This window comes from Lontra canadensis, unplaced genomic scaffold (assembly GCF_010015895.1).
Source record: "Lontra canadensis isolate GAN:19392208 unplaced genomic scaffold, GSC_riverotter_1.0 scaffold75, whole genome shotgun sequence".
In the NCBI taxonomy this organism is placed as follows: Eukaryota; Metazoa; Chordata; class Mammalia; order Carnivora; family Mustelidae; genus Lontra; species Lontra canadensis.
This window is the reverse complement of record NW_022631069.1, coordinates 9,010,193-9,081,458: the sequence shown is the minus strand read 5'-3', so window position 1 is coordinate 9,081,458 and position 71,266 is coordinate 9,010,193. Positions and strand designations below refer to the sequence as shown.

Here is a 71,266-nt window from a genome sequence, read left to right as displayed (position 1 = left end):
TCCAACACACACACACACACACACACACACACACACACGCACACGCACCCCTCATTACAGGGTCCTTTATCCCATTCCCCACTGAGTGGTCTCAAGCCTCTGCTTGAATACCTCTATTGACCAGGCACTCACAACTGTGTATTCTTTTCCACATTCTGAGAGCTATATTCAAATAATGATCTTCCTTCCTTTTTGACACCAAAGCTGCCCCTTGTCACTTGTACTCAGAGATCCAGTTCTTGCCTCTTGGATGAGGGACTCAGAAGTCTGACCTGTTCACCCTGGGACAGCCTGCCACCTCCTTCAAGATAGCATTCTCGTCCCTGAGACTTTTCTCTCCCACCAGACACTTTCTGGGGCATCCTTAATAAAAGTCTTGAACACCAAAAAGCCCAGGAGACTCTCCAGTGGGAGAATGACCCTTCAGTGGTAGAATTCTAAAAAATGGAGGTGCTTTTAGTCTGAAGACCTGAAAGTCAACAATCTGCCTACTCCTGGGAGAAGCCATGGTAACAAAATGGGACAATTCTTTAATCGCTATTGGCTCCATGTTTTAGAGTTAGAATTTACAACAGTCTTTTACAAGCACTAGCTCAGTGGACTGAAATTATTTTCATACCCACTTTGGAATGAGAAAACTGAGACCTCAGAGAAGAAAAGTGCTGTACACGTCATCTTAGAGCAGATATGACAGAGCAGGCACCAGACCTGATCACCTGACTCCAAGCCTACCATTCTTTCTACGAAAACCTTCATTGCAGCTACTGTCTCCTGAGAATATAAAAAGAACCCCCAAAAAAGGCAGAAAAAAAAGTACTGAGGCCTTACTATATGCCAGACACTCTTCTAAGTGCTTCATGTGTAAGTTAACACTCAGTACAACCATATAAGATATGTATTATTATTATTATTATTTCTACTATTATTATTCCCATTTCTTCCCAGGGTTGTAAGTCAAAAATCCAGCATGGTAACCCATGCGGTCCAGGTCCAGAGCTGGTACTCCTACCCACTCCACCATACCTCTCCCTGCCTGCCTGAGTTTGGGCGCACATCTTTGTTTTTCTTCCAGGACCACGGACTGGGTGGAGAACGTTCAAGGAGAGCTCCCCCCAGGGACAGGGTGGCGAATAGGAAGAGTCCTGGATCGGGGAAGGGAGACTGGGTGGGGACGGGGAGGATGATGTTTCCACACAAATGACTTTCAGTGGGACCTGCTCTTTGCATGGAGTAACAGGTTCTCTGAATGAAGGCGTCTAATCCAACCAGGCCGGTAAGCATACAGTAATCTCTAAGCTCAACCAGAGGCCTTGGAAAGCCAGGAAAAGCAGGAAAACCTGCTTCCTGCAACCACGGTACAAAGACAATAAAATAAATGGCAGCTGGGGCTGGGAGAGAGGCTCTCTTTGGCCTCGTAATGCAACTTGACAACAGGGACATGGGGTCCAGATACCCTTACACCTGACCTCAATTTGCTTTCATAGCCTGTGAACTTTTAGGAAGGAGACAAACCTGCAGTGTACAAATCTGTGAGTTCTGAGGTAATAGCATCACTGACAATAACAACCGACACTTATGGATTCCACATAGCTGGTGCAGTGGCGAACACTCATTTGTGTGTCAACTCGTTGAACTTCTACATCATTGCTTTGACCTTGGCATTAGCCCCACTGTCCCCAGGAGGAAATGAGCACACTGAGGAGTTAGAAACTTGACTGTCACCATGCTGAGAGTAGTGACCCATGTCAGAGGATGAGAACCAGACTCTCTGCTTCCAGAACCGATATTCTTTAGTGCAGTGACGAGCCGGCCATTACTCTTATTTCAAAAATGATTGTAATAGTGTGTTGAAAAATTCTTTTGTTTTGTTTGAAAATTTAACTGGATCTTCAAAGGTTTCAGAGCAGCGGGTTTGTCTTGGAGCACCTTCGCAGAGACAAACTGTGCCACAGGTCAGCATCCTTTACTCCCCTGGAAGTCTCTGGGTAGCTATTCTGTGCCAGGCTCTGTACTAGGCCCTGGGGGTGCTGTACAGACTTGGTCGCTGCCACGTGGAATTTACAACCTGGTAAGGCAGAGTGATAGCGGACAAAGAGTTATGTCAGTACCTGGTTCTTGAGCATAAGTCCAGTGGGCTTGTGTACTCTCAGAATACATCACGGGGGCAGAGACTGCCCTAGGCTGGTGGCAGAGAGGGCACACAACCTCTAGAACTTTCATGAGAAAGTTCCTCATATGAAAGAACATCTTTAATAAAATCTTAAAGAAAAAGGGGGGGATGTCGCCTGGGTGGCTCAGTGGGTTAAAGCCTCTGCCTTCAGCTCAGGTCATGATCCCAGGGTCCTGGGATCGAGCCCCACATTGGGCTGTCTGCTCAGCGGGGAGCCTGCTTCCCCATCTCTCTCTCTGCCTGCCTCTCTGCCTACTTGTGATCTCTGTCTGTCAAATAAATAAATAAAATCTTAAAAAAAAAAAGAAAGAACATCTTTTTTTAAGATTATTTCTGAGCGAGTATAAACAATGAACATGGACTCACATTTCATGCAGAGAAAAGACGTTCAATATGTACTTCCTACCTCTGAGAAGAAGCTCAAAGTTCTGGACATTACCAAGGAAGCTTCTGAGATGCTGCTTCTTAGGTGTCTGGTGGGGGCTGGCATGAGAGTATCTCCATCCCAGGACCGTACTGTGGCCTGGGTCTCCTTGATAAAAATGACATTTCATACGCATAGATGGTGTTACCCTGAGTGATGTTGTTAGGATCCGGGGCTGTGGTGTCAGACTGACACTTGGGAGTATTTAATTCCTATAGACCTTAGTTTCTATTCTGTAAAATGGGTGAATAATAGTCTACTTCCAGGGTTAATGTGAGAAGTAAATGAGATAATCCCCCATAAAGCACTTTCCAACACACTGGGCACATGGCAGGTGCGCAACCGGTGTTAACTAGCATTAGCCTAGAACTTCAACCATGCAAAGCGATGATATGGGGACAGCTCTGGATTTCTCTCAAGGCCCCAGGTGTAATTGGGTTTCTTTCTAAATACATTGCTTAAGTTGTCACCCTCTTTTGTTCCTCCCTTTTCTTCCTTTCCTATTTATCTTTCTACTTGGGTTATCTAACTTGACAAACCTTCAGGGAGAAAGGTCACAGACATGAAATCACTTGGTGTTTCTTATGTGAAAAGAAAACGGGAATCAATATGGAAATTGAATTCTGTTCAGAATTCCCAATGGTTATTTATAAAATCTACCCAGAGGGAGAAACAGAACTCTAAATAGAAAATCCACGTGGCAACTTCCGTCTAGGGGACCCCAAAGTACTTTACTTTTAATTTATTATTATCATTGTGGAGGCTGTTGTTCAATTTCAGACATGGGGATATGGCCAGGGGAAATCCTAAGTGGGTTTTGCCCCTAACCTCTCTGGGGTCTGCGGGAGGGGTGTGGCTGTGTGTGGTCTTCAGAGCCCAAGCACACATCAAAGCCAGCTCGGTGGTGGTTTCTGGCAGTGTACTTCCCTCTCCCCAAAGCAGTAATGAAGCTACAAAGAGAATGATCCGATGGGGGTCCTGGCTCAGTGTGCCCAGGGTGTAAGAAAGCCATATCCAGCTTCCCATCCATTGCCGGAGGGCAGGAAAACAGCCCTTGTTCTCCCTGGCAGAAAGCACACTATCTTTTTTTATCTCCTTCCCTCCACAATGGCTGGAATGCTGCCTCTCCAGGCAAAAATAATTGGTCACCATAATTACACTTGGCATTTGGGCCACACTTTATAGCCATTAATTAGTTAAATGTAGGCAGCACCCTGTGAGACCAAGAAAGATCCTGGGCTCTGCTTTGTGCACAGGAACAAAGGGATGGGAAGGAGGACCTAGGGCTATTGCTCAAGGCAGAGTGAGGTTGGTATCCAGGCCCTGGTCCCCCTCCAGACCCAGCACAGCAAGTTCTGGGTGGCCAGTGTAGGTTTTACCTATCCTCTCCCCCAGGAAGACAATGAGGCTGTGGTTTCCTTCTGTTATGGTAATGGAAATGAGAATCAGTACGCTCTGAGCAATCTCTACAGTCATGAGCGGCTCTGGTTAACCCATCTCCAAGCACCTCTTGAGCTTTGACTGTAAACGGCTGGCTGCGTACTTCTCTCTGTGCTGAACATCCTGGAAGAGAAGCATTCCTCCACTCCGTCCCTACCTGAGGGCATAACCTAGCTGGACAGGGTACACGAAGGAATCAGAGAGTGAGCCAAAATGGAGAGAGTGGTATGGAATGGAGTTGGCTGAAGGTCTAAAGAAAGAAAGACTTGAGGTTGAGCCTGGGAGCACCAGGAGGGTGTGCACTGGGGCTAGGATGGAAAAGGCAAGGGTCCTGGTGGCGGAAGGGGGAAACGGGGACTGGAAGGACTCGTTCCAGTTCCCAGGAGTGCTGGGGGAGGACACCTACTGCTGTCAGTCACTGCAGAGGGTCCCTCAGTTGCAGAGAGCTGCCTTGCCCAAGGTCATGCTCCTGCCCATGTGGCCTAACGACAGAACAGTGCAGAAATGCCAAGACCCAGCCTCCCAGCCCATCTTGGGACAACTCTGAAGGCCACTAACTATCGTGCCATTTTAACTCCAGAGCTCCCCATGGGGTCAGCCCCGGCTACTGCTGGGTCTGTTGGCGGCTCTGTTATGCCCCAATAATGGGTCTGTGATTAAAGGAGCGAGACTGATACAAAGAAAAGGTCAAGCAAAGCTTTATTTCACGCCAAACATCAAGAATCTAACCGAACGTTCGGGGACGCACCTCTTACAAGAGAGGGCAACCCTTCTCTGTTCCGTAGACTAGCTTTTAAGGGCAAAGGCCATGCGGTCGGGCCTGGCCACGCACAGGTGGCCAATGAGATTGTAACACACACAGGAAACTCCACAGTGATTCTAGGTGACCAATTGAGTTACAATTTACCCTAGTAGACATTTGATTTAGCCTATCACACCTTGGTTAGGATTGGCGCCCAAAAGTATCCCAAAGGGTGGGGCCCATACTCCTTGATAACCAGGGAGACAGTATGCATCCCCCCACTGATGGGATGTCTCCACCTGGCCTGACCCACCCTTGTATCTGGGCTTTGTTACCTGAAGCTGGTTTCCGGGACTTGTCTCCAAGTAAATCCCCTGGGGGAAGGGGGAGCAGGGACAGTTTCTAAATAGGTCCTTACAGGCTCCATCTCTTCTTCTTCCCAATCCTCGTTCCTTCTCCTCCCTTCGGCAGGTGTCCATCTCAGAGTCGCTCCTGGAGAAACCCCCTGCGCACTAAATTATTCTATCTCGGAGTTCAGTTTCCAGGGGAAAGTGGCAGAAAGTGAGATGAGTGGATTTCCATCAGAGGCCACTGCAGAATGTGGAGGAGGAAAGTGGGGTGTGGGATCTGGGCAAGACTAACCAGGTTGGGGGGGCGCCTGGGTGGCTCAGTGGGTTAAAGCCTCTGCCTTTGGCTCAGGTCATGATCCCAGGGTCCTGGGATCGAGCTCTGCATCGGGCTCTCTGCTCGGCAGGGAGCCTGCTTCCTCCTCTCTGCCTCCCTCTCTGCCTACTTGTGATCCCTGCCTGTCAAATGAATAAATAAAATCTTAAAAAAAAAAAATACTAACCAGGTTGGGATAGGTAAATGGGTAGAGGAGCAAGAGCAGTGATGGGGATGAGGAGAGCAGCAGGGGTCAAGACGAGAGGAGGAGCTGGACGGGTTGATGGCAGGCGACGGAGAGAATCAGAGAGCCAACGTGAAGAAGGAAGGAAAGACAGGAGTGGATAGCCAGTTATTTTCAGAGAAAGAAAAGGCAAAGATAAAAGATTGAGTCTCTGTGTTTTTTTAGGTTATCACATGACAAAATAATAAGATTATTGAGATGGAGGGTTTTGTGATAAATTGTTTTAAGACTTGAGTTTGAGTTGACACAAGACTTTTGAGTGGAGATATCTTGTGGGCCATTCAGTATCTAAAACAGGAGTCAGGGGCGCCTGGGTGGCTCAGTCAGCTAAAGCGTCTGCCTTCGGCTCAGGTCATGATCTCGGGTTCCTGGGATGGAGCCACACATCGGGTTCCCTGCTCAGTGGACAGTCTGCTTCTCCCTCTGCCTGCTGCTCCCCCTGCTTGTGCTTGCTCTCTCTCTCTCTCTGTCTCTCAAATAAATAAACAAAATCTTAAAAAATTAAATTAACATAAAACAAAACAGGAATAAGCAGGTCAGGACAGAAAAGGTGAGCTTGGGAGCTATGTCAGACTGTAGCTTCCAGACACGGCCACAGTATCTCCCATCCCACATGCTCTTTTACGCTGGGACCTGACCACTGCCCCCATCAAGAGGTGAAGACTAATTCCCCTTCCCTTGAATCTGGGCAGGCTTGCTCTTAGGTTCTGCTCTAAGAGAAAGAAGGTAGAAGTGAGGCTGTGTATCTTCTGGGTGTGAGTCAGAAAAGGCCATGCGGCTTCTGCCTGTTTCTCTTGCAGTGAAGCCTCATGCCATAAAGGATGTCAGGCTGCCCTCAGACTGCTCTGCTGGGGAGGCGGTGTGTAGCGATGTTGGCCCATGTCAAATGCCAGCCATGTCAATGACCCACTGTGGGTACGCGGTCCCATGGAGGTGACTAAAGCCTCAGCCAACAACCGATGGAAACAACATAGGAAATTTCAAGCTTCAGTTGCCCAGGGTTGCCCTTCTCAAATTCCTGATCTGCTATTGTTCCAAGCTGTTAAGCACCGGGGTCATTTGTAATGTAGCAACAGGGAGGGGAACAGGAGTCATCAGTGCTGGGGAGAAGAGGCTCTCATCACAGTGTCCTGCAGCGTAAATTCCCGTCCTCCGATCCAGGTCTACCCCCTGCATCCCATCTCACCTTCCCCTACCCTACCACCAGTCAGTCACCTTCCACCAGATGGCCAGGGAGCCTTTGCAAATGGTTCCCAGGAAAGCTGATCAAATTGCTTCCCATCTTGAAAACCTTCCAGGGTTCCAAACAGCCTACAAAGGTCTCAAATTTCAGGATGTACTATTTGGCGGTGTGGTGGTTAATTGTAACGACCATATAGCACTCCCGGGATTTGTGGTCAAACATTATTCTGGGTGTGTACAAGGGTGTTTCTGGAGGAGATTAACATTTAAATCAGTAGACTGCGGAAAGCAGATTGCCTCCCCACCACCTTCTGAGTGGCCCTTATTCTATCAGTTCAAGATCTGGATAGAATGAAAAGGTTGAGTAAAAAGCAGGTCTCCTGCCTGGCTCATAGAATTGGGAGGGTGGTTCTTTCCTGCCTTCTGACTTGAACTGAAAAGTTGGCTCTTTGGCTCATTCAGATCTCCCAAAATCTGAATGCGGATCTTGGGAGTTGTCTGTATTTATGTCTCTATCTATATATATCCTAGTGGTTCTGTTTCTTTGGAGAACACTGACTAATATGGGTAGGGCATAGGAATGTGCCCTTTAGAATGAGACCCACCCACTAAGGGTGCTGGGTGGCCAGTGGACTGGGCTACCGACTCCTGATTTTGGCTCAAGTCCTGATCTCCTGGTCAGGTCCTGATCTCAGGGTTCTGGGATCAAGCCCCAAGGTGGGCTCTCTGCCCAGCAGGGAATCTGCTTGTCCCTCTTCTTCTGCTCCTCCCCCCTGCTCTCACTCTCTCTAAAGAAATAAACAAACAAACAAATAATAAATATCTTAAAAAAAAAAAAAAGAGAGAGACCCCCCCCCCCGCCTCCAGGCAATTTTGATTCTGACCCTGGTTGACAACCCTTGCCTACAGGACACAGTCCTTGGCAACCCAATATTCTGCTTCCCCTTTTGTTAAAGGGGAAAATTTTTTCAGAAAAATCTCACCAGTACCCTCAAGAAGACAGTGGCTTTGTTGAGAACCTCTGTATCTTCTATATTTCTCTACCAGCTTTGCTAGTTCGAGCTTCAATTTTTGTAATTTGTATTATGAAAACAATAATTTTATTCTTGTTGAGCTATAAATGTATAAAATTGAACATATAAATTAATAATTTACATAATGTGGTTTTAAATATGCATGTGCCTAAAATTTATCAGATAAATAATAACAGTAGGAAAAAAGATCTCTTTCAGGTAAGCATTATCCCCATCCCCACCCCTTCCGTACCCCCAGAGAATCTGATATTCTGCCCCACTGAGTTGAAAATTACTGCTGTAGCCAGTAGGGCTCCCTGAAGACCCCCCTATTCATACTAAGCGCTCCATCTGGAAGGTTTTGTGTTTCTGTGACAATATCTATTAAAGATTTAGCATGTGCCAGACACTGTGTAATGTACCATATTCCCCTTCCACAGTTGATTGTTTCTCTGGGGCCACAGACCCTGAGTTTGTACGTCTGTTGTAGCCTTGTCATTCCCTCATCCTCTAGGCTCTCCATCAGTGCTCTCTGCCTCTCCTCAGATCAAGACTGTATTTTGTTCATCTTTGTATCTCAGTCACTGGCATGGTGCCCAGTATCCAGTAGGAACTCAATTAATGTTGATGAATGAGTTAATAAATGAATGATGATAGCCCGGTGTCTGGCACATCGCAGATGATCAATAAATATTGGTTAAAATGCAATTGAATTGAAAGTGCAGGCCACAGAAACAAGCGCAGAGAGGCTCTCTAGAAGGAGGCCTGGGGAGCACTGTCAGAGAGATGCTGAAAGATGAGGAGGGTGAACACTGGTAAGAAAAATGAAAACACTGGATTTGACAAAAAGGAGGTTAATGTTAAATCCTAGAATAAATAGCGGTTGACAAAATGTTCATAACAAAACCAACAAGGGAAGATCAGTATTTATTTAGCCTTGGTGTGTTAGTGGTATCTCTTTGATGAAGTTCTTGAACCTAGGTGAGGTTCGGTGAGGTGAGGTTCGGAAACGACGGCTGAGAAAGAATTCTTAAGACGTCTTTGGTGCAAAAATGTGGTTTATTAGAGCACGGGGGCAGGACCCATGGGCAGACGGAGATGCTGCACCGGGCATGTGAGGAGTGGCTGGTTATACACACAGGAGTTGGGTAGGTGAGGACAAAGGGGTGTTCAGAAGGGCTATTGGGGTAAAGAAGACTGTCAGGATATTGAAGGCCTGGTTACTATCAAGCCAAGGCCGCTTTCCCTCTAATGAGGCACTAACATAAAGACAATTGGAAGTCTCCTGGTGGAATGTTATATTCCTGCTATCAAGCGTCCTTGTTAGTGAGATTTAGGTTTAAAAGAAATTTAACTTTATTTACTTTTCCTTCTACCTCAGCCTCCTTCAGTTTTTATGGAGGGGAGGGTGACGTTAGGGCTTGAGGAACTGAGTTACGTGCCTCTGGAAATTGGGCTATTGATAAGGTAACTTCTTTGTTGTAAATCTCAAGGACATTTGTAAACCAAGGGAGACTCTGTCTTGCAGGACTGTGATCTCTGCAAGTTAACTATTTGTTTCTCGTTTATGGCAGTCAGGGGTGCCTGAGGAATGTGACACATATTACTGAGGGGAGCGGGTGGAGAGGGGGTGCAAGGTGCCAGTTTTTGCTTTGTTTTCAGCCAGCCTCCTGCTCCCTCATCATCTTTAAATCTCATTACTGGGTAATATCCTTTGACCCCTGTGGTTTATGATGCCATCGTCCTTGCTAATTAGCTAGTTAAAATACCCATACATTTTGAATCACTATGCCCCTACACCCAAACTAATATAACATTGTGTATCAAATAAGACTTCAATAAGCAAATGTAGCCTTCCAGTAGCTATCAAAGCTCACAAAGCTTCCGTTCACACCCCAGTTTTAAGTTTCATCTTATGATTATCCTTTCTATTAAAAGATGGGACCACTAGCTGACCTGTGATCACTCCAGAGGCTTCCTCTCTCCATTCTTTCTTGGAACAAGTACTTATTGTGGTACAAGTTCTGCTGAGTAGAGTCCATTCTTCCACTAATGATACAGCTTCTATTCATAGAGATTGTTTGTGATTGTGGCTTTATTTTTAAAATCTTAAATCCTAGACTTGCCGGAGCAGCTTCACTCCTGGGAAATTCCTCTTAGGAACCATTTAGAACTCTTCCTGCCATTTGCTGACTGCAGAAACAGCAGTCACATGGCTATCCAGGAGCTCTCCCTCTAGTAGAAATGCTGCCCAGAGTGTGTCCTAGAGGACCCTGGTTTACATTCTGTGGTCCGAGTTGAACGTTCAAGTTGAGGGCTTGTCTATAGGACCTGCCAGAGTCCTTTTTATGCAAAGACACACAGGGGAGAGGTAGAGCCTTGGGTAATATGGTTTAAAGTGTTTACGAAACTCATTTCACTTTTTTTCCTTAGGACCACTTCATGGGATATTGGGCAATACTTCGAAGATTATGTTCACTCATTCACTCCACAAAAAACTGTGCGTGTGTGTACCAGTTATGTGCCTTGCGATGTGCTGAGAACTGGACATAAAATGGTAAGTAACCGGACACACAGGCCTGTCCTTATGAAGACTTGGGGGAGACAGACATGAATCAAAGACACTAAATTGCATATCAAATAATCACAACAGATGTAAAATTGTAACTGTGACAGGTGCGATGAAGGAAATGCACATCACATGGCCAGATTGGGAGAGGAAACCGAAGGGACCCTACGAAAGAAAAAGCTGGGTTTTTTTGTTTTCCTTTGCTTCTTTCCCTGCTTCTGTTGTTGCTAGTAACTGCACCCCTATCTTACACACACTTTAATGAATGTCCACCTTGTAAAGGTCAAGGAGCTTATGATGTTTTTGGAAACCTCCAGCAGGATAGATAGATAGCATCTAAGGAGTGACCAGGTGAGGTCTTCACGAACGTTCTCCAAGACCACTGACTCCAAACACCTTGATGCTAAGACCCTTGACTCCAAGGCATAAATGACTTATGGAGGACACCTGAGCACTTGTTCTTGTTTGATCGGTTCTTGGATGCCTAAGAGACACATCCTATCATCCTCAATAAAAACGTCAGACCCCTGAACAAAGACAAGACTCAGGTTTTTCCTTTCCAACTCTCCCAAACACTGTCTGTATCTGCTTTCTCTATGTCTTCAATCAACTCTTCTCTCATTTCCTCTTGGCTCTTGTTTGATTTCCACCCCGTATTAAGCCAAAGACCCTCTTGGTCCTCAGACCCATCCTACCTGCATCACCATGAGATCCTAGAATAGGGAACCTCAGCCTGGTCAAGGAAAGCTTCCCCGAGGAGGTGACCTGGAGCTGGTACTGAAGTATGAGTAGGAGTTCACATAGTGATGAGAATGGAGAGGAGCACATATCCTGGGATGGTAAGCATTCAGTAAGTGTGTGGGACAGAAGAAGGCCAGTAGGGGATGAGTCTAAACTGGTAGAAAAGGCCAAACCAAACAGGGTCTTCTAGGCCATATTAGGGATTTTGTCTTTATCTGAGGAGCAATGGAAGCTATCAGATTTGTGTTTCAAGGGATGCCTGGGTGGCTCAGCAGGTTAAGCTTCGGCTCAGGTCATGATCCCAGGGTCCTGGGATGAATCCCACTTCGGGCTCCTTACTCAGCAGAGAGCCTGCTTCTCCCTCTGCCTGCTGCTCCCCCTGCTTGTGTGCACACGCGCGCTCTCTCTCTCTGACAAATAAATAAATAAAATCTTCAGGAAAAAAAAAAAAGATTTGTATTTCAAGCTGCTGAGTGGAGAGATGATTGGCCATGGGCCAGAGTGGATCTAGGTGGACAGTTTAGAAGGCCACCGAAGTGTCTCAGGTGATGGTGGTGGAAGAGATGCTGAAAAGAATTCACTCTCAGGCCTGGATCAAGTCCCCCTTCTCCTACAAAAGCAGCTGAACCCACAGAGCTGGCTTTCCAAAAACACACAGAGAGCCATCACTTCACCAGAAATCTCCTCTCTGAACCTGAGGGACTAGGCTGGCAAAGGGGTATTCTGCCCTCACCTCTATTCATTCCCTCAAAGCACTGTATGGAAACATTTGTCTTAGGAATAGAGATGCACTCTGCAGCCTCTTCCCTGGGATCCAGAGAGAATCCCAGGGCCCTTTTTCCAGTCTAGAACCCATGTTCTTTGGGGACTGTCCTTTACCCTATGTGACTACAGGTTTGAGTCTAGATATCTGGGAATTTCAATGCTGGGAGGGATCATTTCACCCTGACCTGTTGCAGGGATTCCTCCTACATATCTGAAGATGATTCAAACAAAAGTCAATTCATTCTACCCCCAATTACACTAATGATTAAGATCCCAGATACAGCTTTCTCAACCTGGGGCACCCCCCCAACCTCTGGGGTCTTTAGAAGTTTAAATACCATCTCATGAACACCCAGAATAATTCCTCACATACTCATAATACACATACCACCTCATTTGCTCACAATAGTTTCAACTGACAGAGAGGTTAAGTAAGTGTCCAAAGTTACACAGTAGGGAAATTGAGGGTTGGCACCCTTTACAGAACAGCATTTGGAACCTAATCAGAATTTTACACTGTGCATTCTGTACTGCCTGGAATTTTACAATGAACACATATAACTCTCCCGAGTCTGCACTGAGCACTCCCATCATGAAACTTTTATACTTAACTCTTTAAATTTTATATTTTAACAATTCACAGATTAAGTGTTCCTGATTTTTGTCCCCATCCAAGCAAATTCCATTGTGTCATCCAATTCTCCCCATATTTTCACTGTGCTAAGCACAAGGAACATGCTTTTATTTTTTTTTAAAGATTTTATTTATTTATTTGACAGAGAAAGATCACAAGTAGGCAGAGTGGCAGGCAGAGAGAGAGGAGGAAGCAGGCTCCGCGCTGAGCAGAGAGCCTGATGCGGGGCTTGATCCCAGGACCCTGAGATCATGACCTGAGCCAAAGGCAGAGGCTTAACCCACTGAGCCACCCAGGCTCCCCAAGGAACATGCTTTTAAAACAAAATGGACTGAGTGATAGTTAAAAGACCTCATAATTTTCAAAAAGTCATGTAAAGACTGTTTATGCTCATGCTATGTACACACAAACATTCGCAGAAGCCCATTATTTCCACTAGATGATTTACGGCTGTGTTGAGGGACTGGGTTTCTCCCCCAAAGTCGATCTCTTCTTGTTAACAGTAGGCTCACAGAGATTGCCTGTGAGGTCTTAGGAGTTAACTGCATTTATGTGAGAAACATTATGTACTAAATACACCAGGACACATACGAATCTTTTTGTCCAACTGAAACACCATTGGTGACAGAACCATTCATGTTCCCTTGGCTTTGTAACCACACTTGTCTTTATAGGTGGGTTGCATAGGACATGCAAGAGATAGAAGACCGTAGGGAACAGACTATCAAGAGTGGAATCTTCACCCAACACCGGCAGGACCATGAGGATTTTGCCCAACATCCAATAAGGTACAGCAAATCAGGCTTTAACTGCCTCTAACTTTGGAAGCTTTGTACAGTCATTGACACCTAATTTTGTCTCTACACTGCCTACAATCAAATGAAATGCTCTCTTCCGGTTGCTGTGAACTAGAGTTTAAAGCACCATTCTTAACGCTGGCAGATAATAACTGTTACCATATATTTTCCCATTACAGTACTGACCTATGGAATTGTTTATGCCACTTGTTACAAAATTTTCCCTGTCAAAAATTGTTTATGCCACTTGTTACAAAATTTCCCCCTCAAAGTGTTTTTCCTGTTCCTAGCAAAGGAGGGGAGAATGGCTATCAGTCAGGCAACCAGGTGTGTTACTCATAATATGAAGCATGACTTCAGATCAAATGTTTTTCAGAGACTGGGAAAAACACAAACTCTTCCAGTGTACACATATTATTCTTCTTAAATATTTAAAATATATATTGGGCCTTTAAAACTCAGTTTCCTTACCTGCGAAAGGAGAGCATGAGCCTGTCCATCTCCTGGGGTTAACGTGAGGGAGGTTTTAGCAGAGTGCCTGCTAATGTAGTATGCGCTCAACAAACACTGGCTTTGGTTTTTATTATCTATTTGTGAATGGGTTATGTAATAGGACTTACTTGTTTGGATTTCTACTTTTGGGAAGGAGAGGCAGCTGCCGGAGGTCTGTGTCATTTCCAGCAACCTAGTGCCTAAGGGATACAGTGGAAAGCGCCCCACAGTGGCCATCAGTGGACCTGCTTCTGTCCCAATCCCTGCCGTTTATGGGCCAGACTACTGAGAAGGTCACAGAGCAAAGAACTGTAGGATTTTGTGGGAGGTAGGTTCTGTCTAGAGGAGCTAGAACTCCAGAATGGTGCCCCTGCTCCTTTTGCTTTGATTCTACTGCCTCCTTCTTTAAAACAAATCAGACCCAAACTACCACCAGCAGCAACAACTATAATTAGCCTGAGTCTTAAGTTTCCTAATCTGCAATTACAATCATATTTGTCCTAACTCATATGATTACTATGAGGACCAAATTGGATAATGCAAATGAAATCGTGAAATGACAGGTTTTAACTGAATCCTACTCCGCACCACAAGCTGGGCATGCATCACGTCATGTAACTCACCCACGAGGTAGTAGAAGAGACTGCTGGTTGACCCTAATGTCTACTCTCCCCCTTTTCCTTAGCAATAAGAGCTCCGATTTTTAGCCTGGCTAAACTAAATAGAGAATACACTTCCCAGCCTTCTGTGCTGCTAAGTGTGGCTATATGTCTACATACTGGCCACTGACAGAGAAGTGGAATTTTAGTGAATTATTTTCAAGTAGCGTCTTACAAGGAGAAGGACATGCTGGTGTTCCTCCCTCCTTCTTCCATGCTGCTTGACTGGAATGCTTATGTGGTGGCTGGAACTTGAAAAGCCATATCAGATCATGAGGCAGCATAAGGGCAATAAAATGGAAGGAAATGATACATTTCTTGAAAGTTTTCTGAAGTACTTATTATGAGCTAGAGTTATTAGCATGCCCTTTCCAACCTTAACTATTTCAGCGTGTGCTGCTGAGATCAAAGGGATTATCTTGATAACCATAGCGTAATGATCAAACTCAGGAAATATAACATCGAAACATTATTAGTAGCTAATTCACAATACATATTCAGATTTCAATACTTGTCCTTGTATTCTCCATTATGGCTTCTGCCATTTAAGATATAATGTGGCGTCATGCATTGACTTTATTGTCACCGTTCCTGAACTTCCTTTACTTTGGAAGAAATTTAACATCTACTCATGATTAAAAACTTTTAGCAAACTAGGATAACAAAAAGCAAACAGACAAAACATGTAATAAACATCATCCTAAATGGACAAACATTGGAAGCATTGCCTTTAAAATCAGGAATAAAATAGGAGTGCTCACTATCATTCTACTTAACATTGTGTCCAAGATTCTAGTTAGCAAAATAAGACCAGAAAAATTTTAAATTATAAGGATTAGAAAGGAAGAAATACTCTTATTATCTGCAGACAACATGACTGTGTACCGAGAAAACTCAAAGTGTTCTATATGCTAAATTAATAAAAAATTCTATATTCTATGTTCTATATGCTAAATTAATAAAAACAGGACAGCTTAGCAAGTGGCTGCAATTCAAGTCACTGATGACAAACTGAAAGTGTAACTTTAAAAAAGACACTATCAACAACAACAACCCATAATAAAAAACATGCAAAGGTACTGATAAAACTACAAAAACTTTGTCAATGGAAATTAAATAAGATCTAATTAAATGAGAAGATACCCCTGTTCACTGAAAGACTTAATTATGTAACAATGTTACCTTTCCCTAAATTAATCCATAGATTTAATGAAACCCCAATCATAGACAGATGTTCATGGAGCTTGATGAATTGGCTCTAAAATGTATAAGACAAACGAAATTTTAATATAGGTGAAAATATTGGCAGCAGGATTAGAGGAAGTGAAGAGGATTTCTTAGGCAAGATACAAAAAGTGCTAACAACAAATTAATGAAAAGATAAGCTGTGAACTAGAAAAAGATGTTTGCCATATATCTATTCTACAGAATATTAGAATCAAGAATATATGAAAAACCCCTACACATGATAAGAAAGATCTAATTCAGCAGAGGAGCAGAAGACATGAACAGATATTTCATAGATGAAGAAACATATGGCCAGGAAACTTAAAAAGTCATTCACAACATCACTGTAATTGGGAGAACTAAAACATCAAAACCACAGAGGGATACTAATTGACACCCATTTGTTTGGAAAAAAAAAAAAAGTTATAAAATGCCAGTGACATGGATTAACAAGACCTCTTATACATTGCTGGCAAGGATATAAATTGATAAAAAAGAAAACTTTAGAAAACAATTTGGCATTTTCTTATAAAATTGACCATTAAATATTCCCTTTATTCTGGTAGTTCTCTTCCTACGTATCCTCTATCCACCACCTCCCTATCTTATCCCAAAGAAATTTTTGCATGTGTGCCTCAAGACACATGAATAAGAACCTTCATAGTAGCACTGTTCAAAATAACACAAAAACAGAAAATGGCCCACAGGTTCATCAGAGGAGGAATGGACATATAAGTGGTGGTATATTCAATACAATGGAATATTTTACAGTAATGGAAATAAACATAGCTACATATGATAACATGAAAGAATCATAGTAACATTAGGAATGAAAAATGCAAGTCTCAGAAGATTACAAATATATTGTTCAAATATAAATTTGTATAAAGTTAAAAAACAAGCAAAAATACTAAAAACACGCATGCCCATGCACGCATGCACACACATGCTTTAAAAAAAATTCCTTCAAAAAATTCTTTAAAGTTCTTGGGGCACCTAGGTGGCGCAGTTTGTTAAGCTTCCGACTCTTGGTTTTGGATCAGGTCTGATCTCAGGGTCGTGAGATTGAGCCCCACACTGGGCTCCATGCTCAGCGGGAAGTCTGCTTGAGATTCTTTCTCTCTGCTCCTCCTGCCTGTGTTCTTTTTCTCTCTTTCTAGAATAAATAAATAAATCTTAAAATAAAAGAATAAAACATCTTTTAAAGTTCTTAAAACCAATCAAAACAAGAAATTATTAAACACCAGATTCAGGATAGTAGTTACCTATGAGAGTAGGCAGTGGATAAGGAATAAGGATAAGGTATTTAGGTAGATGTAAATTACCAGCAACATTCTATTTCTTGGACTGAGTGGTAGTTTCATGGGTATTCACAGGTTGTTGATAAAGAGATGAAAAGCTCTTTCATCTCTTTGGATGGGCCACTGATGATTATGTATCATGAACTGAGGATTATGATTACTCCAATTTTATGTACCCAAATTCAAAAAGAAAATATATTAGTAACAGCAAACATATTTGTAGTGCTTACCATGTACCTGGCACTGTTCTAAGATCTTTATGTGTTTTAACCCATTTAGTCCTACCAGTGAAGATCCTAGGATTATTCCCATTTTATGGATGAGAAAATGAAGGCCTAGAGAGATTAACAGTAACTCTTCTGCCCACGGCAGAGCTGGGATTTAGTCCACACTGGCTGGTTCCAGCGTCCATGCTCTTCGCCACTGCCCTATAAGACGTCTAAATATATGAAAGAGATAATCATATAAGGGCATAGTCATGCAGGAGAAGTTATAGTAGAGTGCTTTCTGTAACAATGTTAAAAGGGTGAACCACATACAGAGCTCTGTGAGTATACTAAAAACCATGGAGTTCTATACTTTAAATGGGTGAAATTTATGGTATGTAAATTATATCTTAATAAAGCTGTTAAAAATAAAGGCTACAGACCAAAATAAGCAAGTGATTTAATAATGCAAGCTAGAGGGGCACCTGGGTGGCTCAGTGGGTTAAAGCCTCTGCTTTTGGCACAGGTCATGGTCTCAGGGTCCTGGGATAGAGCCCTGCATCGGGCACTCTGCTCAGCGGGGAACCTGCTTCCTCCTCTCTCTCTGCCTGCCTCCCTGACTACTTGTGATCTCTATCAAATAAATAAATAAAATCTTTTTAAAAAATAATGCAAGCTAGGTCCTAAATGTTTATTTGCTATTTTAGGATTTAATATATGCCTATGGGTAAAATGCATGCTTTTTCTGCAGACGAACAAAATGAACCTGTCAAGAGACCACTCACTTTTATGAAAGAAGATGAAATTGAAAATTTTAATCCACTATTGTGGGTGGGAAAATAATTCCAATTCCCAGCTTCAGGCCTTTTTGCATCTGCCAGGAAATCAACCAGCTTTCAGCTCCCAAGATAAATTTCATATTGCAATCATAATTGTCTGTGTACTGAGGATACAGAAACAATAAAATGTAGGAGGGTTGAAAGAAGACATTTGATTGAAAGCATACTGATAACTTTTAATTACACAGTTTCTTCCATAACTTTCATTTTGCTTTTTCCTTTTAAAACTGATTTTAAAGGATATGGAAAAAAGCACTTCATATAGAAAGCTAGTTGTGGCTGCTTTCCTGCTGGGCTGTGACCTCCGGGGCCTTTGAATTATAGTTTCACAGAACCAAGTTTGACGCCAGAATGGGCTATGTCAGCTTTTCCTCAGCTCTATGTCTTGGTTTTTGACAAGGCATTTCCAAGCCCAGATGAAACCTTGAACTGGACCTCAACAATTCCATCACCAACGCCAGAAAAAAGGTTTAAAGTCCTGGTCTTCTAAATCCTGGATCACTTTTATCCTCTTACAGCTCTCTCTAAAGCATGTATGTGAACATAAGCTGATACGACCTCACTAAGCACCTTCATGCTTTAAAGAACACTAAGGAAATAAAGACACTCACTGTGACTACAGCATGGGCATATTTGAATCATTATCAATTCTGTTGTGGACATACACACATACACATACATCAAGGTTCTATTTTGGCTGTTACTAAAAACAGAAGCCAGTGCTCTTCTGTCTACCCATTCTACTTACCAATCCTTTCAACAGCAGACAGGCCACCAGTCCCCTTAGGCAAGCTCTCCTGCCACCTACAGCTCTCGGCAGTACCTTCCATCAGGCTCCCTGGTATTTCAAATGCTAAGCCACACTGCTAAGCTTTGCAGAGCCTTAGGCACTGCCCAGTACCTGCTCCTTGAATTCTTTCCTACCATTCTCAATCCCTGTCATGTTTGAGAAACTATGCTGATTTGGCCATTACTTTTTCTCTGGTCATTTGCTTACCTACGCAGGTCAGTTTAGGCCAAAAATAGTCACTCTGGTTTGTTTGGATTGGCTGTTACATTAAGTAACCAGATAATGGCTTAACTTCAATTTTGTGTTGTGTTTAATATAACCTTGACAGATTAAAATTCCCTAACAACTAAAACATTTTGTTTTGTGCTTTTACAAATACTGTATTGGTTGTTGTCTTATCTCCTAACATCCGTATTTTTATCTTTAAATATCATTTCTCCCTAAAAGGAACCAGATTTCCTTGGAGAAATGGCTGCTTTCATGTCTGGGGCAGGAAATGTACCAGATAAGACTGGAACAAAATAACAAAGAGGGGGAAGAGTGGGAAGAGAGTGTATAGGAAACAAGACTGACAGGAATTGGTAATTGTTGACACTGGGTGTTGGGTACAGGGGAGTTCTTTATAGTATTCTAGTTCTGTAATTTTTTTCCTATAAATTTAAGGGAAGCTAAAAATAATTGCTATTTTAAAAAAATGGAACAGTAATAGTATGCACATGGTAAAACAAGTTTCCTTTTAATAACGCAGAAAGATATACAGTGGAAGTTGAGTCTCTCTCCCCCCCAGATCCTCTACCCGCCTCTCAGGGTGATCTTAGTAACCATTACTGAAGCACTCTCAATGAAGTTTCTATGAATATATTAACAGAAACACTTGCACCTACGCATATATATTGTTTTTTAAAACCACAAACGGTAGCAAGTTTTAAAATAGTCTTAATACAGCAAGTAAGTCAGTCTCCATACTACAATCACGCAGATTTTTATGCTTTTACCTAGTAGGCTTCTTTCAAGCTTCTTTGTCAAATCAAGAGATAAAATTCATATTCATCTTCCTCAAGATTTCTAGAAAAAGGATGGCTACAGTAGGACTAAACATGTTGCTGTCCCAATCGTAACACAGCTTTGAAGTTTAGATTTGTTTTGGCGACATTCATATTACCTTGAAAAACGTTAGTGTTTAAAAATCTCATTTTCTCCTACGTATTGGACTTGAAAGAAGTGGCAGAAGAGAGGATCAACACAAGAACCCTCATAACCTCATAACCTTCAACACAAGAATCCTCATAACCTCTGGGAGGACGGCAACAAGCCTAAGTAACCGCTGTGATGAACTCAGCACTTTCTCCCTTCACCTGACGAAGGGCACCTGGCACACGTGCTTTCCATACCTCAACGCAAGTTGGGTTTTGGAGCGGTTGATGCCTGAAGGAGGCAAAGAGGTTCCTCCGGAGAGTCGGCAAGGTGGCTGCGCTACTGGCTTCTTACACTAACCGGACGCCGGGAGGTACGAGAAGCTGCAGAAAAAACGCGCGACACGTCTGCCCCCGGAGCGTCCATGTGACTATCATTTAACCGGGAGGGGCATTACAGGTACGAAGCGAAGAGACCTAGATCACCGGATCTTGTACAAAATCCAAAACGCACGCGACTTCGCAAGAAAAAACTGCGAACGCAGAGACACGCGCGCCGGCGGCGGGGCCCGGGCACCGGGCATTCCTCCGCCGCCCCCTCCGGTTACGCGGGGGTGCTTGGGCTGGAGCGGGGAACGCCAGAGAGCCGGGCCCCGGGCGAAGGCGGCAGCTCGGCCCCGCTGCCTCCCGGCTGCTGGTCCCCGAGAGCCCCAGGCGTTAGTGGGACCGGCACTTGGCGAACTGGGAACACGCGGCCAGCCCGCCCCCCGGGGACCCCAGCTTTTTCAGCCTGTTCTGAGGCTGGAGCGACTAAGATGGTGTCCGCTGAGGTTCCTTCCTGAGGCATTCGCCCCGACAGCCCCTTGTCCCAGACAAGAACTAAGCAGGCGTGACCAGAAGTTTCGAGTTCCAGGAGCCAAGGTACACCCAACACCGCGCGGGATCAGATTAATGCTTGAGAAGAGAACGCAGAAAGCGCGAGGAGGCGGAGCTGACGCTGGGTCACCATCTCGCGACGTCTTAGTGACGTCGCACAGCAAGCGCGTGTTCTACTCTTTCACCTTCAGTCAGCCTCCCCAGTATGCGAGCCTACCCCTTTAAGCGAATGACGGACAGTTATTTCAGCCTATCAACTTCCTGGCCAACATCCAATCAGATTTAAACTTCTTTCAGCCGCCCGAGGAGTTGGAGAAGGGGTCGAGAAAGGGAGAGCTTTCTCTCTCGCGAGAACGCTGTAAGCGGGGCTCTCAGAAAAAACGCCAGAACAGATGGCCCGACTTCCCAAATAGTGAGTTAAAGGACGGAGTACCAAACCAATGAAAAGAATGAGGAGGTGGGATCACTGCTTTTACCGCGCTAGAAGTACCGTTATAGGGCAGACTTTTTGTCCAATCAACGCCTCCAGAGTTTGGGTCAGGTGACCCTAGAGTGCGGGGGGCGGAGCCACGGCCTGGCGCGAGGAACCGTTAAGATGGACAACAAATATAACCAATAAGGTACTCAGACTAAGGCGTTGGGAACCCAATAACAGTGGTTGGGCGGGCGCCTTTCCGGAGCGCGGGGAGATGTAAAGACAGACAAATCGTTTTCCCAATGAGACTGTAGAAGAGAGGAGCTAATTGACCAATGAGGACTGCGGGGCGGGATCCTTTGCCGCGGCGGAGTCCAAGATGGCGGCGTGCGGTTCCGCTGTGTGAAACGAGCGCGGGCCGGCGGGTTAATCATCTCCGCGGATACGACCTCCGACGACCCGCAACAATGAAGGGAAAAGAGCGCTCTCCAGTCAAGGCCAAACGGTCCCGTGGAGGTGAGGACTCGACTTCCCGCGGGGAGCGGAGCAAGAAGTTAGGGGGCTCTGGTGGCAGCAATGGGAGTAGCAGCGGAAAGACCGACAGCGGCGGCGGGTCGCGGCGCAGCCTTCATCTGGACAAGTCCAGCAGCCGAGGTGGCAGCCGCGAGTATGACACTGGCGGGGGCAGCTCCAGTAGCCGCTTGCATAGTTACAGCTCCCCAAGCACCAAAAATTCCTCGGGCGGGGGCGAGTCGCGCAGCAGCTCCCGGGGTGGAGGCGGGGAGTCACGTTCCTCTGGGGCCGCCTCCTCAGCTCCTGGCGGCGGGGACGGCGGGGAATACAAGACACTGAAGATCAGCGAGTTGGGGTCCCAGCTGAGTGACGAAGCGGTGGAGGACGGACTGTTTCACGAGTTCAAACGCTTCGGTGATGTAAGTGTCAAAATCAGTCATCTCTCGGGTTCTGGCAGCGGGGATGAGCGAGTAGCCTTTGTGAACTTCCGGCGGCCAGAGGACGCGCGGGCGGCCAAGCATGCCCGAGGCCGCCTAGTGCTCTATGACCGGCCCCTGAAGATAGAAGCTGTGTATGTGAGCCGGCGCCGCAGCCGCTCGCCTTTAGACAAAGATACTTATCCTCCATCAGCCAGCGTGGTCGGGGCCTCGGTAGGTGGACACCGGCACCCCCCTGGAGGAGGTGGAGGTCAGAGATCACTTTCTCCTGGTGGCGCAGCCTTGGGATACAGAGACTACCGGTTGCAGCAGTTGGCTCTTGGCCGCCTGCCTCCACCACCTCCGCCACCATTGCCCCGTGAGCTGGAGAGAGAGCGGGATTACCCGTTCTATGAGAGAGTGCGCCCAGCATACAGTCTTGAGCCAAGGGTGGGAGCTGGAGCAGGTGCTGCTCCCTTCCGAGAAGTAGATGAGATCTCTCCCGAGGATGATCAGCGAGCTAACCGGACGCTTTTCTTGGGCAACCTAGACATCACTGTGACAGAGAGTGATCTAAGAAGGGCTTTTGACCGCTTTGGAGTCATCACTGAGGTTGACATCAAGAGGCCTTCTCGGGGCCAGACCAGTACCTATGGCTTTCTCAAATTTGAGAACCTAGACATGTCTCACCGGGCCAAACTGGCAATGTCTGGCAAAATTATTATTCGGAATCCTATCAAAATTGGTTATGGTAAAGCTACACCCACCACCCGCCTCTGGGTAGGTGGTCTGGGACCTTGGGTGCCTCTTGCTGCCCTGGCGCGAGAGTTTGACCGATTTGGCACCATTCGCACTATAGACTACCGCAAAGGCGATAGTTGGGCATATATCCAATATGAAAGCCTCGATGCAGCTCATGCTGCTTGGACCCATATGCGTGGCTTCCCACTTGGTGGCCCAGATCGTCGCCTTAGAGTAGACTTTGCAGATACAGAACATCGTTACCAGCAGCAATATCTGCAGCCTCTGCCCTTAACTCATTATGAATTGGTGACAGATGCTTTTGGACATCGAGCACCTGACCCTTTGAGGGGTGCTCGGGATAGGACACCACCCTTACTATACAGAGATCGTGACAGAGACCTTTATCCTGACTCTGACTGGGTGCCACCCCCACCCCCAGTCCGTGAACGCAGCACTCGGACTGCAGCTACTGCTGTGCCTGCTTATGAGCCACTGGATAGCCTGGATCGCAGGCGAGATGGCTGGTCTTTGGACCGGGACAGAGGTGAGCGAGATCTTCCCAGCAGCAGAGACCAGCCTAGGAAGCGAAGGCCGCCTGAGGAGAGTGGGGGCCGGCACCTGGATAGGTCTCCTGAGAGTGACCGTCCCCGAAAACGTCACTGTGCTCTTTCTCCCGACCGCAGCCCAGAATTGAGCAGTAGCCGGGATCGCTACAACAGTGACAATGATCGATCTTCCCGTCTTCTTATCTTGGAAAGGCCCTCTCCAGTCAGAGACAGACGAGGTAGTTTGGAGAAGAGCCAGGGTGACAAGCGAGACCGTAAAAACTCTGCATCAGCTGAACGGGATAGGAAGCACCGGACAGCGGCTCCCACTGAGGGTAAAAGCCCTCTGAAAAAAGAAGACCGGTCTGATGGGAGTGCACCCAGCACCAGCACTGTTTCCTCAAAGCTAAAGTCCCCCTCCCAGAAACAGGATGGTGGGACAGCTCCGACAGCTGCAGCCTCTCCCAAACTCTGTTTGGCCTGGCAGGGCATGCTTCTGTTGAAGAACAGCAACTTTCCTTCCAACATGCATCTGTTGCAGGGTGACCTCCAAGTGGCTAGTAGTCTTCTTGTGGAGGGCGCAACGGGAGGCAAAGTAGCCCAGCTCAAGATCACTCAGCGTCTTCGTTTGGACCAGCCCAAGTTGGATGAAGTAACTCGACGCATCAAAGTGGCAGGGCCCAATGGTTATGCCATTCTTCTGGCTGTGCCTGGAAGTTCTGACAGCAGGTCCTCCTCTTCCTCAGCCACATCAGACACTGCCACCTCTACTCAGAGGCCACTTAGGAACCTTGTGTCCTATTTAAAGCAAAAGCAGGCTGCTGGGGTGATAAGCCTCCCTGTGGGGGGCAACAAAGACAAGGAAAACACCGGGGTCCTACATGCTTTCCCACCCTGTGAGTTCTCCCAGCAGTTCCTGGATTCCCCTGCCAAGGCACTGGCCAAATCTGAAGAAGATTACCTGGTCATGATCATTGTCCGTGGTGCGTCCTAAAGTCCATGTGTAACTTGTATTTACTACTTTGACATGGTTCCTGTTTTGTGATGTGTAATGGGATACAGCATCAGATGAAATTTCCTTTTGAATTAGTTTTAGTTGTAGCTTTTTTCTTTTTTATATTTTTATAAACCTTTAAAATAGAAGTCAGGACAGTTTAGCTATTATTTTAAGTGAAAGGGATGCCCTGAAGGTAGCAGGCAGATGAATTTATTTTAATTAGGAGTTCCTACTCTTTTATGAGTGATTTTTTTCCTCTTTTTTTCTTCAGTTTTTTTTTTTTTCCCTTTTGTAACCTTGAGCTTAAAAAAAAAAAATCCTCAGAGTTACAAACCCAAAATTTTCTTGAAAAGTTGGGATTTGGAGAAGAGCCCACTGACTTTTAAAGATGATATTACACCTAAAAGTGGGTTGATTAGTATGTAGGTAAATAATTCCTGTACCAGAAATGTTATTTGTGTGGCTGAAATTTGATCAGGAATCTTAAAAGTACAAGCTGGTAAACTGTATAGCAATGTAATTATTTTAATCAGGTATTTGAGTATTTCTCTTAAAGTACATGGTTTATTCCCGGAGTTTGCTTTAACGTACACATTTTTATCATTAGTTCTTAAGTTCTGTATCCCGTATATGCACTTTTGGTTTGTAGCTGTAACTGTTCAGAAAAAATTGAGGAGTAGGTTACAAACCATCTATGTCTTACGCTAGTATGCAAGAAGTGAGTAGGTGTTTTTAAAATCAGAATTCTTTGGTTAGTTATTGGTGTGTGGTGGTGTTTTTACTGACTTTCAGAGAGGTATAGCAGGTACAGGTCTAATTTAATTGTGCATATTTCAAAACTTTTAAGTGTTTTTCATCAAAGATGAGTTTTTTTGTATCCATGCAAATTTCTGATTTCAATAATAGAAAGAAGAGTTGTCTGCAGGCTCATAAGTCAGCTTTTGTTTTAGTGGGCATTAATCAGCCATATCTGGATTGCAGAAATTTTTAAAGTCATCGTGAAATGCCTTTGACATGCTCTTTTAAAATTTTGCCTGTATTTTTATTTTCATATATAAACAGTAGCGATGACATTACATTATTGAAAATGTTGAATATCTTTGAAATTTTGTGTTTAATATTTTCACGGGTGTCCAGCCACAGAGAACTGAAATGTCAGTGTAGGAAAACCACTTTTTATTGTTTTATTTCCCAAACACCTGAAATTAATACAGAATAATTTAACCCACCCTCACAGTTTTTTTCAAAACTGAAGGTTATATCAATTTCTGGTTCTTAACAAGGGCTTTTGCTGCATAACAGTAATGGATGATTTTCTTTTTTGTCTTGTTTCTTTGATCTGTCCCCTTGTCCTCACCCCTAGTTTCTCAGGTCATTAGTAAGTATATTTCCCCCGCCTTGATATATATATGCTGAGGACTTTAGCTAAGGCCCTTGATATTAAATTATGATTAGAAACTCTAGGACCTTTTGGATCATGGTCATGTTTCTATTCTGTGAAAATGACTTATAGAAAGCCTGGCAGAACTCAACTGTTTTCTTTCTGTTATCAAAGCTGGTAGTTTTGAAATAGCACCAATAATAACCCAGGGAAATGTCATGTAATTTTTTTATTTTCCGTTATGACAGGTGTCTAATGCATGTCAGCATGAAATCCTCATCACTGCTGTGTCATCCTTTTGGTTTTCACTATGCATTTATAAATTTCTTTTTAAGTTGGGAGGTCTTTGTGGGGTTTGTTTGTTTGTTTTGTTTTTAAACTGGAAAAATTAGCTATTTTGACAGAAGGAAGGTACTAGGCAATGAACACAAAGGTCCTTGGTGTCCCTGTAGGAAAAATATCTGAAATCCTACAAGTAAGACTTGCTGCTTTTTGTTTTTAAAAAGCTGTGCTTAGCACACTAATATGGAGGAGACACTTCAGAAACTAATGCAAGTTTGCAGTCTGTGCATACATGGGGTCAAAGTACAGTTTGGCTAGATACATTTTTCCAGTTTAAATAATCTCACTAACCATTAACTTTTGAATATCTTTTGATAAGAAGGCTGGACAGATGATTTTGCTCTTTTAGAGAGTGAAGTTCATAACATTTAATTTTACTCTAACCAAAATGTGGTTTTTCCCATTTTCCTTTTTATCTCTCTTTTTTTTTTTTCTTTTCTAAGTTGATGTGACAACTTACCGAAGAGTACTGTGGTTTTTGCTCCATGTTTGTTTATTTGAATCTTTATCTGACATGGCGGCTTTTGTTAGATCTGGGCAATTTGTGCTTCTGTGTTTTTGAAACAATGGCTTGATACCATTTCTAAATGTATGTATTAGAAATAACTAATTATGTTTAGTTTGGTGCTTACCTACAGAGTGCCATCATTCAGGTGAATTTCTTATTTGTGTTGCCCATTCTGTTGTGCCGGTTCATAATACTGTTAAACTATTTAAGCCTTCAGGATGGAATGAAAGCGAGAGTCTAAAGCTATCTGGTTCTAATTCTCATTAGCCAGAATTTCATAATCTCAATATTGGATGTTCTTTGCAACAACCACTTGTTTCTTTTACTTAAAAAAAAACAAAAAACAAAACTCGTTTAGCTAAATTGATTTTTCTGGAACTCTGTTGAAATGAATGCAAAGAAAATTGCAGTATATCATTTAATGACTTATTAAGTATTATTGGTGAAGAACATCAAACTAATTAAGACTTAGATCACAACTTCAAAGTTTATGGAAAATTAAACAATCATTCAGCTCCTAGCCAGTTTTTAAAAGATTATTTTGTTGGTTTTAACTGGGATTCCTTTAAAGCGTTTTCTACACAAAAATTTAAATTCCTGGTTTAACATGTATACTTGGACTCTGTAGATTGAGTTTTCCCTTTAAGGATTACATCTTAAAATGTCCATCCTCTGGCATAAGCTTTTGTCACATTTTGAAGGTAACATACTCTGGCCCTTAATTCAGTTAGATCATTTGAGATACAGTAGGAAAAGTGAGGTGTGTAAGTGTTGCTTTCAGAGTCAAACACTGTTTTGGTTTATTTAAAAATTTTATGAGCAGGTTTTCACTGACAGTATTTGTTTTTTTTTTTTTACAATTTGAAATCCACGTTCTTTAGACCATGAAATTGCTCGTTATGCAGGTATAGCTTGAACTGCAGTTTGGGTTCATATAGGAACCATTCACCAAAAACTCTGGTAACAGAATCAGGAAATCTTTTTGAGAAGAGGGCCTTAATGACCTTTTATGTGAAAAGTTTTGGAGAGAATTTTGGGACTTCTTTTTTTCTGTCTCTGCTATGGCGTTTGGTTTTGAGATGGCAGTTAGGTATGAGAACAAGAGAAGTGGAGCTGACCCTGTTAACGTGCTGGTTAAAGGGAGAAAATGATTTCAGGTAACCACAGTGAACTGTCTGACTAAATAAAAAAGGTTTCTATGTTTGATTTAAATAGTTGAAAAGTAAAAGTCCTAAAATGTTCTTTGGCTGTTTAGCAATTATTCGTATGAGTTTTCTTAAAAGAACAGCTGCTGTCTTTGGTAACACAGATGAAGGTGGATTTTTAAGTGGCTTTGTATCTTGACCCCTTTTTACAACGGAGTAGTTCTGGATTGTTCCATGTAAATTATGGAATGAAAACAGAGGGGTAAAAGTTTGACTAAACTCCACCTTTTTTTAGTTTAATTTTTTAAGTTATATTTAGGATATATTGATCATAAATTGATTATAAACGTCCTTTTGAATTTTTTTGACATGTTTTACTCAGTTACATGAGTATAAAGGGTATTTTCAATCCTATGATCTTTGCTTAATTTCAGTCCTTAAAAAAATCCACCCTGTTGTTCTACTTGTTATTTGTCTATTCATACAGTAAATTCATTCAAGGTATGTGCCAGTGGGTATTATTGGTGCTTTTTGAAGTCAAGCTGGACTATCCAGGAAGGTCTTGTTAATGTTATGTTCATCTATAATGGCATAGGGGAAATATATATATTTTTAATATTGTAAACATTTGTACTGAATAACCTTTTTTTCCCCCCCGCAAGCAAAACTGGTGAACTGCGGATTGAAGATATGGAATTCAAAGCTCTAATGGACCTTTTTGAAGAGAAGTTGTGGCTTATGTGGAGTTTACATGGGCCTCTTGATGGAAGAAAGCTAATCTGTTTAGTATTTGTGCATTTTACTAAAATGGCAGCTTAAAGTTGTGTATCTGCTATTGTGATGCCAATGCCGGTGTTTTAAGTGGAAAAAAAAATGACCTCTTGCTTTGTGCTGTGTACACAAGATTTCTGGAAAAGTAAAGAAAAACCCTTTTTATGGCTCACACAGCTTAAAAGTAGCTGTCACTCAAACGTGCGCTCACAGTTGAGCTGCTTTTGTTTTATTCTAAATAAATTGTTTCTTTTGAGGAAAATGTTTTTCTGCCTGGAAGTGAATTGACGGCAAACCTTTGACCCCTTTGTTTGCAGCCGAGGGGGTACTTGCTGCTGCTCAGATCTTGTATGTCTTGAGCAAGAAGCAGGGAGACCATCATGTTGACTATCACGGTGTGTCAATTCTGAAGGATCACTAGTGTTACTGTGACCCCCTTTGTTTGCAGCGAAGGGGATCTTTGGCCTCTCAGTCCTCAACTTGATGAGGAAATGGTGCTGTTTGCTGGCACACAAGAAGCCGGGGCAAGCACCGTAAGCCTCACCACAGTGCACGAGTCGGGGGCTTTGCTGGTTTGAAGAGCCGGAGTTGCTGAAATTTAAGTTTTGATTTATTTTGTTCACCCGTCACGTTTGGCCTTAGTTTCATTTTTAATTTGAAGAGAAGTTTGAAATTGCTTTATCTTGCACTTAACATTTGCACCAAATTGCCAAAAGAAGGAGAAATGCTCCGTTTGCTTTTTAAATGTTAATGATGATGTTAATAAAGCCTTTCCTGACACATTTGAGGAGCTCCTCCGTCTCCAGGGGCTTCTTACCAGAGTTATGCAGTGATGGGTTTAGTTCTGAATGGATGAAGAGTTCCTGAGAGCTAGCGTGTGTAATTAGAACCGTTACTGTGGTATCTGTGCCTTATTTGACCTGTGGTTCCACATGCCTCGGATGTGCATGCACCGTGACGGTTTCGTAGGTACGAACGCACACTCAGGCCCGGTCACTTCGGTTGGTAGTACAGAGTGTGAGGAAAAAATGGAGGCGTCCCTAAGGAGGAGAAAGTGTTTGCCTTTAGTTCCTGCGTTATCCTGTACAGGGGCTCCTGAGCTTTGGAAGCTGTTCCCAGTACAGGAGAACAACTCCCCTGTTTGCAGCAGGAGACTTCGGTGCACAGTGACAACGCTGGAGTTCAAGAGGAAGCCAGCAGTGCTGCACCATTGGCTTCAGACACCACTGTTGTTTGCCAGTTTTAAACTTACCTAGTTGCAGACGAAGACCACCTTGAAATGCAGGCTTGTTGGGCTTGTTTTGAATTTTAACCTCGGATGGAAGAGCCCTAGTGCTGTCTGTCTCCATGCGGGATGATGCTTAGGCAACAGGTGATTATCAACAAAGGATGGCACGGTTATACTCTGCAAGGTGGTGTTCCAGTGGCAAACAGCTGTATAAACTCTTGTAAACAGGTAAGAGGGTTTTTAGAGGTCAAAAATGCATTTGGTTAACAGGGTGAGGGCTTTTACTGGTGGGGATATTGTTTCTCTGATTGGAAGTCTTGAGGCACTCTGCTGCTATCTCTGGCTTCCTCTCCTTACCAAAGTGTTGTGTTTGTAAAATTCTGGGCCAGAGCTTCTGTTGTACTTGGTGTTTATATGTATATATATATTTTTTAATTTAACGTGTGAAAAAGATTTTGTATCGTGGGAACCAAAAGTGTTAAAATCCTGGTCGTGGGTTTGGGACTTAACAGCCTGGTGTCCTGTAAAGTTTGGACATTTTCCATTAACCCTAGCCTTCACCCTCTGTGGTGATTTAATGTACTAGAAGAACTTACTACTGTAAAATGTTGCCATTACAAACACTGATTCTAAACCTCTGGGTTAGTATATAGCACCAGAAAAAAAAAAGTACCATCATGCTGGGAATGATAGATTAGCCAAAATGGTTAGTTTTCTTTTTGGCTTGCAAAGAGATTGAATTATGGAAATAGGCAACTACAGTTTTGGGAAGTGAATCGGCAATGTTAATGAGAAATCTAGCTTTTGTTCTGCTCTTACCATTTTTGTTGTGCCTCTATTCCTACCAGCCTTCTGAGCCCTTCCAATCCACCGCGCCCCCCCTCCACCCCGCCAATTAATCTGGTATGAGGCTTTGGCAACTTGATATAAGCACGGCTTTTTTAATGTATGATAAAACTAGGTTTCCTTTATTTTAAATAGGGTTGAAATGTTGAATGTTTCTTTTTCACAAAATTCTGGTTTTTCATCTCTTTCGAAAGGGGAAAGGTGAAGTGCAGTTGTGTGTTTTTGCCTTTCAGTTTGTCATTGTGTGATTTACAAGTTTTTAAAACCTCTGCTTATGAGTTGGCTGTCATCTAAAACTGCTAGATGATCTCACCTGCATTTCTTCAGACGTTTTATACCTGTTGGAAATGTCAATTTCCAATGTATTTTCTTTCTCTGGCAAGTCCACACTGAAAGCCCATTAACTAATTTTTCCAACTAGTAAGCAAGTATTTTAAATCACTATAATGATTTAAGGAAGATTATGTGACACTCTGCGTGTTTCTACATGTTAGGTATCTTTCTAAGATCTCGGGTTTCATCTCAAGAACAAGAAGAAAAGTTTGTGAATAGAACATTTATTTGTATATGAAAGCATATCATGCAAAATGGTAGGGTACACAGCATTTGAAACTATTCATGAAATCATTTTATTTCTAGCTATACCATGAGAGAAAAATTATTAATTGGGCTGAGTGTTAGATCTAGAGTTCTGGTTTTGTAAGTTGGGACCTGCCTTTTTGAATTCTTTGTGTGGTTTCTCAGTATCTTTCATATGGTCTAAATTCTACTATAAAGGAAATTATTCCAAGAAAACCTCTGAATTGACGTGGGCTTATTTTGAAAAGCCTGGCTGTGGTATTAAAATGAGAATAGGGAGTACCTGGATTTTAGTAATACAACTTAGAGTCTATAAATTGCCACTTCTGTAGCTTAAGTTACATTCTGGTTTACAAGCTGTTTATCTGAGGCAGTAAATTTAGTGCTTATGGCTGGTTGCAGCATCTGTTTTTCTTTTTACAATGGGTTATCTGATTATGGCTTATCTGACCACCACTTAACATCTCCCTCTGGTTTCCTAAGCAATTTATTGAATGACAGAATTCCTTCAAACCTCAGACAAGATTGTCCTTAGCAGCCAAGAAGAGATTTTGACCTTCAGGTCAAATTACTTAACATGCTTTTACTCAAATGCTGTAACATTAAGCTCTCAGGTAGAATTGCTGTATAATCATTTGTATGCTGACTGTATCTTAAGAAGTAAGGTGCTGAGCATATAGATGGAAAGTATCAAATAGGCTCTACCCGTGTCAGCAACTTATACTGTCATTGGGGACACTAGATATAAACAAGTAAACGGTTAAATATCAGGGGGAAAATTCACAGTTTAAGACGGTTGTAAGAGATGTCACAGGCCGGTTTTTGATTAATTGCTAACGAATTTTTACAGGTGATATGGGTCTATGAGTATATGAACTTAAAGGTTCCTTTAAGCTGGGATAGTCAAGAAAGACTTTACAAATAATTCGTTAGTTGGAGGAGGGTGTGGAATGATGAGGGAGATTGGGATTGAGATGTTGGGCAGGTAAGCATGAATAACAAAACAGCTTGTTGATCAATGGAAAAGTTGAGCAGGCTGAAGCCTGGAAAACGTGTGAAATGGTCAGTTCAACAGAACTAGGAAGGGAATCCTGAAAGGCAAGGCAGTTTGAGGAAGGTGGGAAGTGAGGATGCATAATGAGTTTAAGGCAGGTTGATGGAAAGGGATAATACTAATAATAGCCATTGTTTATTAAATACCCACTTAGGCCAAGCATTCTGCCAAGGCTTGTGCACACATTGTTTCAGTTAAGTTTCACTACAGACCATAATCTGACAGCTAGAACTGATAGAGCCAGAGTTGTAACCAGGCCTTTGTTTCACCTAGTGTTCTTGGTTGCTGTGCTGTCAGACCTCAGTTTTTTCTGGAGGCTGGGATGGGATAAAGCTGCAAACTTAAGAAAATGTCTGGGAAGTGGGTTTCCAGCTACAGAGTGTATCAGCACTAGTGGTTTTTGGGAAACATTCAGGCCTTTGACTGCTACCCCATGCATTCTGGGATTTTTTAGGGCTGGCATCGCCCAGGAGTCTTTGTTGGTCTATGAGCGTCCCCGGTAATTCTGATGTAGTTTGTGGTGGTTGGCCACATGTTGAGCATCACTGGCCCAGAGAGAGTAGAGTGCTGAAATATAAACTTTGGGGTAATGTCATGTATAAGGCATGGGAAGGGGAGATGGTGTGGAAAAGATTCCCGAGAAGAGCCAGAGTAGTGTTCTGTCTCTGAGGCGGAGAGGAGGTATTTCCAGAAGATAAATTCAGAGCTGTTACAGAAACAAACAGAATGAAACTGCAAATGCCAGGGAATTTATCACTTAAAGTTGTCACTTAAGTAACCTTTATAGTTGTGTGATTATTTTTCCAAGGAATTCAATCTAGCTTAGTATGTGATTTTTGCCTTATAACAGTCTGTAAGAAGGGCCACTCTTTAAAAAGTTTATAAAATGCTAAAGGAGTACCAGGAAAGTTTTGTGAGTTTGGGTAGGGGATACACAACCAGAAACTGATTGGGGTATCCTTGAGCTTTCAGATGCTAATCTAAAAATACTGTGAATTCAGTCTCTTTTAAATTAAAATGAAAGTGATTCTAGGATTATGAGTATGTGTATGTACACGAGCAAGTTGTTTTCCATGAATGAACCGGCACCTATATATACTACCTCTGAAGCAGGTTACTGATAGGAATGCGACAGAGTGGAATTAGGAAGTTGAGTGTATCTTTGACTTCTAGATGGTTGAAGGATTTCCTATTTTGGGTTATATAACCTGGGTTTGTCTTCAATTAGTATAGAATTAATTCATTTTTAAAATATTTAGATATCTGTTATGTACCAGGAATTATTCTAGATTTTGGGAGTATATTAGTGAAGAAAGCAGACAAGTTTCTCTTTTCTCATGGAGCTGTCATTTTGGTAGAAGAAGGGAGATAGTGAAGTGTAAGGGCCAAGTTGCCAAGGACAAATGCTGAATGCAATAGAAAGCCATTGAAAGTTTCTAGGAGGCAGAGTGATGTGATTTGATCAAGATTTGACTACCTGTCTCAGGAAAGTAACACAAATTTCTTCAAGTTTTCCCAAGATCTAGAATAATGCCTGGCAGATAATAGCTACCCAAATATTTGAAGAATTAAGTAGCTACATTAATTGAAGACAGATGCAATATAAGTAATTCAAAATAGGAAATCTTTCAGCTGCTGACAAGTCATACTATTTCCTCCAAAGATATATTAGCATTTCCTATTCACTGTAAGACTGAAAATGTTCTTGTTCAGAGATCAGTGGTGTTCTTTTATTTAAATAAGCATAGTAGAGATTGTATTTCTCCTTCAGGCTCAGAGTTGCCGGTAAATAAGCATAGTAGAGATTGTATTTCTCCTTCAGGCTCAGAGTTGCCGGCCGCCCTGAGATTTCACATCAAAGCAGTCTTCCTCCGAGTACATCTTATTTCCTCAACATGTCGTTTCTTATTCTTTCTGCTTTCAGGCCATTGTCAGAAGAGCTTCCGCTCTTTCTCATAAAGTCATACACGGTTCCTGCTATGTTAGCTTCTACGTTAGCATCACCTGAGGAACTTTTTAGTTCCAGTGCCTGCAAATCACTCAGATTCATTGAAATTGATCTAGGTGGAACGGGACTTTGCCAAGGCCCTGGTATTATTTTTTTGTTTGAGGTGCCCCAGATGATTCTAATGTGTAGCTGGGGTTGACAACCATTGCTCTAGAAACAGGTCTTAAACAGCCTCACGAACACACACAATGAGCCTCTTAAGCACTGTTTGAACATCAAAACCAAAAACTTTCAGAGTACAGTATGTATATATGTTGCTTGGTCTTTCAGTGGCCTTAACCCTTTAACGTGTGGGCCTCAGACCGGTAGGATAACCATCACTTGGGAACTTGTTAGAAGTATAGAATTACAGGGTCTCCCCCGGACCCATTGTGTGAAATGAGATCCCCAGGTAATTTGTATGTACTTGAAAGTTTAAGAAGCAGTGCTTAAGCGATAGATACATAAATATTTTCTATGCTAAAAATGGATGATTAGAATCTTACTCCTCATGGGTAAGATTTTCTGATTTGTTCATTAGGATGTGACATTTACTTCAAAGCATTCAGAAAATAATCTTCATCAAGAAAAGTAGGAACAGAGTTCTTAGGTAGTGAGCTTCTGGTGACCAGGAAATTACTAGAGGTCTCTGTCCCCAAGACAGGGTGAGGGGTTGTTGTTGCCTGTCTTGGTTAGTTCTTGCTTATTGGTTCTTGCTTATTTTGTTATGCTTCTTTTTTCTCTCCTTCCTATTCTGTCCTAGTCTACTCTTTTCATTGTGAGATAGAACATGTTATTTTTGAGGTTAGTTGAGAGGCTGTTTGCTGATAGCTGCCTCGTACTTTAGAAAATTTGGTAGAGGTAGGTTCAGATCTCTCTATGGGGATGGATATAGACAGGATGGAGGAGTGGGTTTGAATTGCTTTGGTTTTTAGTTGTAATATGATAGTAACTTCATAAATGAACTGATTTTCCTCACATAGTAATAAGAATCAAGAATCTAATTCATATTAATCAGTGATAAAAAACACAATAAATATTAAGATCCATATATTAAGGAGAGTGGTCTGGTATGAATGATCAGGGACTACTCTAAATTGCAGTGTATCAATTTAGATGCAGGAATGATTTTTACTTTGTAAATTTTCATGATAAATGACTCTAAAACACCAAGCAATCCTGTTGACATCAAATGAAGAAATGCAGCAAGATTATTCACATTCCACAATGTTTTCGTTTTTAAATTGGCACATTTGCTTTAGAGGCAGTCAGCTTTTCCAGAAAACTTTTCTAGGTTCATTTCTGATTTATAGATTTCTCCTGAGACCTGAGATGTTTGTTTTTAGTGGAGACTTAACCTATATCATCATTTATTGCTCCTGACAAACTTCATTTGTCTGCAGTGTTATAATCTTACTGAAAATACATTTCACAGAAAAGAATGAATTCATCCAACTTTTAAGGTTTGGTGGTTGACAGTACTTTATTTCTGTGGTACATGAGTGGTTTTTTCCTTCAGTGTGTGGGTATAAAGGTATTTTGAACCTTCAAAGACACCTTTTCTTAAATTTGCTGCTTCTTAAGTTTAGAGATAATCTGAAGCTCTAATAAAATGTTTTTAACATGTATGGTATTGTATCAACCTCCTCCACCTTTTTTAATAGCCAATTTTAAAGGAGGGAGAATGTTTAAGTACAATAATTGGTTAAACATCTTTTTTTTCCTCCTGGGTTTCTTTTTAGGAACTACTGACAATCAAAAACCTATAGCCGACTTTGGGATATGACTTTATTATTCAGCAACTAAAAGATGAGTTCTAATTGGCAGACTTCTGGCACTGGCACTTGTCCTCCTGTTTCTATAGAAACTGGGTTGGAAGTCAGAGCTGCACAAAGGGAAAGGGTAAGTTTCTTTTAAACTCCATATTTATAAACCCATATCTTATTAACTGGCATGGTGTCAGTTTTCAATAAGGAAATATGTCGGTGAACTAGAACTCAAACATCAACTACTAATTTTCACTTGAGTGGAAACTGACATCAAGTCATTAACTATAATAGGAGGGTTTAAATATGGATTTATTTTTCTTGTGACTCTGACTTCACATTTCTTGAAACAATTGAACTCAGTATGACAATTCTCACTTTCAGTTATTTCTAATTTGGGGGTTATAAAATTGATTTTTATCCTCTTAGATCTTATTCTATTGAACCTTTCTGGTAAGTGAAAATTGGAATATAAAATATGTACAGAGGATATTTTAAAAGTCTGCATGAATTACAAGTCTCTTCTTTTGAGCTAAGTCCTATTCTTTCCATTATAGAACAAGTACTGTACTACTGACCAGTTTTTTAGTTTCTCTCCTCTCTTTGCCAAGCCGGATGAGGTCGTCTGTTGGGCACATACGTTTGTTTTTATCCAGGTAGACATCCATTATTTGTAGACCTTAAGACACCTGCCAGTTGGTGAGTCATCTTACTGCTATGGCTTCAGAGAGCTATGCTACACAGCTGGGGCATTTAGTCTTGAAATTGTTTAACCAAGTGTGATAAACTCCAGTCTATAGGTTGATATATGCAAATTATGCTAAACTCTGACTAGCTTTGAGATATTGGAAGGAAAACAATTTGGCCCTTGCTCTTTTTTTTTTTTTTTTTTTAAGATTTTATTTATTTATTTGACAGAGATCACAAGTAGGCAGAGAGGCAGGCAGAGAGAGAGGAAGGGAAGCAGGCTCCCCTCTGAGCAGAGAGCCCGACATGGCACTCGATCTCAGGACCCCGAGATCATGACCCGGGCCGAAGGCAGCGGCCTAACCCACTGAGCCACCCAGGTGCCCCTGGCCCTTGCTCTTTAACACTTAATTTTCTCATTTCCTTGGTCCTGACAAACTTCTCTTTCCTGCTCAAACATTCCTGTTGGTTGACTTCAACCAAAGAGTTGGGACATCTTGGCTTTACTTCAGCTCAAATTGTCACTTTACTTCAGCTCAAATTGTCACTTCTATAGAAATAGTAGAAGTGAAAACTGGAAGTCTTCCATTACTTCCAAGTCCCTGGGCAGATAATGCCTGAAAGTGGATTCTCATTAAAAATGTATGCCTCCCGGGGCACCTGGGTGGCTCAGTGGGTTAAACCTCTGCCTTCGGTTCAGGTCATGATTCCAGGGTCCTGGGATCGAGCCCCGCATTGGGCTCTCTGCTTGGCAGGGAGCCTGCTTCCTCCTCTCTCTCTGCCTGCCTCTCTGCCTACTTGTGATCTCTCTCTGTCAAATAAATAAATAAAATCTTTAAAAAAAAAAAAATGTATGCCTCCCTTCCTTAACTACTAATGTGTAGCCTGTTTCTGTTTGCTCACTGGGGCTTGAATGAGGTAAAAATAGAATTGAATTTGTGATTTTCTTCTTTTTTTTGCGGGGGGGTGGGCAGTTGCTAGAAGAAAACTTCAGGTTTTAGATTTGTGCTGTCAAATATCTAGACATTCAGAGTATAAGGGTGGCCAACTCATTTTGGTTTTGAAACTGGAAGTCCTGTGTCCCAGGAACTCTTGTTTCCAGCCAAACCAGATAGTTGGTTACCCTATCTAAGTTTATTCTCTGTATCCCTAAAGAAAAGCTTCACTAGCTTACCATTGATCATTATTTTGTGTAGAAGGAGATTTCACAATATCCCAGCTTCTGTTGGAATGTTACCAGGGATTAGGTTCTTTTGCTTTTCCTTTTTCTCTCTTTTTTTTTTTTTTAATTAAAAAAAAAATTTTTAAGATTTTATTTATTTGAGAGAGAGAGGGAGAGGGAGCATGAGCAGAGGCAGGGCAGAGAGAGAAGCAGACTCCCCAATGAGCAAGGAGCCCATTGCTTCTAGGCTCTGCTGTGAAGCTCCAATCCCAGACCCCTGGGATCCTAACCTGAGCCAAAGGCAGACACTTAACTGAGACACCCAGGGGCTCCTCTTTCCTTTTTTTTTAAAGAAATGATTGTCATTTGTCTCAGTGACTATAGGTAATACCAGCTTACCTCTCAGAAATAAAACATGAATTTTAACTGATTTATTTACAAAGTTGATTCCAATCACTTCTGTTATTTTTTGTTTGTGTATATGTTAAGACCTTAGGTATAAATCTGAGACAGCTGGGTGATATTTGTGGGAAATGAGTAGGCAAATGAGGTAAATATGTGTACATAAAGCCTGCTACAAGTTGGGTTTTGGGTTAAGAGAAACACTTAAGGTTTTTAAAAAGTATTGGGCTTTTTTTGTATTCAAGTCTTCAGAGAAACCACTGTCCATGTTTTGTATTGTCTTGCATAAAAATAACTAAAATTGAATACTAATACATGGTGTGTTTTTTTCTCATGGAAAAAGCTGATTTTACACTAGGACAAGTTTATTAACTAAGCTAACTTTTTGCAAATAAGCATAGCATCACATATATTAATATGCCTAGATTATTTGGAAAATATCACAAAATTACCACCTCAGTCCATTTAAGTGTAGTTGTTGCTTTTATTAAATTTTAATCTTCTAGACAATCATTAAAGAAGGGAAAGCTAGGGGCCGTGATCTAATCAACACTGGTAATTGGGTTTCAGAATTGGCTCTGTTAAAGACTAGCTTTGTACCTTTCTGCAAATAACTTGGTTTTCATTTGCTTTTGTTCCTTAAGTATAAAATAGGAATAATAATACCTATTCAGCTTCCTTACAGCCTTGACATGATGATGAGATAATGGGTAGGAAGGAACTTTCAAAAGTTAAAGGTACCATAAAGGTAGAGTTTTAGTATCAGAAATAGTACTTCATGATCAACATATGTAGAAAATTCCTTCTGTTTTGGTGATAGTATGGCATGTCTTAGAGTAATAGCTGCAAGAAATGGTATCTTTGACAGTTTTATTTTTTAAATTTTTTTAAAAGATTTTGTTTATTTGACAGAGCACAAGCAGGGGGAGTGGCAAGCAGAGGGAGGGGAGAAGCTGGGGAGCCTGATGTGGGACTTGATCCCTGGACCCTGGGATCATGACCTTAGCCGAACGTAGTTGCTCAACCAACTGAGCCACCCAGGCACCCAGGAGTTTCAAATATAAGCCAGCAAGTAGCTGAGAAGAAAGTATGCTGAACTTTTATGTTCAAATTATCATAGCTCTACCAAATACAAAAATACATTTATGTATATTTTAAGGCTTAAAATTTACAAACATTACAACTAATATTTTAGTACTAAGGAGCTAATTACAAGTGGCCTATACTCAAGCATTACCGTCTTTGGTAAGATGAGGTGAATATTGGAAGACCTAAAAAAGTTAATTATCGTTACAGTTACATTGTTACTGTGCTGTAGCAGATGTGTTTTGTTGCTTTAATTTGTTCTGGTTCTTTGGTACTTTGCAGTGTCCTTTTCATTTCAATCTAGATATTATAAAATTTTATGCCAGTTTGAGTTAGAACAAATTTATAACTGCTTCCAGTTAAATCAGCTTCATAATCTTGTGGTGCTGCTGAGAAGTCGGGGTGACAGTGTAGGGTTTCTTGTCAGTCTGTATGAATTGTGACTTCATTAGTTACTGGATGTTTAATTGCTTTGACTTTATTCATTGTAAGATGGGCATCATGCTATCTGTTTCTAAAGTTGTGAAGATTAAATAATATGTAAAATGTGTCTCCCTCAGTGATGGGTATATATTGGATGTTGAAATAAAGTTGTTGGGGTGCCTGGGTGGCTCAGTGGGTTAAGCCTCTGCCTTCAGCTCAGGTCATGATCTCGGGGTCCAATTTTTTAACTTAATTTTAAATGATTCATTTTAATTATTTAATTTTAACAACAGTAGTTTGAAAGAGTCTTGTGAAAGAGATTATAAGGAACTTGGTGTTACAGAGAACTCTAGGTATTTTCTTCCTCTTAAAATCACCCAAATAATGAAATGAAGGGCTCTCTAATCACATGTAATTGCGTAGTCTGAGTGACATTATTAACTAGTTAACATAATTATTCTATATTTAAAAAACATAACTTAGGGGTACCTGGCTGGCTTATTCTGTGAGTATCTACCTTCTGCTCAGGTCATGAGCCCCATGTTGGGCTCCCTGCTTAGTGGGGAGCCTTCTTCTCCCTCTCCCTCTGCCTGCCTTTCTGCCTGCTTGTGCTCTCTCTGTGCCAAATAAATAAGTAAAATCTTTTAAAAACAAAACAAAACGTAGTTTATCTTTCATTAAAAGCTACTTATTCAACCTTCATGTAAAACTTGTAGTTCCTTTTTTCTTTTTTTTAAGTTTTATTATCCATTTGAGAGGGAGAGCAAGAGCATGAGTGCATAGCTGAGGGGCAGAGGGAGAGGAAGAGAACCCCAAGCAGATTCCCTGCCAAGCGTGGAGCCTAACATGGGGCTTGATCCCACAAGATCCCTTGTGGGGCTTGATCCCACAAGATCATGACCTGAGCCAAAACCATGAGTCAGACACCCAACCACCTGAGCCACCTAGGTCCCCCTGAAACTTGTAGGTCTAAGGACATATCTAGATCATTAAGCTTGAATATTTTAGATTATTAGATATAATTTAGATATATTTAGATTATTAGATACAATGAAAAGTAATATTGTTTGGATGGGCAGGAATACTATTCAAATGATCTTGAAATAAAGGATTATTTTTTAAAGATCTCATTTATTTGTCAGAGAGAGAGAATGAGAGTGCACAGGTAGGGGGAGCCACAGGCAGAGAGAGAAGCAGGCTCCCCACTGAGCAGGGAGCTGGTGCAGTCTCACAACCCTGAGATTATGACTTGAGCTGAAACCAAGAGTCAGGCACTTAACCTACCGCACCACCCATTTGCGCCCCCCCTCCTTTTTTGGCAGTTCTTACTTTTTATTACATAGCAATATACATTTTTCATAGAAAATTTAGTAAACAAAATAATGAAAACAGAGGTCACTTCTAATACTTCTAATAAGGAAAGATAACTTTCTGGAGGATGTATACCATACTAGTCACTCAAAAAGGCTTTGATACTCATTCAGATTTCAGAGTTCTAGTCAGCCAGTGGCTATGTTTAATACTTCTTTAAGCTAATGAGAATGATTTTTCATCTCCACATATTTTAGTGGCTGAATTATCAAGGCACCATTGAGAGTTTGGTCAATTTTTTATTAAGTACATTCAGATTTTTACTTAATATCTAAGGTAGTTGTTTTGACTGATAAATATTTTAGTCTTTTTGATTAAATACTAACAAAGGCTTAGTTTAAGTGGTTATTATTCTTTTCTCACTATTAATTAGACATTCCTCAGAATGCGAAAGCAAAAAAGAACCTTAAAAATGATCTTGTTTGCCTTCTCATTTTACAAATGAGGAAACTGGCTTCTTCCAAGCTTTTGTTTCCAGTGACTTCTTAGTTTAGATTGTGTTTTGTTAAGCACTTGCTTGATTGCAGTCCTTTTCCTTTCTGGTCAGGCTCTGTTTTTCCATCTCTCAGCCAGCGGTACAAAGAACAGGGAAACTGAAGAGAGGAGAAAGCATATGCCAGAGAAGTAGAAGGAACCGGTGTATGTCTGGGTGTGATCATATAACCAGCCTGGAAGGAAGGAGTGGTCTCTGTTAGTGAAGCAGACATTTCAGGTAGTAATTCTCAGCCATCTACTGTGTTGAGGGAAGGAGCCTTTTGTCTTTGCTAGTATGTATTGTGACCCATTAGGAAGTTAGTCTAACCACTTGCCTTATTTTCTATTGATGAAGGTAAATCCGTTCCACCTTGTTAAGGACTTAACCCTGTGGGGGAGAAAGTCATCGTGGACTCAGAACTCCTCTACCGTCTTACAGTGGAAACTGGGGAAAATTAGGGATGTATACCATCTGATTTTATGATATGATATATATATATTTTTTTTTTAAATCTTATTTATTTATTTGACAGAGAGAGACACAACGAGAGAGGGAACACAGGCAGGGGGAGTAGGAGAGGGAGAAGCAAGCTTCCCACCAAGCAGGGAACCTGATGCAGGGCTCGATCCCAGGACCCCAAGATTATGACCTGGGCCAAAGTTAGACGCTTACCAAACTGAGCCACCCAGGCACCCCTGATTTTACAATGAATCTTATTAGAAGGCCACTGTTCTTACAAAGAAAATAATAGCGAATTAATACTACTTTCCAAAGAAAAAAGTGATAGTAGTATCTTTTTTCCCCTCACTGAAACTACATTCCCAACAGTGTGCTAGTTGTTGGAGGAGAGAGTGGTAATGAGTCAAAACAGACGTTCTCCCTGCCCAGACTGTACAGTTTCATGTGAGTTGGGTATTAACTACAAGACTTACGTATGTCATAAGGGCTATGAAGGGAAGGTTCAGGAGGCTTTGAGAGCATGTGAAAAGGAAGTGACTACTTGAGATGCCTGGGTGGCTCAGTTGGTTAAGTGTCTGCCTTCGGCTCAGGTCATGATCCTGGGGTCCCAGGATCGATCCCCGTGTTGGGCTCTCTGCTCAGCAGGAAACCTGCTTCTCCCTCTCCCTGCCACTCCCTCTGCTTGCATTCTCTCCCTCTCTCTCTCTGACAAATGAATAAATGAAATCTTTAAAAAAAAAAAAAGGAAGGGACTACTTAGGTGGGTTAAATGATGACTATAAGTCCCCCTGAAATCAAATGTTCTTTTAAAGGAAGAATGAATGGGTACCATTGGCTAATGGCACATACCAGAACTTTTTAAATGAAACACTTTTCTTAAAAAACTGAGTGTATGGTGGCAAAGAATATTTGTGCAAGGAACTGGCTTTTAAACATTGTTGTACAAGTCAGCCCTGTGAAATGGCAAATAACGTCCTAGTATCATTATTATGATAGTTTTGACCTCCAAGGCTTTGTAAAAAGGTCTTAGAACTTCCGGGTGTTCACTGACCACACTCAGAACCTCTTTTCTAAAGTAGTATATGCATATCATGCTTGTAGATACAAATTGGCTTTTAATCCCAAAATACCCTAAAAAGTTAAAGCTGTTATTTGATTATTTATTCAAAGAAGTTTTGGTGCTGTGTGCCAAACAGTTCTAGGTACTGGGGTGTATCTGTGAATGAAACAGATGGAAATATCTGGCCTCATGAGTTTATGTTGTATCTTTTCATTTATATTTTGGAACATGATTTCTCACTGAATGTGTAGCAAGTGAGTGTGTATACCCTCTTCTCTTTTTGGTCTGATTCTCTTTTTGGTCTTTATCTCCTATACTTTTTTTTTTTTTTCTTTTTTAATTTGGTTCTGATATAAACATTTAATTTTTTGTTTTCTTCATTAACTTTTTGTTTTCTGTTTTTTTTTTTTTTTTTTTTTTTTTTTTTAAGATTTTATCTATTTGTCAGAGAGAGAGAGAGAAAGAGAGAGGGAGGGAGGGGGCGCAAGCCAGGGGAGTGGGAGAGGGAGAAGCAGGCTTCCTGCAGAGCAGGGAGCCCAACATGGGGTTTGATCCCAGGACCTTGGAATCATGACCTGAACCAAAGGCAGGCGCTTAACGACTGAACCACCCAGGTGCCCCTAATTTTCCTGTTCTTGACGTAAAGCATAAATGGAATGCTTTATAGCCTCTTAAATTCAGCTACCTTTAACTTGCTTTTTACCTGTTAACTCCTTGTTGGATCAGTGACCTCTAACTAGTTAAATGTTTCTCAGTGTTAAGCAAAAAAGTGGAGAGAAACTGACTAGGACAAGTTTTTGTATTAATGTTGATTGTGATTAGCCTTGAGATATCAAAGAGATGGGTAAGTTACAGTCTCAAATTTCCTGAAAGTAGAAGTATAGAAAGCACCAGCATCCCTTCCTATATCCCTTGTCATTCTTGCTTTACTCCCACCAGTATAGCAGATGTATTGAATTGTAAGGTAAGCATTAGAAGTAATGCTCTGGAAAAGACTAGTAATTCTTAGTTAAGGAAGTAGATTGTGCTGCTAAAAAGTCAGGAGGGTGTAGGTAAAAATAGTGGAAAATGGGGGGTGGTGATGGTGGTTGTCTTTATAAATCCTAGAAAACTGGTGATACGCTTTTCATAAACACATTTAAAGTCAAAATGTTTCTGAAAGATTAAAATATATTTAATATATTTTCTTACCAGGGCAGGGAATTATTTAGCGTAATTTAGAACTTTCCCTGTATTTCCATGTGAAATTTAATGAAATAATTAGTTTTAAATCTGTTTCTCTTGGGGCACCTAGGTGGCTCAGTTGCTTGGGCATCTGCCTTTGGCTCATGATCTCCACGTCCTGGGATTGAGCCCTGTGTTAGGCTCCCTGCTCATGATCTCTCTCTCTTAAGTAAATAAAAATTAAAATAATAATAATAATAATTAAATCTGTTCCCTCTTACTCTTATTTGATAACTGAGATAGTAGTAAACTTTAAAAATTCTAAGATCCAGTTGCCATTCAGTAGGTTAATCCTATGCTGCTGAGTCTTTAGTTTTATATTTATATTTATAAAATTTGCAAAATACGAATGAAATGTAGAATGTAGGGTTATTTCATATTATTGACTGTTTTGTGAATGTATTAGCTGTTATAAGCTTAGATTTACATGGCTACTAAGTAAATTAAATTCAGAGCTTCGTTGGTATTGAAATACCTATTTGGTTAGAAAAATCAACCTTTTCCCACCACCAAAAGTAAAAGAAGACTGTATATTTGGTCTTATTTTATTAGATCTCTGCTTTTTTGGTAATAGTATGGAAAAGCTGTGTACAAATGCACTTTCAACCCTAAACAGTTCAAGGCTCCTGTGGGTATATATTTTTTTAATTAACATATAATGTATTATTAGCCCCAGGGGTACAGGTCTGTGAATTGTCAGGCTTACACACTTCACAGCACTCACCATAGCACATAACCCTCCCCAATGTCCATAACCCCTCCACCTTCTCCCTACCCCCCTCCCCCCAACAACCCTCAGTTTATTTTGTGAGATTAAGAGTCTTCTATGGTTTGTCTCCCTCCCGATCCCATCTTGTTTCATTTTTCCTTCCCTACCCCCCAAGTCCCCCACTCTGCCTCTCAAATTCCTCATATGATAATTGTCTTTCTCTGATTGACTTATTTTGCTCAGCATAATACCCTCTAGTTCTATCCATGTCGTTGCAAATGGCAAGCTTTCATTTCTTTTGATGGCTGCATAGTATTCCATTGTATATATATATATATATATGTATATATATATACACATATATATATACACACACACACGCACCACGTCATCTTTATCCATTCATCTGTTGATGGACATTTAGGTTCTTTCCATAGTTTGGCTCTTGTGGGCAGTGCTACTATAAACATGCGGGTATGTTTTTAAAAGAAAGGATTGTTGGTAGTTAAGAACCTATCATAGTCTAACTACTTTAAATGTAAACACCTAAGTTGACATTTAAAAGACAGGGTTCCTTTGTGGTCATAGCAAAAGCATTGTGAATGACAGAGAAAGACAAGATAATATACCAGCCATGATCCAAAGGAGTGTTGCATCCATCTAAGTGTCTACTGCATGGAGCCAGCAGTCTGAGGAGTAGTGCACTAGCAGCTGGTACAGACTGCCTAAGCTACAGTGCCGTGTAAGCACTTCCTCAGTGTTTACAGACTACCTGCCTCAGACTCATCTGAGATGCGAGTTCATCGTGCAGAGTCCTTGGCTTCCCTTAAGCATAATTCATCATGAGGTGATCCAGTCGATTCTTACGCACAAGAAAATTGTAGTCCAAATTATTTTCCTATGCCTCTGGCTCTAACCCTTATTTTAAGCAGGGATGTCTAATAATGTTTCCTTTTGATAATTGAAAACAATTAAGGACGTAGGGCTCAGCTTCCATAAACAGTTTTGCAAATGAGTTTTTTTAATAGTCTATCAAACTTGATATTAAAATAGGGTTCTAAATTTTTTTAGACATCAACACTTTTAAACTATTCTGCATCATTTTATGGGCAAAGCTATACATATTTAAAAATAAGGGTAACATCCTGTCTAAAAAGTACCTCTGGGGCACCTGGGTGGTGTGGTTGGTTAAGTATTTGTCATCGGCTCAGGTCATGACCCCAGGGTCCTGGGATCGAGCCCCACATCAAGCTCTTTTCTTAGCGGGGAGCCTGCTCCTCTCTCTCCATGCACCTGCCGCTCCCCCTGCTTGTGCTCTCTGTCTCTCTCTCTCTGTGTCAAAATAAAGAAAAATCCTTAATAAAAAAAATAGTACCCCTGATATCTCAGAACTAGATTGTTGAGCTGAGTTATGCATCCTTTTTTTTTAAAAAATTAATTAATTTTAAGAGAGAGAGGGCACTGGAGCAGGGGGAAGGCCAGAGTGAGAAACTCAAGCAGACACAGTGCTGAGCATGAAGGCTGACACAGGGTTTGATCCCATGACCCTGAGATAATGACCTGATCCAAAATTAAGAGTCGGATGCTTAACAGACTGAGCCACCCAGGTGCCCCATGAATCCTTTTTATTAGGATTGCTACTGTAGGTATATTATTGGTTATCTTGTTAAAACTTGAAATATACCCATAGGGCCCTTAATTCCCAAGTTCCTGGATGCTAGTTCAAATTAGTGGTTGAGAATTCCGTAAGTGACTAGCGGGTGTTGAACCAGAACTTCCAGCTGTTGGGCAGACTTTCAAGGTGTAGAGAGGCAGTGATCTTGTCGTCACTGGAGCCACCGGCTGGCTATTACTACGACCTGAGCCAAAACCAGGAATCTAAGCTGCTCAACCAACTGAGCCACCCAGACCCCCCAAACCTCACTGCCTTTTAAGACAGGAGCTCTCTAAAATCCCGATGTAAGGAAGATTTATTGGGAGTGCTTTATGTATTTGCTTTATGCAAGGAATTTCATTAAAAGGATTGTGCCTCTGTGTTAGGATTTTGAAGCTTGATTTTTTTGGCTTTGTGAAGAAAAGACTACTCCACCCTGGCCCTCTTTTTAACCATAGTAGAGAACTATTTGTAATTTATTTTTGAGATTTTTGTAGGGATTCATGAATCTTAGGAATACTGAATCAAATTACAATCTTTGGGGCCTTATTGTTTATGGGAAAAATAATCACAGAGAATTAATGATCTACATTATTTTCTTTTGGTTCTTCAGGGTATAATATATTCCTCAGGATTTAGAGTATAGAGAACTCTGCTCTGCCTTCTTAATTATCTCTACCTACCCCAGCCTCCAAAGTGGATTTATAGCAAATCAGAAGGTTGAGTTGTTTTATTTGTTTTCCAAATAAAATTTCAGATCATAGAGAAGTTTTCAACAGATTGGCCAAGGTGATAAAACTGTAGAGGGCAGGGTTAATAAAAGGTGGAGTGAGGAGCCAGAGGGAGTTATTTGTTTCACATTACATCTTAAATGAGGCTCCAATAGAGAGAGGGAGTGACCATTTCACGAGGAGATGACCTTATCTGGATTAATGGGACAGAGACAAGCTTAGATGGATGAATTTCCATTTTAGCCATTGTCTGCTCTTATAAAACACAGATGAAAAATTAGTGTAAAATTACCAGTTTCCCTCCATGGTAGTTCTGATGAAGTGTGAGGTTGACAAATAATAGCAAGATTCTCTTTTTCTTTTTAGGAACTATGTAACTTACTCTGGATTAGAACTAGCTTATACTTGTTCAGCTTTAGAAATAGCTCTCCTTGAATTTGTCAAAAAAATAATTTTTGTAAAATACCTACTTGATAGAAGCTTCAATATTTTTTAAGGTCATTTTTATTATACCACAGCTCGGGATGCCTTTATTTAAAGGTAAAACTGTGTGTGTGTGTGTGTGTGTGTGTGTGTGTGTGTGTGTGTAAAACACGGAATGTTACTCAGCCTTCAAAAAAATGACCCGTTTGCCACGATGTAGATGGAACTAGTGGGTATTAATGCTAAGCGAAATAAGTCAGTCAGAGAAAGACAATCATCGTAGGATTTCACTCATATGTGGGATTTAAGAAACAAAACAGAGGAGCCTAGGGGAAGGGAGGGAAAAATAAAATAAGATGAAATCAGAAAAAGAGACAAACCATAAGAGACTCTTAACCATAGGGGAAAAAGTGAAGGTTGCTAGAGGGGAAGTGGGGTTTGGGAAGGGGTAAATGGGTAATGGGCATTAAGGAGGCCGCTTGATGTAATGAGCATTGGGTGTTACATACAACTGATGAATCACTGAACTCTACCTCTGAAACTAATAATATACTATGTGTTAATTAATTGAATTCAAATTAAATTAAAAAAAATAAAGGTAAAACAGAGTCAACCAGTTTTCACAATAACCAGGTTATAGTGACTTAACCAAATTTTCAATTAATGAAGTAGAGAAAAAATGTACATTCTAATAATTCTAAATTTAAAGGTTCTAGACTATTGTCCTCTGTATTAATTTCTGGTAGTGTATGTGACAGTGCTATGCCATGACCCAAGGTGCTGTGGAAGAATTACAAGTATAACTTTTGTCTTTATGTTCCCCATAGCAGCTAGGAGAGTGCTGTGCTAGTAAGTTGTTTGATAACTATTGAATGAATTCCAAGTTATAATCAAATAATTATTGATGATGGTTTAAGGGAGTTTTCAGATTATATTTGTGATTGGTTTAAATATATTAAAATATATATTAGCATAATAAAAGGATTCATCAGTTGGCAGTGGGTGGGGTGTGTGGAAGAGAGGGGAACTGCATTTAGTTTTATTTTATAGGCAGCTAATATGGGCCCTTGGTAGTTTTATTTTTAAGTGAAACTGAGCCTTTAGCATTTTTGAGTTTACATATCAAATGCCTTGGATACACGATTAGAAATTTCACATTCCTGTTTATATGTTGGGGAATATGATTATATGCTTTGTTTACTTAAGGCATGACTTTTGTATTTATATTGTTTTTTGCAAGTTCATTTTTGTTAACAGGGATTAACTAGAAATATAATAAGGTTTTAAAATATCATTAAATTTCTACAACCTTCCAAGGCCTCCACCTGGGCCAATTTGTAGCTCTGGATTCCATCCACCTGCAAAAAATAGTACGTGGGTTTGAATGAGCAGTGACATTTGGTTTACACTTAGGTCTGTTGACCACCTTTGGTCAGGAAACCTAGAACAATCCTAAAAAACTCTCCTAATCTAAATCAGATCCTGGTATTAACTAACACTGAATTTGTCATTGGAGTGTTAGGAATGGCAGGGACTGTGGGATGGAAGAAGCAGTGTGTGTATGAGGAGTCATTTTTCACTTTTTTCCATTTCAGTCCCTGTCTGTTATTTTCATTCAAGATCTGATACATGTGTTGCTACTGTGTTTTTTATCATATTCAGAGTTAATGAAGGTCTATAAATAATTTTCTTGCCCATATACTCTATTTACATTTTTAAAAGATAAGTGTTTTTTATTTTATTTATTTATTTATTTATATTTTATTTATTTATTTGACAGAGAAAGAGAGATCACAAGTAGGCAGAGAGGCAGGCAGAGAAAGAGGGGGAAGCAGGCTCCCCGCTGAGAAGAGAGCCTGATGCGGGGCTCGATCCCAGGACCCTGAGATCATGACCTGAGCCGAAGGCAGAGGCTTAACCCACTGAGCCACGCAGGTGTCCCGATAAGTGTTTTTTAAAAACTCAGTCATATGATTCCAATGGGTTTCTTATACTTTTTTCTTCTTTCCTCAAATGATTAAAATACGCTGTGTAGGACTAACTTGGCTTTTCTTTTTCATGTTCATACAAGAAGGAGAAAAATACTGTTAATGTAATTGCTAATACAGTTTTAAACTAGTGTTTTAACTGAGGGTTATTGTGAAAAATTTTACTGTTTGCTAGATTCCTAATTTAAAAATGCCTGTAATCTTTTATAGGAATTTCAGCTTTTGCAATTTGATAATAACAGAACTAGGTAAGTACAAAATGAGCATCTCCTACATTGGGAAAATCTCAGTTTGGTGAGAATGTAATATTTTATAGCCAGTAAGCCTTTTGATTTAGTTAAAGCTGAAGATGATAAAGTGACTGCCCATAACTGTCCAGAGCCAAGTGAATCTGGAAATCAACATCTTTGATGTTTCTTTGGTCCTTGCTGCTGGAGTCAAAAGTTAGGAGTAAGTCTAATGGCCTTTGTAAAATTCTCTTTGTTGTTTTTGTTTCACAGAGGAATGGTTTCCTTGAGTAAGGACTTTACTGAAGTTTCTCCCTTTAACAAGATGCTTAGCATAATGTTGCAGTCCGTGAGAGATCCTGGTATAGAGAAGGAAATGTAACTGAATTTTATATTATTATACTCCTGTTTAAGATACTGTGAGGAACTCCCAGACTAAAAATCTATATATAAGCTATCAGCAATAGCCTATCACTTCCTTTGATTATTTTGTAGAACTTACAAAGTTTATGATCGCCTAGATAATATCCTCAGAATTAGTGAGTAAAAATTCTTCCATTAGCTCTCCTTATCCTCATATATAGGGCTAGGGTATTGTGGACATTGGGTAATAAAAGGCTTACAGATTTTTTTTGACTCACCGACCATAAGAAATGTTTTACGTCACATATATTTTATATGACATAGGTCTGGGTATGATTTTTTTATATGAAATAAGTGTTTAAAGTGGTGCACAGTGTTTTTTAATCTGTTCTGTTGTAGTCCGTTTTTCTTTTCCTAATAAGATTTATTTATTTATTTTTGAGAGAGAGAGAGAGAGAGAAAGTGAGAGTGCGTGCACGTGCGCGCCGTGGGAGGGACAGACGTAAAGAGAAACTCAAGCAGACTCCATGCTGGGCACTGAGCCTGACACGTGGCTCGATCCCAGGCTTGAGATCATGACCTAAGCTGAAACCAAGAGCGACTGAGCCATCTAGGTACCCCTCGTCTATTCTTTTTCATTAAAAAAATTAAAAGGATCATGACCCAACAAATTGATTCAAGACCCACACACACATCTGTAGTTCTTTCCTTTAGAGTAATAGTCCTCACAAAACTTGCCTTGTCTTCTCATGTATTGAACTCTTTCAACATTTTAAGATGTAGGTGGTGCCTGGGTGGCTGCATCGGTTTAAACGTCTGCCTTCTGCTCAGGTTGTGATCCCAGGGTCCTGGTCAAGCCCTGCTTAGTGTCCCACACTCGGGGGAGCCTGTTTCTCCCTCTCGCTCTGCCCTTCCTGCCCGTACTTGTGCATGCTTTCTCGCTCTCTCTCTCTCTGAAATGAATAAAAATTTAAAAAAATAAATAAGCATTTTAAGATGTATATAAAACATACAAAACTTGAAATCTCTAAACATGTTACATGTTTTTATCATTTGGATAAGATACTCTGTGCCCTGGTATTTGTTACCTCCTTATATTGGGGGCCTAATAGGCTTGGAACATTTCAAGGCATCCCTGGGATGGCTGTAGAAGAAGGATCAAGATTGAGAAGATGCATCGACAAGCTGTATTTGAGTTCTGTTTTTTCTAGCTCGCTGACCTGGGCCCCAGCTGTAGAGTGCTCTGCTAAGCGTGTCTAGTGTTTAGTCTCCTATCACCAGCCCCTACATCACGGTTGTGGGCCTGACTTTAAAATTCGAGGCTGCTTTCCAGATGTGAGGTGTAGGCTGAACTAGACCAAATGGGCAGAGGTAGGCTCATAAACACAAGTAGGAGTTGGCTGTATATTTGTATAAACTTTTCCTTTAGAAGAGGTACACCTAAGTTGAACCTCAGGTAATGGTATGTTTTTTACCATCCAATAATAATTTTTGTTACTAATTTTATACTTTCCCTTTTGCTGGTTGCCTTTTCTAGGTCTTAAATTTAGGTGCAAACCTAAATAGTACTTAGTTTTTAAACAATGATAGTGAGGCAAGATTGTATCTTTTTTCTGTCTCACTTCAGGAAGTAAAAGAAGGTTTTATGCTGAATGCCTTTTTGTGGATGATTGGAAATGCCATAGTAATTTGGACATTTAAACACTGAGAACCTGTAGTGTGTGAAATACTGAAGTTTAAGTCTGTTCCCTAGAAATATTTCTGTGTGAGTAGTATTTTCAGAGTCTTAGATTAAATGTTTAGCAAGCACAAAATGTCCTTTAAGTTAAAAGTGCATACAAAACAATGCTTTAGTCTAAAGCTAGCTTAAATATCAAAACTCCCTCAATTTTTCCTGTACTCGTTGGCCTCTCCGCAGAGATCCTGGCCTGTAGGTCAGGTATCCTCCACTTTCGGTCCAGATAGGGGATGGATAGGGGATGGAGGGCCTCCATCATCCCTGTTGGGAAATCAGAGATGCTGGGAAGCCCTGGACAAGCTGTGCGAGTAGCACATCTGAACAGCAGAGGGGTTAGAGAGCCTTCATGGTCTGTAATGACTCCTGCTCAGATGACAGGTGCTAGTGGTTGGTTGGTTGGTTTAAGGCATCATCAGTTTTCGAGAATCTTCTAAAACTCTCAATTGTCTCCCCAGGCAAGGAGATACACATACAATCCCTGCTCTAAGACTCTCAAGATATTGTAAGAAGCTGCTTAATTAACCACCTATTATGTGTTGAGTGAATCCTTAGATTCTCCTGGATTGGTGATTGAATGTGAGAGTGAGTGTAGGAACAGTAGAGATGTCTTCAGGTTTCTAACCTGATACTGTTATTGCGTGTTACCATACATAATGGATCAGCATTCTCTTTCATAGCTGTTGGAAGTTTGCTCAGAATGTGGCTAAGTTGTTACCTGCTATAGGTGGTCCAGAAAGGACAGCCATCCCAGCAAAGAAACCGGCAAGTCCCAAGAACATGTGTACTCTAGAATTCCCAGACAGATCAACCTGTAGGGATTAGAATCCAGTGTTAGCCATATTGAAGGCAAAACTCTTGTTGAGACCTATGCCTGCAAAGGGATAAATACTATGAACAGTTGACTTCTGAGGTGATTTTGGATGGCCTTTTGCCTTGGTATCTTATAAGAGCTGAGACAAACAGGGAAGAGTTACTGTGCCAGGCAGGCAGTGTTTTCATTGTATTAGTAAGGAGCATAGGGTTTCTTATTTTAAATCTTTAAGGCAACAAGGGGTACCTTTCTTCCTTGATCCTCACGGCTCTTCTCTATTGGGAAATGGTATTTACGTTCTGATCTGACAGTGGTATTCTCAAATCCACCTATGGCTAAATACCAGCCATTGGTTTGTAAGAAGTCAGTTTTCCCAGGTTGATTTCAGCTTTAGAAAGTTTGATTTTTATGTAGGCTTCGTATAATATCCTACAGCCCTTATATGAATATTGATGTCAAACCTGAAGAATCCATGAAATATTTGTATAAGTATTTCTGTTCCTTTTGTGCCGAGGACTTGAAGTCAGTTTGGGGTAAAAGTAGAGGAATTGATCAACATCCCTATTGAAGTACATAGGACTGGTCTCAACAAGAGAGAAGCCACACTGGTCAGGAAGTCCCTTTTTTTCTCATGGAATTCCTCAAGATGGTATCTTAGAAGGAGCCAAAAAAACTTCTGGAGCTGAAGGAAACAAGTAAACACAACCCTAACCTTTTGGGAGACAGAAGCAGAGTGGAAACCTGCTGATCCCTTTTTTGCTTTCATTTCTTTTTTGTCTCATGTAGATAGGTGTCACACCGTTACTCCCCTGAAGGTAAGATGAAAAGTGGGCAGGATACAGCACCAGGGTTTCTGAGGCCTTGCATGTGATTTTTTTTTTTTAATTATAAAATTAATACCGAATATGTAATCTCTTTGGGGAGGTTATTATTAATACTTGCTTTTTCTAAATGGTTTAACAGTATTAATGAGTATGTCTACTCACCAGTACAGGAAGTAGCACTGCCAGGTAACCACCAGTGAAAATGGCAAAGAAGACGGTATAGGTCATCAGTAATGGAAATGTGGTGGCCAGAGGAGCGAGCAGGTTAGTGATGCCGCAGAGGATGAGGTAAGACTTGTGGTAATGATACCTCTTGATCCAGTTTTGATCAGCAACCCATCCAGAGATTATCTGACTGACTGTCTCAGTGATACCTGGAAGAAGATTGAGAAGACCTTATGATATCTGAATTCCATTTCCCTAGCCCCTTTGGAAAGTGTAACTGCCCAAGACCTCTTTTCCTGAGTAATACAACTTCTTCCTGAGGTGAGGACATCTGAGCAAAAAATGGTCTCATTTATGTCTGTCAGTCGATTCGGTCATTTATTTACCTACTCCAAATACATCTAATACAGCACCAGAAAGACTCCTCCAGAGCTGGGTAGGAGACCCCTCAGGTGTTTCGTTTGTTTGTTTGTTTGTTTGTTTGTTTTTACCCTCATCAGGTTTGGAAAGCTTGTACCACCTAACTGGGAATCCCTGGTTACAGAGGCCTGGGCACTCAGGCGGCCTTCCTCAAAGAGGTTGTGCAGGTGAGGGAGTGAGAGTTCTAAAAGACTGGTAGGCCCTCGGGGCAGTGTGCTGGGGAAGCCAGATGGTGGAAGACTCGACATTATAAATAATAAAGTCTTATGTTGAAAAAAAATAGATGTTGGGACTTTTTCTTACGGTTGTACAGGACGTTTTGGTAATTAAAGTGTCCCTGTCAAGGTTATTATGCTTGGAAATAGGAAGCCTGTTTTGTTTGTTGTTTTGTTTTGCTTTTTTGGGAAATAAGTAGGAAATCTGGAAATGTGTGATCATTTTGAACATTGGAGCCATGGTGTAAACTTGAATAAAATTTAAGTACCATGTTTTTCATTCAGTTTCACGGTAACAGAATATTCTTATTTTTTATCGATTATAAACTAGTGTAGCAGCTAAATAATAGAACATTTTCACCAAGAGTGGCATGAGCTACAGTTGCTTTGTAGTGTAAATTCTTCCTAAATTGCTTCACAAAAAAGGGAGGGGGGCAGAAAATGCATACTACTATTTCTATTTTTACAGTTACTTCCTAGGATACATATGGAGACTTTTTGTTATGTTCTTTGGTCCCATTGCATAGCCTAATCTGATCTAAATTGATGACTATCAGACATTCTAATAAAAAAATTAGCTATGTATCTTTTCCTTGTGTACACAGGCTTTAGTTGACCAAAGTGGGGTATCTTTGCAGTTGGAATGGCATATAGTCAGTTTTGTAAGGATTGTGTAAGCAGTCTTTTCAAGAAATTAGGGAGAGAAAAGTTAACATCAAGCTACATAGAATTTCCAGATATTTAGAATAGTCCATGTCATCCCTTTAATTTTTTTAGGCTCCCTATTTTGTCCGTTGAGAGAATCCAGATCTTTTGAATTAAGCATTTTTGTCTCCTTACATTTTTATAAATACTCAACTAAAATGATTGTTTTCATTTTTAACTTAACCTTATAATTTTTTTTAAGTATCAGCCTGGTCCATTAGTGAATGGCCTTAACAGGCATATTTATCTGTCTTAGTGTGAATGCAAGGGCAAAAATTCTTAGCTACCCATACTATAGAACATTATTGAATGCTTATGATGGGCCAGGCACTATTCTAAACTCTACATGCATTGCTCATTCAGTCCTGATAACCTTATTATCCCTATATTACAGATGAAGAATTGAGAAATTGAGGCACAGAAAACATGCGTAACTTGTCCAAGGTCCTACAGCTAGGAAATACAGAGCAAAACCTGAACCCAGGAAGTCTTACGTTCTAGAACCAATCCTTTGAACCTCTGCCCTGTGCTGTCTGCCTATGATTTTCCTGCTTCCTGGAGGTGGCTGTTGCTAGCTTTTTAAAGTCACGTATTTATGCCACAAATACTAAATGTGTACTATGTCAGACAGACACTGACATGAAAATGAATGAGGCTTGCTTAGGGGCCACTCTCTGATAAAGAGTGCCTGTGGGCAAGGTGCGGTGACAGATCTGTGGAGGGACAGGCCTGGTTCTCCCACCAGCCTCAAAAGACTTCCTTTTGGGGCACCTGGGTGGGTCAGTGGGTTAAGCCACTGCCTTCAGCTCAGGTCGTGATCTCAGGGTCCTGGGATGGAGCCCTACATCAGGCTTCCTGCTCGGCGGGAAGCCTGCTTCTCCCTCTCTCACTCCCCGTGCTTGTGTTCCCTCTCTCACTGTGTCTCTCTCCGTCAAATAAATAAATAAAATCTTAAAAAAAAAAAAAAAAAAGACTTCCTTTTTTCTGGCCCTCCCATAACTCCTTTTTAAAAGAATTGTTTTCTTTAGTTTTTTATAAAATTGAATGCATTTTTGTAAAATTAAGTTCAGTCTTCCTTTTGAGTTTGAGGTCAAAGTATGCTTTCTTACCAGCTACAGAAACAAGGAAGGAGGCATCCATGATGTCAATCCCCAGTGTTCTGGCTCTGGCCACCAGGTGGAAAGTAGGGATGAAATATGCCAGCTGACTGAAGAGAAAAGACCAGGTAAATATGTAGAAGAAAGGATTTTTTAAAAGGGAGATGTCACCGAGTTTTTGTTTACAGCTGCATGAAGTAGCCTCTTTCTCATAACGGTCCCCATTAGGCTCATTGTTGAACTCTTCGTTCTGTGAGACTATTAAATTTGTCCCATGTTGTCTGGCCTTTTGCATTGCACTCTCCGTGATGGTTGCCTCTTGTGTCTCATCGCAGGATGACATTTCTGTCGTGCCCACTGCCCCTGGATTACTTGCAGACAAGCTGCTGCCTTTATTTTTAATATCAGAATTGTTCTCGCTTTTAATATGGATGGATCGTAAGAGCATACTTGAAGGCACCAAATTTAATGTCATCCCTCCAAGTAGTATAAGGGCACCTAAATGGGGGAGAGACAGTGAGAAGTTAGGTTAAAAATTACCCATCTCATTTCACAATACTCTGTTCTTAGGCTTAGAAGGGGCCCCACCATGAATATATTCAGTCATAGTGCAATAATTTTTGAAAACACTACTTTGTCCCCTAAATTTAACTGAAGTATCTAAATCTGTTTACTTTATTTTTAGCCCTACACACCACTCTATCCTTGTGAAAACAGGGCATCCTTTGAAAATAGAAAACCAGAAAGCTGCACCAGGAGATGACCTGGAGGGAGAGAGTGTTATTTGTGCGAGAGAAAAAAAGAATAGTTTTTGGGGGGAGTACGGGGGGGTGGGTATTTGAAATGTTAGAAAATTACTGTGTGTTTTAAATAGGGATTTAAAATATCCTGAAGTGGAGATATAGATTTCAGGACAGAAAATACAGAATTCTAGAGTTAGATGATGAGAGTCATTCAGAAACTGCCTTAGAAGAGGGGCCAGCCTTTCATCTCATTCCATTTTTAATTTCCTTGAAAGAAGACAGATGTCAGGCTTGGTTTCAGCATGGTCTGACCAAAGCTGTGGGTTGTGTGCGATGTTTCCAGAGATGGAATTGGCTGTAGGTTCTGCTATCCTGTCTTAGGGATTTGCCCCCTGGTTCAGTTTACCATGAGACCACTGGTAGTTTTTCACTTGGGAAAGGAAAGAGGCAGCAAAAAGGCTCTGTAGGTAGAAATAGGCTCATATATATCCCTATATATGTACATGTACATATATTTTTCCAGTGATTTAAGATTTAAATCTGAATGTTTTAGGTCAGGCACAGCAAAAATTGTGGAGTGAATGGTTTTCATTTGTTTGTGAAAAATTTATGTATAGATGATGATGTAGAAGAGATTAAGGTCTATTTTAGTGAGTCAGGTGGAGGAGGCATTTTTTAAAGAGAATATTTGAAAAGAGAGCGCTTCAGTGGTACAAGAGGAGAAGGGAATCCGTGTGTCCCCAGGAGTATCACTTTCCCTGCAAGGTGTTTCTCCAGCTGCACAGAGTGGCCTCCATCCCCGCAGATGTGAATCCTGTGAACTCTGAGTTGCTCGTGTGGTCTGTGGCGAAGCCTGCAAATAGTTCAGCATGTCTTCTGCTATGTGTTCTCCAAGGAAGAGGAGGCACATGTTTACTGTAGAAGTCCTGCTTGCTTACTTCTTCCCTGGCTCAAAAAGTCTGCACTTCCCACTCATTCAAGGGAGATAGCTGAACGTACCTTGTGGAGTTGATAGTTGAGACACAGAGTAACTTACCCGTCCAGTCATACAGATCTATCAGGATTTTTGTAAAAGGCGCTATCAGAAACGTCAGGCCCATCCCAGAACGGGCAATAGCTGTGGAAAGAGCTAATCGTTTCTTGAAGTATTTGGTAGTTAGCACGGCAGCTGTTTGGTACAGGAGAGCAGAACCCAAACCTAAAAAGAACAGTAGCTTGGAATCACATGAAGTGGCTTGGTACCAGATGAGCTATTCTCCTGGACCTGAGATAATATAAGTAGGCCTGTTGGGTCCATGGACAAGACAGTAAAAAGGAAGGTTCCTAGTCTCATCTTCTACAGTCTTATTTTTACAGTGGACTCACCAGGTAGAAGTCCCATAGTCACACAAAGAAAGGGGATGTTAGTAGCCAAGCTGCTGATCAGATATCCACCAGAAACAAGGAAAACCCCAAGAATGGAGGCAGTCTTCTCTCCAGTTATTTCACTAATAATGGCAACCAGGGGACCTCGGAAAAAGGAAGAAAGGCAAGTACTAGGTAAATACGCTCTGGCATTTCTTATTTTCTGATGTGCAATTGAAATGAGCAACTGAAGGAAAACAAGAGGACTTGACTTTGGAATATTGTGTATCCTTCAGAGAGGTGTCTGTATTGGGCTTCATAATATTCCCAGTCCCACACTATTGTATTTTTTGGAAAAAGAGTTGTTTGTTTTAAAGAGGATTGCAAATAGGTTTGAAAAATGCATTCTAAAACCACAAAATGAGGGGTGCCTGGCCAGCTCAGTCAGAAGAACATGTGACTCGATCTCAGCGTCATGAGTTCAAGCCCCACATTGGGTGTACAGATTACTTAAATAAGTAAAACCTTAAGAAAACCAAACCCACAAAATGAGATTGCACCTAGTTATCTATGACTAGAACAAGATTCAATCATTAATCTACTCTGTCATGTTTGAGCCCCAAATAGAAGCAAGGGAAGAGGAATTGGTTTGCTGTGTTTTGAATATGCTTAGATGTTGGCCTTAAGAACTTTGTGGTCTGATTTCCCAGAGAGACTGGCTCACTGAACCCGTGTTTAGGCACTGTGAAAAGAAACAAGGCATAAAAAATTGAATCATGGACTTTAATAGTTGGATTCTTAAGCTTTTTTTGAACCCCATTTCTTCTGATTTTGTCAAGCCAAGAAGAGGCCAAACACTTCGAGTCCATAACTTTACTCAGCTTTACCTATTAATGAATCTGGGTTTTAGCAATGCTTCAGCCTTAAATGACTGACAGACAAATCTTCTCAGGATTGCCCTTTGTGGTGCTTTTCCTTGGACAGCAAGCTTATTGCCAGCTTTATACCTGCAGAAAAACGAAGTGATGACATGATGGATCCGATCCAGCCAGTTTGTTCTGAGGAGCTTTCAAATTTTTCTTGGAAGACCACAAAGAAAATGGCGAACGTCTTGATCATCCCCATCAGAAACACGTTTACCTAAAGCAAAGCAGACCAAAGAGTCCAAGTCAGGTGGTGAGTGAGCCGTCACAGAGAAGGTTACAGCTGCTTGTGCTTCTGACCCCAACCCCCTGGCCCCAGGTCACCAGTATTTACCAGTGTGTTGGTTGGTTCCACATTATACATTTTGTATTTTGTGGAGCGGTCCTACTCTTGGAGTATCTAAGTGCTTGACACAAGAATATCTTCTTTAATCCTCATTACAAGGCTCTGGCAATCCATGTTTTCTTTGGAAAGTGAGGTTTAGAGAGATTAAAAGTCACTTGAACTTGATATGGGGGTGCCGGAGGTGAGATTTGAACCCAGATAGACTGACTCCAGACCAGACACTGTACTGTTCTGTCAGAATCATATCTGTTAAAGACAGCTAGTTGCATTTAACTCTTGTGAGAGAAGCACATTGGTCCAAAAGATGAATTGTTCCCATCGGTTCTTAGATGAGCTTTGCTAACTTTGCTCTTAAATTGAGTACCCTTCCTCACTTGGTATATAAATAGGGTGGCTCTATACCGTCCCAGCGGAAACACTGGAGGGCAGAAGGGAGTACTACTAACTGATGCTAGAATAGTGAGCGTAAACAGTTGGAGAGTCAGCTTCTGGTTGGTCACGTGCCCCATCCTTCCTTTTGTCCCAACTAACCCTCCTTGCCACCACTACCCTTCTCCCTCTCACTAGGAGGAATATCCCTTTTGAGGTCAAGTTTTCTTTCTGTGGCATGCTAACATTTGTTGCTTAGAATTCCCATTACCCTGGGGGCAGTACCCTGGGGTCAGCAGGAGGAGCCGGAAGGGAAGCCACCAGGCCAGAGTCTTTGGGCACTCAGCACAGGAGCCTGGGCACTCACTGTCCCCAGGGGCTTCCAGGCTTCCCTTTTCTTTTTTCAGTGGCTTTAGCTTTCCAAGGCCACTTTCTCTGCTTTCAGCCTGGCCACGCATCACTTATGAACCACAGACCCTGGGCTTCCTTTCACTAATTCCACTTTCTCTGTCTGCCTGGTGAGTATTACCCGCTGTCATTGACTCATCCCACTCTGTACCATAGACAGTCGTTCACTTGAACCTTAAGATGCCCTCATATTCATAGTGTCATGGTGACAAGTACTGTTCAGAGATCAGTGCGCCTTGGCCTGAATCCTGGCAGCACTTCCTCTGAGGGTTTGTGACCTTGGGCAAACTACTTCACAGCAGTTAAGCTTTCTCCTTTGTAGAGTGAAGAGAAAGGAGATACTATGCTCACAGAACTGAAGATTGAGAAAATTCAGATAAAGAATAGCACTTAATACTGAAACTCTTAACTGTGGTTTTGTTACCGCCTATAACCATTTTGCTTTCTTAAGAGCTTCAGACTCATTTGTATAATCACCATATCTAACTCGGCCAACCCATCCAAAATCAGACTTTTTTTTCCCTTATCCCACACCTGGTTTTCCTTTTCATTTCTCCTTTCATTGGGATCAACCCAGTCTTGCTCACCCGAGTCAGAGATCTGCATCCTCTTGGGCCTCTGTTTCCCTCAGCCCCCACGTGCTACCTAACCAGCAGCTTCCCCCTCCAGCCTCTTCACTTGACTCTTGTTTCAAACTAGTATTTTTTTTTTTTTTTGTCTGGAGTAAGGGACTAAGAACCAGTGGTGCCCCGAGGTTGCAAAAGTCGGGTGTGGCGAGAAGGGGGTCCCTTCATGTATTTTTCCTGTTTTGATTTGATAGTAGCACAAAATTGTCCTTATTCAGAGTGAACAATGCCACGGAAACCCGGGCTATCCATTCACAAGTGAAGAAGACATTTCATCAGGCCCTTATTCCCGCAATTTATAATCCTCCTATTCCTCAGAGTTGCTTCTATCAGGAACTGAGGCTAGAGAGCAGAGCAGACCTCAGGCGGCCCCCACTTGTCTTGCCCAGTTCGGAATGCAGAGTGGCGATTGCAGCCTCTCATGAGCAGGAGACACCACAATGAGGCATCATTCTGTAAAGTACCCTTCCTCTTTCTGTGGACTTGGGTTCTGTGCTGTTGTCTAGATGGTGCTGTCCTCTCCTTTCTTAGCCACCTGAAATGGGCTTGTCCCCCCTCCCCCATTCCCAGTTCAGGACCTTTTCTCTCTGGTCTGTCCTTGATGTCTGGGCAGAGCAACAGTGAGTGGCTGGGGCTTGCTTGTCTCTGACAAGTGGGTCTGTGCTTTCCACTGTGTGTCAAGAAAGCCAAGGATACAGCCTTTGCATCAGCTCTCCCTCCCTCCCTCAACTTGTAACCTTCCAACTTTGTTTCTGTTTTGACTCCGTTATCAAAACTCTTTCCCAAGATCTGGATTTTCCTTTGGTTATCCAAGCAGACTAGGTACGTCTATATTCTGCTACTTCATTACTTCACCCTGACTTTTATCTAAGGTAGGTGGGTTTCAGCCCTGTTCCAGAGTCTATCTCAGACATTGTAAATGGGCTCACCCCAAAATACAAGCCCCTAGAAGTTCTCCTGTGGCTGACCCAACCCCCTCATTTTCTTTGTACCTTTAAGAGCACCCCCCCAAAAACACACACACTCATACACAGAGCTCCCTCACCAGATCACACTCATTAGAAAATTGTCTTGGGAAAGAGGGCTGGATCAGCCAGGGGGCCCCTTTTGAATAGAGAGCATCAGGCTTTGTCAGAAATGATTGGGTGATTGTTTAACAACAACTTCCTTCTACTCCGGCTCTCTCTCTCTTATCCCCCCAGCTCTTCCTTCCTGGACTACACAAACTAAAGAACAGTCTGTTAGGTTATCCCTGCTTCCTCACATCCCACCACTGACTGTAGGGATGCTCAGCCAGGCTACCAGAGGCTTCCTTTTTGGTGAACTTACAAACCCTGTCATCCATTCTGTGACATCCCGCCTCGGGCAGCATCTGTTCATTATTCTTTGCTCCTGGACATTTCTGCCTTTGCTTCTGGGATGCTGTCTCCCCACTTCTCCCACTGGTTTCCTCCATGGGACACTCTCCACCCAACCCCTAACATCAGTTTTCCCCAGGATTCTGCTGAGTTGCTCTTCTCCCCCTCCCTGGTGATTTTACCCATCCTGCCTATTGGTTCAAGCCAACCCATGTATGCCGATGACTCACAGATTTCAGTACACAGATCCCGCACTCCACCTGCCCATGGGCTGCTGACATTACTGGTAATGTCATAGGTCCCACTGTCCCTGCCCAGGATTAAGCCATCCAAGTACCTGCAGACGTTCTTCCTGTGTCCTCCAACTCAGTGAATGACGCACTATCCTCCAAGTTGCCAAAGCCAACATCCCAGGACTCCTGAGTCCCTTTTGCCCTAATACTCTGTTCCTGTCCAAATCTTACAGGTCCGTTTCCTCCATATTGCACTGACCTGTATTTGCTCCATCCTCACTGCTACTGCTTTCATTTAGGGCCTTTTTTGCTCACGTGGATGATCACAACACCCTTCCAGTGGTCTCCGTGCTTCCAGGCCTATCCCCTGCCAGTCGTCATCCACCCAGCAGGCGGAGCTGTTTTCCTGAAATGCAGATCTGATCCCACCATTCCCCTGCTTGCTTTTTCTCATTAGCTCCTCAGCCTCGAGATAAAAACCAGTGTTTTAAAAATGTCCCTACAAGGGCCCTGCCCATTTCCAATTTCCTCATTGTCACTTGCTTTATTCATACGTGTGTCCAACGGTCAGTTCATCCATCCCTCCATCCAGCGTACCCACCCACCAGCTGGCGTTTACTGACTGCCTGGCGTGTCCCAGGCTGTTCACTATGAGGGGCCAGGCTTACAGCGGTGAGCAGGGTACCTGCTGCTATGGGATAGTTGGTCCAGTGAGACAGGAAGCAGAAAAACAAACCTCATGCAAATATATAGTTACAGAGTGTGGGAAGTTAGAATGAGTCCTTTTTAAAAACCTTTTACTCTTTTGGGGCACCTGGGTGGCTCAGTCAGTTAAGCGTCTGCCTTTGGCTCAGGTCATGATCCCAGGGTCCTGGGATCAAGTTCCGCATCAGGCTTCCTGCTCACTGGGGAGCCTGCTTCTCCCTTTCCCTCTGCCTGCCACTCCCCCAGTTTGTGTTCTCTCTTTCTGTCAAATAAAATCATTTTTTTAAATAAACTTTTACTCTTTGTAAAGATTTTATTTTTAACTCATCTCTACACCCAACATGGAACGTAAACCCATAACCCCAAATTCAAGAATCACATGCTCCACCCGCTGAGCCAGCCAGGATCCCAAAAATGAGCCCTCTTAAAGTACAGCACTCCCATAGAACATTTTGTTACTGGATTTTTCTCTTTTTCTTTCTTTTTTTTTTCTTTTTAAAATTTAAATATTTAAAATAAATAGATTTTATTGATTTATTTGACAGAGATCACAAGTAGGCAGAGAGGCAGACAGAGGGCAGGGTGGGGGGAAGCAGGCTCCTTGCTGAGCAGAGAGTCCGATATGGAACTCGATCCCAGGACCCTGAGATCATGACCCGAGCTGAAGGCAGAGGCCTAACCCACTGAGCCACCCAGGTGCCCCATTTTTTTTTTTTAATTCTTAATAATTGTTGAATGAGGGGCCGTACATTTTTTTTTTGCACCAGACCCTGCAAATGATGTAGTCATCCCTGCCTGGAGGTGAGGGCTGTTACCACCCCTCTTCCCGGAGGGTGAAGCTGCTCTTGAGAGGTTAAATCACTTGCCAGGGGCCCACAGCTACATCTCAGAACCAAGATGAGCCCTGGAGTACCTTAATATCCATCCCTGTTTCCTCAGGTTCTGGCTTCTTGCTCTCTCATTTTCCTCTCCCATGCACTTGACTTTTTTTTTTTTTAACGATTTTATTTATTTATTTGACAGAGATCACAAGTAGGCAGAGAAGCAGGCAGAGAGAGAGAGAGGGAAGCAGGTTCCCCACCGAGCAGAGAGCCCGATGTGGGACTCGATCCCAGGACCCCGAGATCATGACCCGAGCCGAAGGCAGCGGCTCAACCTACTGAGCCACCCAGGCGCCCCATGCACTTGACTTTTTAATACTAAAGGGCCTCCGGGTACCTGGGTGGCTCAGTAGGTTAAAGCCTCTGCCTCTCTGCCTACTTGTGATCTCTTTCAAATAAATAAATAAAATCTTTAAAAAAAAAAAAAACTCTACTGAAGGGCCTTTCCGTACCTCTCATTTATTAACTGGTTAAAACATAATTATTAGGCTGGTAATCTGAGAAGAACATTTTATAATAGGCCACAGGATAGACTGTAGAACTGTTCTGTCCAGTACAGTAACCTGTACATGTGGCTATTTGAATTTTAATATTAAATGAATTTCAGTATCATTTTGATTAAGTTGGAGGCTAATTCTCATTTTGTGTCATTTTAATTAAGTTGGATGCTGCATCAAAATATACTGGGGCTCCCTTTTTCAAATAAAGTGTGCATGGTTGTATATGGAGAGATCCTGGGGTTCCAGAGTGTGAGGTCAGGACTAGGGAAAGGGGTGTGGAGTTCACACTTGACTTGAAAGTGCCCCTGAGGGTGTCTGTATGGATATATTGCACACTCCAGCCACTTGTTTTATTTAGTTATTTAACCAAATTACAGTGTTTCAGCCCCCTGCCCCTATAATGTAGGTTCTCCGTTGCACTAGCCACATGCTCCAGGATTTTTCACTCACCTCCTTTCTATTGTAGAAAAATATACTTGTAACTCATGCAGACAGAAAGCCATAGTCCTGTAAGTATCCACGTACCACTGCATTCACTTAGCCAGAGCCCATTGTGAACGCTTGAGGACTCAATATATTCCTTGTGCTTCTGTCACCAGCATCGCATCCAGAAAAGTGGAACACTGAACACTGTTTAATAATCTGGTTATTAGGCAGTGTTTCTTTCCAGCAACTACATTCATCAAATAACCTCTCCCCAGAGGACCATGTCGGGAAAGTAAGGCTCGTTACTGGGGAGAAAGGTGGGAGATCTGGAGACCCTCACCAGCTATGCTAGCTCTGCAAAGTCCGTGATCTGGGGACGTGGCCCAGCTCCTGGGAGGGCTCTTGGGCTTAGGCCATCCTTAGCTTCCTTATTAATAACATGTCTGGGAGAGCTTAAGAAAAAGTGAGTACACATTCTTTGGTAATGAAGCTAATGTTTAACTAATCGTCCTCTGGTAAGAGATTTGTATTACATAAATCCTGCCTGAGGACCTGTGCCGCTACTTTCCCCTCTGTCATTAGGGAGGAGGTGGTATGATGTTTTCCCATCGTCCTGTTCATGGAGCTCTTGTATCACATTGTGGGCTGCAGGATTAACTAATAGTCACCAAGACCCGCAGTCCTATGTTTGTGAGCCTCTTACTGTAGGGCGGAGCAGGGGAGGAGGACAGGAGGGAAAGGGTACCTTCGTGAGTCCATCTCAAAGTGAACCGATTTGGGAACACTGATGTGGAATATGGAGCTGGTGCCACTGTTAGAGGCTTGCTTGGGGCACAGGTGGGATGGGACTCACCAATATTCTAGAATGGCCATGCTGACATTTCAGATCACCATGTCTCACAACAACTTTAAGAGCCTCTGGGAGGATGAGAGAAGTTAATTAGGAAATGGGAGTGCCCAGTCCAGTTGCTTACAGAATGAAGGAGAAAAATCAGGTCCCGGTTTCAGAATCCACACACTTCTCTCCCTTTCCAGACATGTCAGAAAGACACACTGGGTCGAATTATAGCATAAGTTAGGGTTGCAAGGATGAGTTGGGAAGTGGGCAGCAGACAAAACAGAGAGACAATGGCCCCATCCCCTGGGAGAGAGGGAGGTTGCTGCCCTGTGTATGCTAGGCTGAGCTGGGAACCCACCCAACAGCACTTTCCAGCACCTCCCACTGCTACTTCTGGGGTGCTTCAATGTATGATTATCTACACATCCTAATTGCCATGCAGCCAAGGTAGAGCTGCAGGTGGTGGCTGGAACATTCTGTAGGTTTGGTGTTGGTAGCGAAGAGGGGACTGGAGGGGAACAAATTGTCTTTCACTCAGGGAGGACGTTTTTCTCCTGAGTTCAGTGTGAGCCACTGACTTGGGAAGCTGTTGGCAGTTCCTGGCTTTGCTCTGAGCCTTTCTCCAGAGGAGCCTTCTTGGGGGCAGTAGAAAAGGGGAAAGTAAATTCTTACCAGGAAGAAATGAAATACAATCATCCATCCCCAACCTCCATCCAGGGCTTTGGTGTATGGTTGGGCCTTCCCTGCCCTCTGCGTCATGATGCTCGGTCTCTGTGACAATACCAAAACAGTTGACTCAGTTGACAAGAAACTGATCTAAACTTCTAAACTTTATTTTTCTCTGTGGTGTAAAACCACTTGTAATTTTTTTGTAGCCCACCCCTTTAAAAATAGATGATTTCCTCATTTCTAAATTGTTGACAGGCTCTGATCTCAACCTCAAAAATGCAAGCAGGGCTTTGTACTGTCTTTGGGGATTTTTCTGGAGGCCTGCTGCCTAACTTCACCTGGCAAGTCCAGAGGCCTTTGACAGTTATCTTGGGGTATGGCCTTAGTTACATATAAGTCTGCCTGACTATTTCTCCCATCCCTATTTTTCCATAATCACAATCCAGGCAGAACCATGGGAGAGGTAAGAAAAAGCTAATGAAAGGCCATAATTTGAGAGACATCAAAGCCATCGCAGAGATATGAATGGCATCTGAAAGATGACCACTTGGTTTACTATTTCAGGCAGGAATTACAAAGGAGTTAACTACAAGCCCACCTCTCTGTGGGGTGGCCTGTCTTAGCACCGGCCTCCCTGGCCTAGGTCTACAAGCCGCATCGTAGGGTAAGTCATGCATCCCCCTCTGGTCTTCTGGGTGAGCTCTTGACCTTAGAGAAATAAGGAAAGGAGGAAGAGCTTCGGGTTTAGGAATTTCCTTTACAAAGCAATTGCCAAAATGAAAATATTCTAAGGGACTAACTAAATAGATGTGACAACAAAAATGCTGTGATCGTTCCTTGAATGAATCCTGGACCAGAAAACAAGTTGTAAAGGACTTCAGGAGGTCACTTGGGGGAAATTCTGGAAGTCCACTTCTGGACTTTCTAGTAGACCATGTGAAATCTCTTAAGGGTGGTGGTGGTCTTGTAGTTCTGCTGGGAGCATGTTCTTGGTCTCAGGAGTGAAGTATCCTAGAACCTGCTATTTTCTCCCAAGTGGTTGAGTAAAAATATATATATATAAAGAGAAGTAGCAGAAAGAAATGTAAATGTTCTGAGGATGGCATGCGGTATTCTTTATTTCCCACCATCAGACTGGCAGGAAGGCTGCTGCTTCCAGGACGGCCAGGCTGCGGCCAGCGTGTGTGGAATGGCCGGCAGTCTGGTGAGCAGGCCGGGGAAGGAGGGGTCGGGGGTGGGCCATGCCGCTCATTCAAAACAATTCAGAAAATTAGCCCCAGCACACAGTCCCATTTTTTCCTTACCTTTGATGTGGTCTTCAGCAAAGGAATCCTTCAGCAATGAGGCAATCTGGGAAGAAAAGTATAGACTTTTTGACAAAGTGACTCCTTTTTCTAAGGCATTTCATTCGGCTGCACTGTGAACACAAGCAAGCATTCTAAGTCTGTGAGGCTGAGCCAATGTGGTCACTCCTGCCAGTGGACTTTACTTCCTGAGGGGAGGAGAAAACTGTGATCTGACCATCCCAGGCCCTCCCTCCACCCATCCAGACTCAGAAAGTAGAATTTGTCACCATAGGCTCAGAAGCAAGCATCAGAGTAAACCAAGTGGAAAATCCTTTCGGTAACTATGGTTAAGTTAATTAAACAAGGAGGCCCTTACACACAGGTGAGTCTAACGCCAGGGGGGTTTCTGGAAACAACCCAAAATCTGAGCCGGTCAGTGCCACAGAGGTACCAAATTAAAATGGTAAAGACAACTCATCCCGGTGAACTAGACTTTCAACCATAGACTATCAACAAGTTCCTTGCTGGGGTGCCTGACTGGTTCCTGTCGGTAGAGCGTGTGACTCTTGATCTCAGAGTCCCAAGTTCCAGCCCCATGGCAGGCATAGGGCCTGCCTAAAATCAATAAACTATCTTAAAATACAAAACAAAAATAAGCCACCCAAAACTTCCTTGCTTTGCTTCCACCTTTTCTCTGTAAAAGCCTCCCCCTGATTTGATTTTTCCTCAAATAAACTCTTAACATATTTATTTAGTATGCCTCAGTTTATCTTTTAACAATTCTGGTATCAGAAGAGAGAACCAAGGAAGGAGACCCGGCCACCCACCCTGCCACTGCTCCCCTCCCGACTCCACGAGCAAGGGGCATGGGCACCTGCCTAGCACATGGAGCTTAAGGCTTTCTTGCTGCCTCTGCAGGTCATAGACAAGTCCCTTTCGGTCCTAGCTCCGCAGCTTTGGTATTCCAAACTGTCAGACTTCATCGAAGCATTTCTTTTTAGGGACTGGGTCCAGAAACCGACTGCGTTAAACTTAAACACCGGCCTGGGTCTGGGGAAGGACTAGGTCCAGTTTAAACTGGGCTGGGTCCAGTGTGAGGCCTCAGCTGAATAAAAAAATGTGTTCAAGCTGAACAAGCAGATTAGCCTTACCAAAGGTAATTGTGAATGCCAGTGGCCACAGTGGAGAATTTGTAATTTAGGTGAACGTAAATTACATAAATTATATTTATGCAGTTCTCTTGAGAAAAAAAGGTCTTAGCCAAACACTCACTATAAAAAAAAAGGGAAAATAATTTTTCCTCCTCTGCAATTTCTGATGACCAGGAGGAGACCTTCTGGGACACCCCACTCACTCCAGAGCCTACAGACGGGATCCTGGGAAAACGCAGAAGCCAGCAAAGGGTGAGAATTCCTACCAGAGTTAGCTCTCCCGAATCTCTGTCTGTGGTGCCCTTTTGAGAGAGGATGGTGAACTTCATGCTGTCCTGTCCTTTCCGAATTCAGGTTGACAGGAGGAAAACATTTGTGAGAATTAGATCTTTGAATTGTGGCTCGTGAATTTCTGTTTGGGTACCTGCTAGGTATGGAGACAAATAATGCTTTTCCCTTTGTCTCATTCTGTCTCCTGAGAACTCGGCTTGGCTTTTCTGCCTGTTGTTGGGACACACAGGTTATTAGTTCTTGCAAGTGCAGGTTGGAGAGCTAAAACTATGGCTGCCAGAAATATGGGTTGCACCCCATATGCGGCTCATCTCCTGCCAGCCATGCCCAGCCGTCGGGGTTTGTCCTTAGTCTTCCTTTGGGTTCTCTTTGGGAGTAACTCAGGGTGTCGGGAGATAACATCTCTTGTCCCCTCCTTGGGAGCGCCTCTTCTGTCCATGGTTAAATCATAAAGGGTTTGTTAGTTTGGGTTTTGTGTCATCTGACAGTGATACCTCTGGCTTAAAAGAAAAAGAAAAATGTTTACTGTTCGCCCAGCTAAAAAGTATTGATAAGATACTTGAAAGGATTTTTAGTGAGCTCTGCGGTCAGAAGTTGGCCAGATTGGAAGCTAATATTCAGAACCTGATAGGAACTTTAAAAAAAAAAAAAGCTTTTCCTCTAAAATGAAACCATGTAACCAAAAGGGAAAGAAAAACATTCCCAAACCACTGTGAAAGGATTTACTAAATCATAAAGGCACACAGCTCTAAATCCAAAGCTTAAGAATCTTTTGATTTCTATTTTAGTTGAAATCCCCCTAATGGGGGCGCTTGGGTGGCTCAGTCAATTAAGTGTCTCCCTTTGGCTTGGTCATGATCCCGGGGTCCTGTGACTGAGTCCCCGCATTGCATCGGGCTCCCCCCGGCTGACCATCTCCTGTGTCCCCTGCGTCTCCCTCTCCCTCTGCGGCTCCTTCTGCTTGTGCGCTCTCTCTCTGTCAAATAAATAAATAATATCTTTTTTAAAAAATCCTTCTAATAATAAATGAAGCAGCAAATTGAAGATCATGTACGTGGATGGGAGGGTCAGTCAGCTTCTTGCGCATTCAGGTTGCAACCCAGTTCTTTGAGAAATTAAAAACAACTGTACTGTCCTGACAAATCTCGTTTTTCAAGACCAGAAATGTGGCTCTACAAACAGTTCAAATCCATTACACCATCCCCAAACCTCTTCTGCTTATCTCAAAAAGTTTGCTATAAAACATCTGGATTTAGGAAATAAAAGTCCTTTTTGATGGAATTTATATCCTCTCCCTGCGCCTTTGAGATGTAAATGTTCTACTTATGTTCTCTAGGTATCCAGAGCCATTTCTTTGAAATGGGGACTTCAGGGAGGTAATTATTATCTGAAGGGACAGAAAAACTGTGGTTAGGGGTGGGGATGCTGCTTGGAAACTAGGAGAAAGTTATTCTAAGTTAGGTTAAATGACAGATATTCACGGAATATCTACATCGTTTCCAAATAAGATAAAATACTAGAATATCAGTTATTGAACACAAGTTTAATTACTTGTGGCTTTTTTAAAAAAAGATTTTATTTATTTACTTGACAGAGATCACAAGTA

General features: G+C 42.0%; 2 protein-coding genes across 6 annotated transcripts; one reads left to right on the top strand and one right to left on the bottom strand.

The window, feature by feature from the left end:
- Positions 1 to 20,856: 20,856 nt before the first annotated feature.
- RBM15 (RNA binding motif protein 15) lies at positions 20,857 to 28,946 on the top strand. Of its 2 annotated transcripts, none has more exons than XM_032881497.1 (2): positions 20,857 to 24,523; positions 26,167 to 28,946. In XM_032881497.1, the coding sequence occupies exons 1-2, from the start codon at positions 21,658 to 21,660 to the stop codon at positions 26,172 to 26,174; spliced, it is 2,874 nt and encodes a 957-aa protein (XP_032737388.1). In that variant the 5' UTR covers positions 20,857 to 21,657; the 3' UTR covers positions 26,175 to 28,946. The 2 variants fall into 2 exon arrangements, with proteins under 2 accessions (XP_032737388.1, XP_032737387.1); XM_032881496.1 differs by having other exon boundaries at positions 20,860 to 24,523; positions 28,576 to 28,946.
- Positions 28,947 to 29,642: 696 nt separating this feature from the next.
- On the bottom strand, positions 29,643 to 68,783 carry SLC16A4 (solute carrier family 16 member 4). Of its 4 annotated transcripts, XM_032881500.1 has the most exons (10): positions 68,237 to 68,783; positions 66,936 to 67,034; positions 59,658 to 59,790; positions 58,672 to 58,815; positions 58,343 to 58,504; positions 56,576 to 57,061; positions 54,124 to 54,335; positions 53,042 to 53,135; positions 49,320 to 49,368; positions 41,813 to 41,943 (listed from the first exon to the last, which is right to left on the bottom strand). In XM_032881500.1, exons 2-10 carry the CDS (start codon positions 67,020 to 67,022, stop codon positions 41,931 to 41,933), a joined length of 1,380 nt encoding a protein of 459 aa, XP_032737391.1. In that variant the 5' UTR covers positions 67,023 to 67,034; positions 68,237 to 68,783; the 3' UTR covers positions 41,813 to 41,930. The 4 variants fall into 4 exon arrangements, with proteins under 4 accessions (XP_032737392.1, XP_032737389.1, XP_032737393.1 ...); XM_032881501.1 differs by lacking the exons at positions 41,813 to 41,943; positions 49,320 to 49,368 and adding an exon at positions 29,643 to 29,724; XM_032881498.1 differs by lacking the exon at positions 49,320 to 49,368 and having other exon boundaries at positions 41,796 to 41,943; positions 68,237 to 68,781.
- Positions 68,784 to 71,266: the final 2,483 nt, after the last annotated feature.

Excerpts from the sequence above, each read along its gene's own strand:
- SLC16A4 (XM_032881498.1), bottom strand. The coding sequence starts at position 67,022 with ATGACGCAGAGGGCAGGGAAGGCCCAACCATACACCAAAGCCCTGGAT. Across the intron at positions 57,062-58,342 it reads AGATCTGTATGACTGGACGG|GTGCCCTTATACTACTTGGA; the intron begins GTAAGTTACTCT and ends TCCCCCATTTAG. Across the intron at positions 54,336-56,575 it reads CTTCCTTGTTTCTGTAGCTG|GTATCACTGAGACAGTCAGT; the intron begins GTAAGAAAGCAT and ends ATCTTCTTCCAG.
- RBM15 (XM_032881496.1), top strand. The coding sequence starts at position 21,658 with ATGAGGACTGCGGGGCGGGATCCTTTGCCGCGGCGGAGTCCAAGATGG. Across the intron at positions 24,524-28,575 it reads GGTCATGATCATTGTCCGTG|CAAAACTGGTGAACTGCGGA; the intron begins GTGCGTCCTAAA and ends CCCCCCCGCAAG.